This window comes from Bufo gargarizans, unplaced genomic scaffold, assembly GCF_014858855.1.
Source record: "Bufo gargarizans isolate SCDJY-AF-19 unplaced genomic scaffold, ASM1485885v1 fragScaff_scaffold_189_pilon, whole genome shotgun sequence".
In the NCBI taxonomy this organism is placed as follows: Eukaryota; Metazoa; Chordata; class Amphibia; order Anura; family Bufonidae; genus Bufo; species Bufo gargarizans.
Window position 1 is genome coordinate 393,682 of NW_025334068.1, and position 72,089 is coordinate 465,770.

Below are 72,089 nucleotides of genomic sequence, written 5' to 3' on the forward strand. Positions count from 1 at the left end.
TAGACTTCCCGCAATTCAAGCGTAGAGACCAGACAAGGTTTTTTTGTCCCTATAGAAAGCAGCGGTTTCAAAGATCAGAGTTTCGCGGACACTCTACCAGAGGAAGAACAAATCGCAGATTCCTTGGGTCTTCATCAGAAAAGTCCAGGAAAAGATCGGATGATAAACCGTCCAAAGAAGAGTTCTGATGCCAGAAGTCAAGAAGTAGGGGGTCGCCTTACTCAGTATTACTCACCTGGAAAAACATTACCTCAGACGAATGGGCTCTGGAAATTATAAGAGAGGGTTACTCTCTGGAATTTCATCACCGTCCAAGGGATCGTTTCCTTTTAAATCAGAAAGAGGACCCCCGTATTACAAAGCTGGTATAAGAATTCCTACAGAAAGGAGCATTGGAACCAGTTCCAATACATCAAAAAAGAGCAGGAGTATATTCCCGGTTGTTTCAAAATGGAAAACATAAGATCAGTCACGGCTATGCTCCAAAAGGGTCATTTCATGGCGTCACTAGATTTAAAAGACGCCTACCTTCACATACTAATAAAAAGGTCTTCAAGGAAATTTCTGAGAGTAGCCATTTTCAAAAACGGAAAGATACAACAGTTACAGTTCAAAGCTCTGCCCTTCGGCCTCTCTTCAGCACCCAGGATATTCACGAATATTGCCGTGATTGCAGTAGCAAATCTTCATCTTTAATCCATACAGGTGTTTCCATATCTGGACGACTGGCTTATGACAGGACCATAAGAGAACATGCTGACGTCACACTTACAGAAGGTCATCAAGCTCCTCCATACCTTAGGATTTCTAATCAATTGGGAGAAATATGACACCTATCCTACCACATCGAAACGGTTCCTAGGTTTTCAGATAGACACACGTACCATCACCCTGTATCTGCCAGTTCAGAAGATTGTATCCTTGAAAAAGGAAGTGACAGCCTTAACCCCCTCAGCCCCGCTAGCTGAAACCCCCTTCATGACCAGAGCACTTTTTACACTTCGGCACTACACTCCTTTCACCGTTTATCGCTCGGTCATGCAACTTACAACCCAAATGAATTTTACCTCCTTTTCTTCTCACTAATAGAGCTTTCATTTGGTGGTATTTTATTGCTGCTGACATTTTTACTTTTTTTGTTATTAATCAAAATGTAACGATTTTTTTGCAAAAAAATGAAATTTTTCACTTTCAGCTGTAAAATTTTGCAAAAAAAACGACATCCATATATAAATTTTTCGCCAAATTTATTGTTCTACATGTCTTTGATTAAAAAAAATGTTTGGGCAAAAAAAAAAATGGTTTGGGTAAAAGTTATAGCATTTACACACTATGGTACAAAAATGTGAATTTCCGCTTTTTGAAACGGCTCTGATTTTCTGAGCACCTGTCATGATTCCTGAGGTTCTACAATGCCCAGACAGTAGAAACACCCCACAAATGACCCCATTTCGGAAAGTAGACACCCTAAGGTATTCGCTGATGGGCATAGTGAGTTCATAGAACTTTTTATTTTTTGTCACAAGTTAGCGGAAAATTATGATGATTTTTTCTTTTTTTTTTTTTCTTACAAAGTTCCATATTCCACTAACTTGCGACAAAAAATAAAAAATTCTAGGAACTCGCCATGCCCCTCACAGAATACCTTGGGGTGTCTTCTTTCCAAAATGGGGTCACTTGTGGCGTAGTTATACTGCCCTGGCAATTAAGGGGCCCAAATGTGTGAGAAGAACTTTGCAATCAAAATGTGTAAAAAATGACCTGTAAAATCCTAAAGGTGCTCTTTGGAATGTTTGCCCCTTTGCCCACCTTGGCAGCAAAAAAGTGTCACACATCTGGTATCGCCGTACTCAGGAGAAGTTGGGGAATGTGTTTTGGGGGGTCATTTTACATATACCCATGCTGGGTGAGAGAAATATCTTGGCAAAAGACAACTTTTCCCATTTTTTTATACAAAGTTGGCATTTGACCAAGATATTTCTCTCACCCAGCATGGGTATATGTAAAATGACACCCCAAAACACATTCCCCAACTTCTCCTGAGTACGGCGATACCAGATGTGTGACACTTTTTTGCAGCCTAGATGCGCAAAGGGGCCCAAATTCCTTTTAGGAGGGCATTTTTAGACATTTGGATCCCAGACTTCTTCTCACACTTTCGGGCCCCTAAAAAGCCAGGGCAGTATAAATACCCCACATGTGACCCCACTTTGGAAAGAAGACACCCCAAGGTATTCAATGAGGGGCCTGGCGAGTTCATAGAAATATATTTTTTTTGCATAAGTTAGCGGAAATTGATTTTTTTTGTTTTTTTCTCACAAAGTCTCACTTTCCGCTAACTTAGGACAAAAATGTCAATCTTTCATGGACTCAATATGCCCCTCATGGAATACCTTGGGGTGTCTTCTTTCCGAAATGGGGTCACATGTGGGGTATTTATACTGCCCTGGCTTTTTAGGGGCCCTAAAGCGTGAGAAGAAGTCTGGAATATAAATGTCTAAAAATGTTTACGCATTTGGATTCCGTGAGGGGTACGGCGAGTTCATGGGAGATTTTATTTTTTGACACAAGTTAGTGGAATATGAGACTTTGTAAGAAAAAACAAAAACAAAAACAAACAAAAAATTTCCGCTAACTTGGGCCAAAAAAATGTCTGAATGGAGCCTTACAGGGGGGTGATCAATGACAGGGGGGTAATCACCCATATAGACTCCCGGATCACCCCTCTGTCATTGATCACCCCCCTGTCACTGATCACCCCCCCTGTAAGTCTCCATTCAGACGTCCGTATGATTTTTACGGATCCACGGATACATGGATCGGATCCGCAAAACACATGCGGACGTCTGAATGGAGCCTTACAGGGGGGGTGATCAATGACAGAGGGGTGATCACCCATATAGACTCCCTGATCACCCCCCTGTAAGGCTCCATTCAGACGTCCGTATGATTTTTTACGGATCCACGGATACATGGATCGGATCCGCAAAACACATGCGGACGTCTGAATGGAGCCTTACAGGGGGGGTGATCAATGACAGAGGGGTGATCACCCATATAGACTCCCTGATCACCCCCCTGTAAGGCTCCATTCAGACGGCCGTATGATTTTTTACGGATCCACGGATACATGGATCGGATCCGCAAAACACATGCGGACGTCTGAATGGAGCCTTACAGGGGGGGGGGGGGGATCAATGACAGAGGGGTGATCACCCATATAGACTCCCTGATCACCCCCCTGTAAGGCTCCATTCAGACGGCCGTATGATTTTTTACGGATCCACGGATACATGGATCGGATCCGCAAAACACATGCGGACGTCTTAATGGAGCCTTACAGGGGGGGGTGATCAATGACAGGGGGGTGATCACCCATATAGACTCCCTGATCACCCCCCTGTAAGGCTCCATTCAGACGTCCGTATGATTTTTTACGGATCCACGGATACATGGATCGGATCCGCAAAACACATGCGGACGTCTGAATGGAGCCTTACAGGGGGGATGTGATCAATGACAGAGGGGTGATCACCCATATAGACTCCCTGATCACCCCCCTGTAAGGCTCCATTCAGACGTCCGTATGATTTTTTACGGATCCACGGATACATGGATCGGATCCGCAAAACGCATGCGGACGTCTGAATGGAGCCTTACAGGGGGGTGATCAATGACAGGGGGGTGATCAGGGAGTCTATATGGGGTGATCAACCCCCTGTCATTGATCACCCCCCTGTAAGGCTCCATTCAGACGTCCGCATGTGTTTTGCGGATCCGATCCATGTATCAGTGGATCCGTAAAAATCATGCGGATGTCTGAATGGAGCCTTACAGGGGGGTGATCAATGACAGAGGGGTGATCAATGCAGGGGGTGATCAGGGAATCTATATGGGTGATCACCCGCCTGTCATTGATCACCCCCCTGTAAGGCTCCATTCAGACGTCCGTATGTGTTTTGCGGATCCGATCCATGTATCAGTGGATCCGTAAAAATCATGCGGATGTCTGAATGGAGCCTTACAGGGGGGTGATCAATGACAGGGGGGTGATTAATGACAGGGGGGTGATCAATGACAGGGAAGTGATCAGGGTATCTATATGGGTGATCACCCGTCTGTCATTGATCACCCCCCTGTAAGGCTCCATTCAGACGTCCGTATGCGTTTTGCGGATCCGATCCATGTATCTGTGGATCCGTAAAAATCATACGGACGTCTGAACGGAGCCTGACAGGGGGGTGATCAATGACAGGGGGGTGATCAATGACAGGGGGGTGATCAGGGAGTTTATATGGGGTGATCATGGGTGATCAGGGGTTTATAAGGGGTTAATAAGTGACCGGGGGGGGGGGTGTAGTGTAGTGTGGTGGTTGGTGCTACTTATTACTGACCTACCTGTGTCCTCTGGTGGTCGATCCTAACAAAAGGGACACCAGAGGACCAGGTAGCAGGTATATTAGACGCTGTTATCAAAACAGTGTCTAATATACCTGTTAGGGGTTAAAAAAATCAGATCTCCAGCCTGCCAGCGAACGATCGCCGCTGCCAGGCTGTAGATCCACTCGCTTACCTTCCGATCCTGTGAACGCGCGCGCCTGTGTGCGCGCGTTCACAGGAAATCTCGCGTCTCGCGAGATGACGCATATATGCGTGACTGTGCGCAGGGCTGCCACCTCCGGAACGCACATCTGCGTTAGGCGGTCCGGAGGTGGTTAATATCTTCCCCCAAACCTTCAGTTCACAGGGTAATGAGGACTCTTGGGCACCTGACAGCCGTGATAGATGCTGTACCCTGGGCAAAGTTTCACATCAGAGATCTCCAACAGGATATGTTACGGGTCTGGTGTTACAATCACAATCTTAGAGCTCAGGTCAGATGAAATCATTCACGATTTCAAGTCTTAAATGGCAGTTAAAGGAAACAAATCTATCAAGGGGAAAATATTCCAGTTTTTGTCTCCTGTAGTAATTACCACAGATGCTTCTGCTCTAGGATGAGGAGCACATCTCCAGAAGAAGTGGATTCAAGGTTGGTGGTCCAACCGAGAAAAACAGCAATCATCAAATTTCAGGGAACTAAAGGCGATCAAGCTGGCCTTACGTAATTTTCAAGCAGATCTCAAGGGCAAGTCAGTGTTGGTTCAGTCAGACAACCTTCCTGCAGTTTTTTACCTAAACAAACAGGGGGGGACAAGGAGTCTATGCCTACTGAACCTATGCAAGGAGATCTTTGCGTGAGCAGAATTATACCTAAAAAATTTGAGAGCAGTGCATATCAGAGGCTATATTCAAGCGGATCTTCTGAGCCGGAAGAAAATCAAGACTATAAAAGGAAACCACGGCACTCCAATTTCTTCAATGTTTTCTTTTGTTTATTCCACCAAATTCACAACGTTTCGACCTACTGGTCTTTATCAAGCTTGATAAAGACCAGTAGGTCGAAATGTTGTGAATTTGGTGGAATAAACAAAAGAAAACATTGAAGAAATTGGAGTGCCGTGGTTTCCTTTTATAGTCCTGATAACTAAGGGGTTCAAGGCCAGAACTCATCACTGCAGGCACCGCCACGGAATGGAATGACTGCTACAAGTCAGTGAGTAGTGCTGTCTTATCTTTAATCTATGGAAGAAAATCAAACCATCAGAGTGGGAATTGAATGCACGTTATTTCCAGCAGATTATAGCCAAGTGGGGTACACCGACGCGGGGTCTGATGGCATCCAGACAACAGGAAGCTACCCAATTTCTGCTCTCTAAACAAATTCGACAACCCCACGATTGTGGATACATTTTCAATCAGCTGGAAAGGCCTGTCTGTGTACTTATTCCCTCCAGTTCCCCTCATCCTGAAAGTCCTACAGAAAGTTTTAGTAGAGAAGCTTCAAGCTATATTGATAGCCTCCTTTTGGCCCAGAAGGCCTTGGTTTCCCCTTCTACTCCAGTTGTCAAAAGGAGAATTTTGGCAGCTTCCTCTTCACCCTGATCTAATATTACATCACAGTCTATATCATCAGAACCTGACCAGACTTCAGCTTACAGCCCGGAGACTGAGAAATCCAAGTTAGAAGAGAGTCAGTGATCAATACCTTACTTTCTTCCCGTAAAAGTTCAACTAATGCTAAATATGAAAGATATGGAAAAGATTTGCATCTTGCATGTCTGAAACTAATCGTACAGAAATTACTGTAGCCTCAATTCTCCAGTTCTTACAGGACGGTTTTCAAAAGGGGCTTACACCAAATACGCTGAGAGTCCACATGACTGCAATCAATGCTATGACAGAAAGCAAATTCAGAAATAATCCATTAATATTTAGATTCTTCAAGGCAGTTAAAAGGTTGAAGCCGGTATATAGACATCCGATACCTATCTGGGACTTATCCTGGGTGTTAAAGAAGTTGACAGCTCCACCATTTGAACCATTATCAGAAGTTGAACTAAAATGGCTTTCTTATAAAGTTCTATTCCTTATCGCCATCACTACTGCATAGAGACTGGGGGAATTGCAGGCTCTATCACCAAAATACCCGTACCCAAGATCTCTACCAGAAGGGGGACTATTGCGAACTATGCCATCCTTTCTGCCCAAAGTACCATCATCTTCTAATGTTAATAAGGAATCCTTTCTTCCAACATTCCTTCCAGAACCTTCCAATGAAGAGCAGACTCGATTACATACTTTAGATGTCAAAGGAGCAGTGGAAATCTATCTTCTAAGAACAGAAGAATTCAGAACAGATGAAAATGTGTTTCTGTTATTTGCTGGACATCGAAGAGTTCAGCCTTCGGCACTGGGGTTCTAAATGCAGTCTTATATTAGTATACCCCCCTTTATGATCTATACAATCCCATTATGTGCTGCCAAGGACGAAATGGCAAAGGGAAAACTGGTTACCTGGAATTTTGCTTTCCTCGAGTCCGAAGGCAGCTCAGGCGTACCCTCCCTAATACATTTTTTCTACTGCAGTTATGGTCTGAATCAATTTATTTTAAAACACAAAGCAGGGTGGCGGAGGGCGTGTATATATACGCATTATACTAATTGTGTGAGTTAGCTCGCTGGGCGGTCCTAGCAAGCGAATGAGACAAGATTAACCCATTATGGGCTGCCTTCGGACTCACTGAACACATTGAACTTGCCATGAACCCATCTTGGTTGTTTTTTTCAGGTTCAGGCTGATCACATGCTGATAAAGGCAATGATCATCCATATTGAATATAGTCTCATCAGATACAGTGCACACTTATGGAAATGCACAACACATTTTAGATGCCCCTCTTGAGTAGGAGGTATATATTAAATGATAACGTGCTGCTATCCATCTTTTTCTAGGTGTGTTTCCTGTAGGCAGATGATAGCGGGCAATTACCTCCCCATCCAGTCAAAAATGGCAAATCTTTCTAATCTATCTCCTAACCTGCGTACATTAATTATCATTTACCAAACAATATGAGCACATCCAGAACACCTCTCACCGGGAACCCAATCCCCCCCACCCCAAAAACCACCATGTTGCTCCCCATTTTATCTTACCAGAGCCCTCTATCCATGCATGACAAGCTCCTTGTACCCCCTCACCCTCCATCTTCAATTACTACTTCCACCTAGGCCCTTCAACTCTACACAACTCTAAGTCTTTTGAAGACTGAAAACACTTTCTTGATAGACTACTCACAATTTAGCTGGAGAAACCAGACTATATTTAACCCCAGCCTGCCTCAATCTCCTTTATATGTCGCCATATTGTTTCCTTTGAGCACTAGTCGCCACTGAATAGGAGAGTACCCGAGGACAATCCTGACTAAGTTTGCATGTTATAGAGATCGGGAGACAGCGTTCAAAGAAGTTTGAAATTGATGGGACAAAAATAAGAGCTGATCCCTCTGAAGAATCTACTCTATTTAAAGAAGCCATGGACATCAAAGCAGAGTCTTGTTATAGAGGACCCATTCAGCTGCAGCAACAATATGTAAGGCCAGTTGCTAGATCTCTCAGAATTTGGCTTAGTCAGCTAACTTGAGTCTTACAAAAAGGAGTATCTAGGGAGAAAATGTTAAAACCATTCCAGATATGAAAAGTGCTGCAGAGTTTCCTATTGATATTTTAAAATGGTCTTCCAGCACACTAGGCCTCTCTACAGTTGCTAGAAGATCTGTGTGTATTAAAGAATGGTCTGCCAGCCAAGAATCACTTTTAATGATTGCTGTTCCATCCATCATCCTTGTTTGGTCTACAGGTAGAGACTTTGGAATCTCTGAGTAAAGGAAAATAAGTTTTCCTCAAGCATTTACTCCTTCTAAGTCAAAATCTCCTCACTACCAATCCACAAGTTCTTCTAGATCAAACCGTGATTTCAGATCCAGCGAGAGGCAGAAAAATCTAAGCCAGTTTCTTCTTCTTTTAAGAATACTCAGAGAAAATACTTTCCTGAGTATCTAAGCCTATGGGTCTTTGAAGCCAGGATAAAAGAGGCTCCAGTTGGTGCAAGACTTTTAGACTTCTTCTCCATCTGGTCAGAGACAGCTTCCGATTCCTGGGTAACCTCAATAATTGAGAGGTTATGCATCATCATGTTGTCTGAAGCTCTGAGAACAAGGAGAATTGATGGTATTCTCTATCTAGATGACTGATTAATGAAATCTTCATCAGCAGAATTGCTTCTTCAGCATCTCCAGGTGACCCTCAGCCTCTAGTCAAATCACAGGTTTCTTGTCAACCAGATAAAGTCTCTGCTTAAGTCCTCTCAAGAAATAAAGTTTCTAGGTTTCACAGTAGATACAGTCACAATGACCCACAGCCTGTATCCTTCTCAGATCCAGACTCTGATTACAGGTGTGGAAGGTCTTTTTTTCTCAGTCGTGAGTCACAGTTCAGCTATGAGGGTGTTGGGCCTACTAACTTCTTCCTTGGAAGCAGTTCCATGGGCCAGAGCACATATGAGAAAATTACAGTACAACATCCTGTCTCTGTGGGACAATAGCACTTTAGGCCTAGACTAGAGATGACGCGAACACAAAATTTTCCATTCGCGAACGGCGAACGCGAGTTTTCGCAAATGTTCGCGAACGGGCGAACCGCCATAGACTTCAATAGGCAGGCGAATTTTAAAACCCACAGGGACTCTTTCTGGCCACAATATTGATGGAAAAGTTGTTTCAAGGGGACTAACACCTGGACTGTGGCATGCCGGAGGGGGATCCATGGCAAAACTCCCATGGAAAATTACAGAGTTGGCGCAGAGTCGGATTTTAATCCATAAAGGGCATAAATCACCTAACATTCCTAAATTGTTTGGAATAACGTGTTTTAAAACATCCAGTGTGTGTATACGATCAGGTATGATGTTGTATCGATCAGGTAGTGCAAGGGTTACGCCCGCTTCACAGACATTGACAGACCAAACTCTCCGTTTAACACACCGCAAACAGTCGATTTGCACAACCGCAAACTCCCAATTTGCACAAGGTTGGATACCAAGCTAGCCATGTCCCGTTCCTTGTCCTCACTGATGTCATTGAAGGTCTCTTCCTCCACCCAGTCACGTACAACACCAAGGGTCCCTGAAAGGTGACAACAAGCCCCCTGGGACGGCTGCTGTGGTTGGTCTTCCACCTCCACAAAGCCACCTTACTCCTCTGACTCCTCTTCTTCAGACTCCTCTCTCTGCATTGCCGCAGGTCCAGCAATCGACGACGACAAGGCTGCTTCTGGTGGTGATGGTGACCACAACTCTTCCTCTTCATGCTCATCTACGGCCTGATCCAGCACTCTTCGCAGGGCACGCTCCCGAAAAAATGCATATGGGATGAGGTCGATGATGTTGCCTTGGGTTTGAGTGACCAGGTTTGTCACCTCCGCAAAAGGACGCATGAGCCTAGAGCCATTGTGCATGAGCGTTCAGTAACACGGCCAAAAAATACCCAGCTCCGCGGAGGCTGTCCTCTTTTTTTTAATAAAAAAAAATCTGTTCTTACCAGTTTAATCTCTGTTTTGTCCCCTATCAGGGGCCGGTGTATGGAATCGATTTTAGGAACCGGGAGATGGAAAAGATGCTTGGTCGGTCCTCTTACTTCCAATTTGGGGCACTGCGCGTGCCCTGTGCAATGTACTGTGCAATGTACTGTGCCACCAGATGTGAGTGGTGTGTTAAGTAGTACTATTCCTATCAGTTTAATCCCTGTTACGTCTCTTATCAGAGGACGTGTATGGAATAGATTTTAGGAACCGGGAGATGGAAAAGATGCTTGATCGGTCCTCTTACTTCCAATTTGTGGCGTACGCCTTGCAATGTACTGTGCCACCAGATATAAGTGGTATGTTAAGTAGTACTATTCCTATCCGTTTAATCCCTGTAACTTCCCCTATCAGGGGACGTGTATGGAATAGATTTTAGGAACCGGGAGATGGAAAAAGATGCTAGGTCGGTCCTCTTACTTCCAATTTGGGGCACTGCGCGTGCGCCGTGTAATGTACTATGCAATCCCAATATGAGTGGTATGTTAAGTAATACTATTCCTATCAGTTTAATCCCTGTCACGTCCCCTATCAGGGGCCGGTGTATGGAATAGATTTTAGGAACCGGGAGATGGAAAAAGATGCTTGGTCGGTCCTCTTACTTCCAATTTGGGGCACTGCGCGTGCGCCGTGCAATGTACTGTGCTACACTATATGAGTGGTATGTTAAGTAGTACTATTCCTATCAGTTTAATCCCTGTCACGTCCCCTATCAGGGGCCGGTGTATGGAATAGATTTTAGACAACCGCAAAGAGTTGCCAATAGTTGACACACTCATGACATAAATGTTATTCCTCTATGCGTCAATCTTGGTGTAGTGATGACTGTGCTCGTGCGCACGTTCGGGAGATTGCCGGCGATGGCGGTTTTTCAAAGCCTATGGTCGTGCTGAGGTAGTTCAGTGACAGTTAAGTGACCCAGAAAATAATGATTCTGCAGTGAGGGCCCATTGTTGGCCTAGTAGGCTTTAATGATCACCTTAGATGATCACAAAGAAAATTAATGTTTTTTCTATGCAAAATTATCCAGCCGATCGCTTTTGGTCTGTTCACAATAAAGCAACGACCTTATCATCTGGGGTGTGCCAACATTGCCAACGCACTCATAGAGGTGATCGCTTCATTGTGATACGCAAGCCCCTTCACCACAACAAGGTAACGATCACGAAGGGGAATTGACACTTGTATGTGCCCTTTTTTTTGTTTTGTTTTTGCAGCCACAGTGCAGCACAAGAGGCCAGAAAAATCAGGCCAGTACACATGCCTGAAAAATTAGGTATTGTTGCAGCCGCTGCTGTAGCAGCGGCCAGAAAAATTGATGTTTTCCAGCCAGAAAGTGCACTAGAACATTGCGGCTTGAACCCTAGTTGGTGGCGGATAAGTCACGAAAGTCATCCGGTATGCAGAGATAAAATACAGCAGCGTGGGGATCATTTTTAGTCCAAGGCATCTCATCGCATCAGGCCTTTTTTAGTCGAATGTATCGCCCACTGTCAGTCCCTTTGGGATCTATGCCTCATTCATCTTAATAAAGGTGAGGTAATCTAGACTTTTTTGATTACATTCACCTCTTCCCCTGTTAGATTCCCGTTGTGCTGTGACATCCCCCTTATAAGCTGCGTAGAGCATACTTTTTAATTTGTTTTGGAACTGCTGCATCCTTTCCGACTTCCGGTAATATTTCAGGCACTTTCTGCTTATACCGGGGGTCTAGTAGCGTGGCCACCCAGTACAGGTCGTTCTCCTTCATCCTTTTAATACGAGGGTCCCTCAACAGACATGACAGCATGGAAGACCCCATTTGCACAAGGTTGGCTGCTGAGCTACTCATTTCCCGTTCCTCCTCCTCACTGATGTCATTGACGGTCTGTTCTTCCCCCCAGCCACGTACAAGACCACGGGTCCCAGATAGGTGACAACAACGAGCACCCTGGGATGCCTGCTGTGGTTGGTCTTCCTCCTCCTCAAAGCCACATTCCTCCTCTTCCTCATACTCCTCTTCCAGCGTTGCCGCAGGTCCGGCAAGCAATGATGACAATGCTGTTTTTGGTGGTGGTGGTGACCACAACTCTTCCTCTTCACACTCATCTACAGCCTGATCCAGCACTCTTCGCAGGGCACGCTCCAGGAAGAAAACAAATGGGATGAGGTCGCTGATGGTGCCTTCGGTGCGACTGACTAGGTTTGTCACCTCCTCAAAAGGACGCATGAGCCTACAGGCATTGCGCATGAGCGTCCAGTAACGTGGCAAAAAAAATCCCAGCTCCGCAGAGGCTGTCCTAGCACCCCGGTCATACAAATACTCGTTGACGGCTTTTTCTTGTTGGAGCAGGCGGTTGAACATTAGGAGTGTTGAATTCCAACGTGTCGGGCTGTCGCAAATCAAGCGCCTCACTGGCATGTTGTTTCAGCGCTGAATGTCTGCAAAGTGCGCCATGGCCGTGTAGGAACGCCTGAAATGGCCACACACCTTCCTGGCCTGCTTGAGGATGTCCTGTAAGTCTGGGTACTTAGACACAAAGCGTTGTACGATCAGATTACACACATGTGCCATGCACGGCACATGTGTCAACTTGCCCAAATTCAATGCCGCCAACAAATTGCTTCCAATGTCACACACCACTTTGCCGATCTCCAGTTGGTGCGGGGTCAGCCACTGATCCACCTGTGCGTTCAGGGCAGACAGGAGTGCTGGTCCGGTGTGGCTCAATGCTTTCAGGCAAGTCAACCCCAAGACAGCGTGACACTGTCGTATCCGGGATGTGGAATAGACCCTGGGGAGCTGGGTAGTGTTGATCACAAATATTCGAATTGCGAATTTTAATCGCGAATATCGGCACTTCGAGAATTTGCGAATATTTCGACTTTCGCAAAATATATTCGTAATTGCGAATATTCGATTTTTGTGAAAATACCAGTTCATGCGAATTTTTATGCGAAAAATTGTATGCGAATTTTATGCGAATTTTCACAATCAAGAAAATAATGCCTGGAGATCATGAATTCGCGAATATATGGCGAATATTCCCCCAAATATTCGCGAAATATTGCAAATTCGAATATTGCCTCTGCCGCTCATCACTAGAGCTGGGGGGTTCAGTTGATGTGCAGCCAGATGCCGCAGCAGAAGAGGACTCAGCCGAGGAGGTTATGGAAGAGGATGGAGTAGGAGGAGTAGAGGAGGTGGCAGTAGGCCTGCCTGCAAGTCGTGGCGGTGTCACCAACTCCACTGCAGAGCCACGCATTCCATGCTTGACAGCTGTCAGCAGGTTGACCCAGTGCGCAGTGTACGTGATATACCTGCCCTGACCGTGCTTTGCAGACCAGGTATCAGTGGTCAGATGGACCCTTGCCCCAACACTGTGTGCCAGACATGCCATGACTTCCTTTTGCACAATCGAGTACAGGTTGGGGTTTGCCTTTTGTGCAAAGACATTTTGGCCGGGTACCTTCCACTGCGGTGTCCCAATAGCTACAAAATTTTTGAAGGCCTCAGACTCCACCAGCTGGTATGGTAAAAGCTGGAGGGCTAAGAGTTCCGTCAAGCCAGCTGTCAGACGCTGGGCAAGGGGGTGACTTTGTGACATTGGCTTCTTACGCTCAAACATTTCCTTTACAGACACCTGACTGTGGGCAGATTAGATGGAACTGCTCAAGGTGAGAGGCGGAGTGGCGGGTGGTTGAGACTGGGGAAAGGAGGACAGCAGTGGTTGACGTGGCTGAAGATGCTGGACCAGGAGGAGGATGGTGGCTTTGAGCTTGTGCGCTGCTTGTACTCATGTGTTGATCCCATAGGCGTTTGTGATGTGCGATCATGTGCCTTCGCAAAGCAGTTGTACCGAGGTGGGTGTTGGATTTCCCACGACTCAGTTTCTTTTGGCACAGGTTGCAGATGGCATCGCTGTTATCAGAGGCAGACACACAAAATAAATGCCACACTGCTGAGCTCTGCAATGACGGCATTCTGGTGGTGGCATGCGTTGATTGGCGTGCTGTCTGGCTGACCCCGGGTGCCGATACATGCTGTCTGACTGTGCCACTAGCTCCTTGCGACGACCTCCCTCTGCTTCCAACTCGTCTCCTCCTTCTCTCTGTCTCCCCTTCTGAACTTTCCCCCTCTTCTTCTTCTCTTCGAGCGGGCACCCACGTGGCATCCACGGACACATCGTCATCATCAACCGCTTCACTTGTGTCTGACACCTCAGCAAAGGAAGCAGCAGCGGGTACATCATCATCATCATCACACTGTACGTCCATGTGTGTAATGCTGCCTGACTGAGACATATCCCTGTTATCTACATCCTCTGGCAATAATGGATGCGCATCACTAATTTCATCCAACTGATGTGTAAATAACTCCTCTGAGGGATCAAGTGAAGCGGCTGTGGTGGCTGTGGGGGTAGTGGTGGTGGTGGTGGCGGGCGGGCGAGTGGTAACTTGAGAGCAGGTGACCAAAGCTGAGCTGGAGGAGGATGGTGCGTCAAGGTTCCGAGCAGAAGCTGTAGAAGATTGGGTGTCCTGTGTTAGCCAGTCAACTATGTCCTCAGAACTTTTCGAGTTCAGGGTACGTGGCCTCTGAACACTGGGCATTATTCCAGGGCCAAAGGGAATTACAGCACCACGACCACGACGGCCCCTGCGGGGTGGCCTGCCATTTTTTTTTAGATTAGTTTAGTTGTACTATGCGTGCAAGCTACTGTGACACCAGATATGAGTGGTGGCACTGTGCACTGGCAGAAGTTGGCAGAGTAGATGCTGTAGGCCTGACACACACGCTGGCAGACAACTAACTGCTATTATATTACAGTCAAAAAAAAAAAAAAAAAAAATTTTTTTTTTTTAAATGCAAGCTACTGTGACTCCAGATAAAAGTGGCACTGGCAGAAGTTGGCAGAGTAGACGTTGTAGGCCTAACACACACGCTTGCAGACAACTAACTGCTATTATATTACAGTCAAAATATATATATATTTTTTTTAAATGCAAGCTACTGTGACACCAGATATGAGTGGTGGCGCTGGGCAAGTGGGCACAGTATACGCTGTGAGTCTGACACACACGCTGGCAGGCAGGCAACTGCAATTAGATTACAGAGGGGGAAAAAAAAAGCAGACTGATGTACTAGCCCTAAAAAGGGCTTTTTGGGGTGTTGTCAGGATGCTGTCCTTACAGCAGAGATCAGATGAGTCTTTCAGGACTGGAGCGGACACTGAATACACTGCCCTCGCTAACGCTTTCCCTATTAGATCAGCAGCAGCAGCCGCACTGTCCCTCCTCTCACTGTGACTGCAGCTTCAGAATGAATCCAAGATGGATGCTGTCCAGGAGGTGGGAGGGTCTGGGAGGGAGGGTCTGCTGCTGATTGGCTGGAATGTGTCTGCTGACTGTGAGGTACAGGGTCAAAGTTTGCTCAATGATGACGAATAGGGGGCGGACCGAACATCGAATATGTTCGCCCGCCGCGGCGAACGCAAACAAGCTATGTTCGCCGGCGAATAGTTCGGGACATCTCTAGCCTAGACAAGATAATGTTGATTCACCCGGACACCAAAAAGGATCTCACTTGGTGGCTGTGTCAGAACAAGGGAGGCCATTACTGATGCCCTCACAATCAATCCTAACAGCCAGTGCCTCGTCCCATGGTTGGAAAGCACATGGTCTAGGACGAGGATGGCCATCCTGAGGTTCTCCAGCTGTTGCAAAACTACAACTCCCAGCATACCCAGACTGACTACAGCTATCAGCCTACAGCATGGCATGGTGGGAGTTGTAGTTTTACAACAGTTGGAGAGCAGCAGGTTGGCCATCCCTGATCTAGGACATTGGGTCCAGAATCTATGGTCAAAGGAGGAGAAGACGCTGTCCTCCAATATCAGAGAATTGAGGGCAGTCAGAATGCCCCTCCTTTGGTTTCAACCTCTTAGACAAGATGCCAATGGTGCTATACATAAACAAGCAGGGGGCACCAAGAGCATTCCAGGAAAAGCGAGAAAATTATGTCTCGGCAGACAAAAATCTTCTAGATATCAGAGCGGCTCACATAAGAGGAACATAGAATTCTCAGGCAGATTAGCATAGCTGGAATTTTCTCAGCACTGGAGAATGGAGCCTCAACCCTCAAGTCTTCTCCCAGAACACTCAGATGTGGGGAACTCTCTCTGTGGACATTATACACTCCAGGGAGAATGCCAAGATGAGCAGATTCTGCTCTCTGAAATGGAACAAGGAGAAGGTTTATGCGTTTCCCCTCATTCATCTAATTTCCAGAGTTCTCCAGAAAAACAAACTGGGGGAAGGCATGGTCAATTGCAGTAACTCCTTTCTAGCCCAGAAGAGCTTGGTTCCCTCTCACTAGAAACTTCCAGGGGTACATACTGGAGGCTTCTATAGCAGCAGGATCTTCTTCTCCAGAGAGGTCTTTGTCATCCATGTCCTTCCCGATTCCATCAGTTCTAGATCTCACACGTCCCCTATCTGGGGACTATATATTAAAATAATTTTTCTCCTACTACAGTAAGACGAATGCCAAAGGGGCACAGCTCAGTATGGCGGTGGATAATGCACTGCAAGAGGTGCAATATATATAAGACATCAGGGGAAGCACAATCTGCTGAACCTTCGAGCTGAGGACAGAGACCCCTCCCTGTAGACAGCTCAGTATGGTGGTGGACAATGCATCGAGGGACAGAGACCGCTCTCTGTAGACAGCTCAGTATGGAGGTGGATAATGCGTTGAGGGACAGAGACCGCTCTCTGTAGACAGCTCAGTATGGAGGTGGATAATGCGTTGAGGGACAGAGACCGCTCTCTGTAGACTGCTCGGTATGCCAGCAAGATCCTGAGATTTCTTTATGTAAGACCTTGTCTCCATCATGACCTACAGAAATATAATCCACCGGTTCCTTCCTCCTCCTACCACTGGATTAACCCTTTGGGTTAAAGTCACCGAGTACAACCATTTTGTGACTGTGCTGCTGTAGGACGTCCTGGCGAGCAGATAAACCAACTCCACGCTGCCACATTAGAGGTCCAGGATTCACGGTTCTAGCCATGACATCTGGTAAGAGAATTCTGAAAAGCTGGATTTCTTCGAGAGCTCCGCCACTTCCAAATCAACCTCATGAAAGGAATCCCATTCTGAGGAAACGTTTGTCAGGTGTGGGTCCACCATGGTGAACAGGGGACACCTGGACTCTTAACTTCACACGTAGCAGACATCCAACCTGTGCGTAGTGTGGAGCGCTAAGACCATCTGGACTAGTTCTTCCCCACATACAGCCCATACTACACATCAGCATGGCTCCTAGGTCCCATTCCTGCATGGTCGCAACATGGTGGCTCAGTGGTCATTTAGTGTCACTGGGTCCCGAGTTTGAACATATCAGAAGGACAGGCGTGACGACATCTCGCAGCGCTGCAGAACAGCCGTTTATAAGGGATTTGGTCAGCTAGGTTTAGCCTATAAAGCTGAGGACACGCGCCGCTAGAGCGCCGTTAGCACGTCCACAATATACATTCTCCATAGCTCTGAGGGCTTTTATTCAGTCAAAAAAAAAGATTTTATATACATGCAAATGAGGCTAGTAAGGAGCCCAAGGGGCTGTTACCAACATTTCAGGAGCCCAGCACCGCCTGCATCCTACAAATCTCCTCCTTGCTCCCCTGGTGTCACAGAGTTTAAATGCCGTAATCTCGCGCATGCGCAGTTGGTTCGATGAGGCTTATGCCAGCACAGGGAAGGACCACCATGCCAGCACTCACATGCGGCGTACTTGCGTATGCATGAGATTACAGCGCTTCAACTCAGATGTCAGGGGAGCAAGGAGAAGATTCGTAGGATGCGGGCGGTGCCGGGCCCCTGAAAGGTTGGTAACAGCCCCTTGGGCTCCTTACTAGCCTCATTTACATGTATATAAAATAGTTTTTTTTGACTGAATAAAAGCACAGAGCTATGGGGAATGTATATTGTGGGCATGCTAGCGGCCATCTAGCAGCAGGTCATCAGCTCTATAGGCTACACCTAGCTGACATAACCCTGGAGCACCACGTGAACGGCCTGCGCGTTCCGAGACCCTTACGTGTCAGCGGCAGTCATCTGGATGCAGTTCAGGTTCTGTCTTTATTGTTTTCAGTTACAGATAAATATATTTTTTAAAAATAATAAAGAAATTTTCTGATCAGATAAGCAGAGTGCAGAACGGCGCGCAGACACCCCAAAGCCGCGCACTAATCGTCCTTGAACATTGAGTGGGGGCGGGGCGGTGGTTCAGGAATCAGCTGCCGATGACAGGCGGCTTCTCGGATTCTGGGGACAGCGGCTCAGTTGCGCTGTGGCTGCCGCTCTTCGTCACTTAGCTTGGACTTCAGATGCTGCTTGTAGGATAAGATGCCTCCAGACCACTTGGTGACCGCTTGCTTCTCACACACCCAGATCTCCTGGGCCACCTGCCAGGAGACACAAGTCATTAGTATGTCGCACACTCTGGACAATCCTAGAAGGTCCACAAGGGACACCTCACCTGTTGGATCAGCCGAAAGTCGTGGCTCACCAGCATCATCCCTCCTTCAAAGTCATTGATGGCGTCGGCCAGCGCGTCGATGGTCTCGATGTCCAGATGATTGGTGGGCTCATCCAAGAAGAGCATATGGGGGTTCTGCCAGGCCAGCCAGGCAAAGCAGACGCGGCACTTCTGCCCATCAGACAGGTTACGGATCGGACTCACCTTAACGGCACAGAAGGGAAAAGATTTTAAAAATTGTTATTCATGTGCGGCGGAGGGTACAAATAACGTTCTCGATTCCCCACACATTCACACCAACTACTTCCTACATATACATGAAATCCCATGACTTCATGAATCCTCCACGACAAGGAAATTAGCGGTAAGTAATATGGCTGTTCCCTTTCATCCTCCATGACGGCATGCCATGAGATATACCAGATTATAACGTTTAGGGACTATGGCCTGTAAGACCTTCCTACCAAAGGCCAGGTCCTGACTGTACTGCTTGATAAATGTACGTGGACTTGTCCACGTTGCCGCTTTGCAGATCTGCTCTATAGATGCATTTGCTTTCTCAGCCCAGGATGCCGAGACAGAGCTGGCAGAGTGGGCTGTCAATGTTTTTGGTGGAGCTACCCCTAAAGATTTCTAGGTCTCAGATATAGCCATTTTTATCTATCTAGACCAGGCATCCTCAAACTGCGGCCCTCCAGCTGTTGCAAAACTACAACTCCCAGCATGCCTGAACAGCCTACAGCCATCAGCCTACAGCAGGGCATTGTGGGAGTTGTAGTTTTACAACAGCTGGAGGGCCGCAGTTTGAGGATGCCTGATCTAGACGGAATTCTTTGTAGCTTTATGACCTTGTGATTTAGTAGCCTTCCGATAGAACTAGGGTTGTTTCGGGAATGGAACCTTCAATACTTTTGTCCTGGTATCGATACGATACCGGGATTTGCCTTTTATCGATACTGCACAGCCCAGTATCAGAACATGAGCGCGGCCATGTTCCCTAAAGCAGCACGAGGAGAAGGAAGCCGTGGGGGAGAGGCTGCGGCCTCCGCGCCAATGATAACGAACGTTTAATACATTACAAATACAAGCGGCAGAAACACATTGTCGACACCCTACCTCTGACAGGGCTCTACGATCCGCGGCAATTAACCCCTCAGGTGCCACACTGTATTTGTATATTAAAACGTTAATCATCATCAGTGCGCCCCCCCCAGTATTAAAAACATTTGTGCCCCCCCCCCCTTCCACAGTATTAAAATCATTCGTGGCAGTGGCCACAGAGTTCCCTCCCCTCCTCCTCATTGGTGGCAGCTTCTGATTGGAGCCCCAGCAGTGTAATCCTGGGGCTCCGATCAGTTACCATGGCAGCCAGGACGCTACTGAAGCCATGGCTGCCATAGGACAAGGGATTAAAAGATCCCAGGTTCTACCCCTAAGAGTACCCTTAACACACCAAAATAGTATAAAACACCCCCTTTGCCAATTTTACATATAAAATATTACATAGCCACGTCCTAAAAGTCGAATATAAAAAAAAAAAAAAAAAAATTAAAAAAAACTTATGCGGTGAACACTAAGAAAGAAAAAAAAAAAAAATAATTGCAATTCGGCATATATTTTTATTTTTTTGTCACCTTGCCCCCCCCCCCCAAAAAAATATAAAAATAATAAAATCGGGTAGGACTGTTCTATTATGGGCCGGACGTTCCATAAAGTGCTGGCGTTTTATTTTTTTCGCGTGGTATCGAATATGGCAATACTTTTTTATGGTATCTAAACCGAATCAAAATGTTGGTATCGAAACAACCATAGATAGAACAAAAATGGCCCTTCGCACATCTAACTTGCGAAATCTTTCTCCCCCCTCTGATTTTGAATCAAAACAGAATGAGGGGACTATAATGTCCTCTTGCCTTTGGAATTTGGATACAACCTTGGGTAGGAAGGCATCGTCCAATCTGAAAACGATTCGGTCAGGAAACACTGTAAAAAACGGTTCAATCCTTTTTAGAGCCGGAATCTCTCCCACCCTGCGTGCCAAGGTAATGGCCACTAAAAATAGGGGTATCATCGAAATTCATTTTAGAGAGGCTTCCAACAGGGGTTCAAAGGGGGCTTCAGTCAAACCAGATAAGACCAAGTTCAGATCCCAGGGAGATACCATTGGTCTTAGGAAAAGCCTCAATCTACCTGCCTCCCAGATAAGACCAAGTTCAGACCCACGGGCGATCCGCATATATTTTATTTTTAAATCAAAGACCGAGCTTAATGCCGAGATATGGACTCCTAAGGAATTTGGGCGCAACCCCTTCTCGAACCCCGATTGCAATAAACCTAATACTGCCTGAATGGAAAACTTCTGTGAATAGTTGATTGATTACACCAGCAACAAAACCCCTTCCAAACTTTAGAATACGTTTTGGAGGTTACCTCCTTTCTGCCGGCTGCCATGGTATAATTAAGCCCTTGGATCTCAATGTCACCCTCTCAGGTTCCAAGAAGCCAGATGTCATTTTTCTACCTTGGGATGGAAAACTGGTGCCTGGGATAACAGATCTTGGCTCCAGGGAACAACTGAAAGGAGCTTTAGAAGAGGGAACCAAGATTTCTTCAGCCATAACGGTGCCATCAAGATAACATGAGCACTGTCCTGACAAATCTTTTTTAGAACCCTGGTAAATCAGCAGAAAGGGAGGAAAGGCATATGCCAGAAGAAAATCCCATTTTTGGGACAGCGCGTCTAACTCCTATGTTCCCGTTGAAGGGGTTTAGGGAAAATAACGGAGCTTTGTGGGGAGCACCATCTGGAGAAAAACTTGTTCTTTTAGGCTTCCGTTGACCTTAGAGAGATACCCTGCTTTTATATTTAGGGATCCCTTTAAGTGTACTTCAGCCAGGAACCTCAGATGAATCTCTGCCCAGGGAATCCATCTTCTCCGCCATCGGATTTAGGCTTACACTTCTTGTTCCTCTTGCTGGTTTAGATAGGCTACTACTGTCGTGTTGTCGTTCCCTTTTGTATTTTGGGATAGAGCTTTTAGAGCTTCCAGACCGTGGTTAATGCCTTCAGGTTTGAGGCTAGAGCCAACTGATCTCTGGACCATGAGCTCCCCATTGGCTTGCATCCAGGGAACACCCACCCGCAGATGATCTGGAACTGACAAGTGAATTTGAATGGTTTCCTCTAATGAATCCCGACTTCTGTTCCAGTTCCCTAGTAATCACTGCTGAAAAACCCGAGTATGGAACTGGGCCCATTACCGCTGGGATGCGTGATGTTAGTGTGCCCAGCAGCTTCATAGCCCCTCTGATCGTACAAGCTGAGCGCCCCTGGAAGCGTGAAACTTTCCCCATTACCCCAGCCACCTTTAGAGGGGGAAGGGAGGTTTTATGATGTGTAGAATTCAAGGGAACCCCTAAAAAGGGTTAAACTTTAGGATGGACAGGGGTTTGATTCTTTTCCCAATTTATCAACCAGCCTGTTTGATAAAGAGTTTGGCAGGTTCGGAACAGACCGTTCTCTAGACCTTCTCTAGGCCGTCCTAATAGGTAGGCGATTACTATGATGGTCCGTCTTCTCAGGCGAGCCACCGCCTCCATCATTACTTTGGTAAAAATCCTCAGAGCGGAGGTGATCCCAAAGGGGAGGACTTGGAACTGAAAATGAGGTCGATTTTTTCCTTAGAAAAGCTGCTATACAAAGGAAACGGAGCTCTTCCGCATACGTGAATATGCGTCTCTTAAATCTATCGACGCAAGAAAGTCTCCTTTTAGCAGATTTAAACCGAATGCACACGGCCGTGTTCCGTGGCCGAGAGCGGTCCGTGGTATGCCGGGTTGGATTCCTGTTCAGAGCAGGAACGCACGGTGTCATTGGTTGCCATGACGCCGTGCGCTTCATGCCGCCGCTGTACAGTAATACACTCTTATAGATCATACCAGTGTATTACTGTAGTGCAGCGGCGGCATGACGTGCACGGCGTCATAGCAACCAATGACGCCGCGCGCGCCTGCTCTGAACAGGAATCCAACCCGGCATACCACGGACCGCTCTCTGTATAACACGGTGGATTTTATAGATTCCATCTTGAATTTCTCCTATTTGATTAATCTGTTCCGGCTCTTCAAGTTCAAACCAAACGCTGAATAATAACCCGTTCTTTGCTGAAGAGCTGGAACCGCGATAATAGGCTTTTGAGCCAACAGATCCCAGATAGAAGAGCGGACTTCAGAAGAGAGTTACCCTGAAGACCTTTACCGGTGGAGGAAGACAAACATCGTAACCTTCTGACACATTTACAACCCAAGGGTTCACTGTCATTTTTCCCATTCTTTTGTAAACAATTTTCATCATTGCTTGGAAGCTTCAGAATTTTGGGGGTTAAATAAGAACTCCCTCTTTCCCAATCTTCTGACTTTTTCCCCTGGACCATTGTCCCTCCCTGTCAGATCTTATGGACTGGAAGGAACCTCCCTTCTTAAACTTTCCGAAAGGTTAAAGGGAACCTGTCACTGGGATTTTGTGTATAGAGCTGAGGACATGGGTTGCTAGATGGCCGACAGCACATCCGCAATATCCAGTCTCCATAGCTCTGTGTGCTTTTATTGTGTAACAATCCCGATTTGATACATATGCAAATTAACCTGAGATGAGTCCTGCCCCTGACTCATCTCACGTACAGGACTCATCTCAGTTTAATTTGCATATGTATCAAATTGGTTTTTTTACACAATAAAAGCACACAGAGCTATGGGGACTGGGTATTGTGGATGTGCTAGCGGCCATCTAGCAGCCCATGTCCTCAGCTCTATACACAAAATCCCAGTGACAGGTTCCCTTTAAACTTCCTTTTGTTTCATGGGGAAAGGATTTTTTTTTAATCTGAAGCTTTTTCTAAAATACTTTCCAAATCCTGACCAAACATTAGGTTTCCGTGAAAGGGCGGACTGTATAGTTTCACCTTTGATCTGATGTCCCCCGGCCACGGTTGTAACCATAGAGCCCTTCTGGCCACAGCCGCTTAGCCCAGTGGTTCTTGCCGCCATCCTTACAGACTCTGCGGTGCGACAAGAAATCTACTGCCTGCAGCAAGAGACGGAGTCCAAGAGATCTGGCGACTGAGGTGCAGCGCTCCAGACTGAAGCAAAATAACCAGGAGCCATTGGCTCCTAAACTAAAAACATGTAGGAGCCAAATTTAATTTTAGTCACAAAATTTTAAATGCATATTATAATAATAATAATAATAATAATAAAAAAAACGGACCTGACGTAGAAGACGAGCCGCAGGTGACAGAGGCGAGCCGGCACCACACAGAGCAGAATACCGCCCCACATACCGCTCACATCCAGGGACAAAGGGACTAAAAATGGCAAATTGCGCGGTTTTGATTTTTTTTCCTGTTACGGCCTCCACCAGAGCGGAAATTTTATATTTTAATGGCTCACACTTTTTTGGATGTGGCGATATAGAATATGTTTATTTTTTATTGTTTGTAAATTTTATATGTAAAATTGGGAAAGAGGGCAATTTAAACTTTTTTTTTTTTTTTTGCTTACAAGGCTTGTCTGTCCGGTCTCCAGGGTATTACCCAAATTACTTCCATACTCCTCCTCAGATAACCATACTCAAAAATGGTAAAAGGAGAATTTTCACTGAAAAAAATAAAAATGTAGAGCGACCTCTGCTCTGAGGGGTTAAATGACGGCATTCAGCATCATCGCAGCAGCCGCTCCATGTATAATACCACACCGATGCATGGAGCTGCAGGGGTTAATCACATCCAGCTCCTCTTATAACGCTCCAGCACTGATATAACCTCCAGACATTACATCCTATGTGACTGATATCAGCTGCTCCTCTTATAACGCTCCAGCACTGATATAACCTCCAGAGACATTACATCATATGTGACTGATATCAGCTGCTCCTCTTATAACGCTCCAGTACTGATATAACCTCCAGAGACATTACATCCTATGTGACTGATATCAGCCGCTCCTCTTATAACGCTCCAGTACTGATATAACCTCCAGACATTACATCCTATGTGACTGATATCAGCCGCTCCTCTTATAACGCTCCAGCGCTGATATAACCTCCAGAGACATTACATCATATGTGACTGATATCAGCCGCTCCTCTTATAACGCTCCAGTACTGATATAACCTCCAGAGACATTACACCATATGTGACTGATATCAGCCGCTCCTCTTATAACGCTCCAGTACTGATATAACCTCCAGAGACATTACATCATATGTGACTGATATCAGCCGCTCCTCTTATAACGCTCCAGCACTGATATAACCTCCAGAGACATTACATCCTATGTGACCGATATCAGCCGCTCCTCTTATAACGCTCCAGCGCTGATATAACCTCCAGAGACATTACATCATATGTGACTGATATCAGCTGCTCCTCTTATAACGCTCCAGCGCTGATATAACCTCCAGACATTACATCACATGTGACTGATATCAGCCGCTCCTCTTATAACGCTCCAGCACTGATATAACCTCCAGACATTACATCACATGTGACTGATATCAGCCGCTCCTCTTATAACGCTCCAGCACTGATATAACCTCCAGAGACATTACATCCTATGTGACTGATATCAGCCGCTCCTCTTATAACGCTCCAGCGCTGATATAACCTCCAGAGACATTACATCATATGTGACTGATATCAGCCGCTCCTCTTATAACGCTCCAGCGCTGATATAACCTCCAGAGACCTTACATCATATGTGACTGATATCAGCCGCTCCTCTTATAACGCTCCAGCGCTGATATAACCTCCAGACATTACATCCTATGTGACTGATATCAGCCGCTCCTCTTATAACGCCCCAGTACTGATATAACCTCCAGAGACATTACATCACATGTGACTGATATCAGCCGCTCCTCTTATAACGCTCCAGCGCTGATATAACCTCCAGAGACATTACATCACATGTGACTGATATCAGCCGCTCCTCTTATAACGCTCCAGCACTGATATAACCTCCAGACATTACATCATATGTGACTGATATCAGCCGCTCCTCTTATAACGCTCCAGCACTGATATAACCTCCGGAGACATTACATCATATGTGACTGATATCAGCCGCTCCTCTTATAACGCTCCAGTGCTGATATAACCTCCAGACATTACATCATATGTGACTGATATCAGCCGCTCCTCTTATAACGCTCCAGTGCTGATATAACCTCCAGACATTACACCCTATGTGACTGATATCAGCCGCTCCTCTTATAACGCTCCAGCGCTGATATAACCTCCAGACATTACATCATATGTGACTGATATCAGCCGCTCCTCTTATAACGCTCCAGCACTGATATAACCTCCGGAGACATTACATCATATGTGACTGATATCAGCCGCTCCTCTTATAACGCTCCAGTGCTGATATAACCTCCAGACATTACATCATATGTGACTGATATCAGCCGCTCCTCTTATAACGCTCCAGCACTGATATAACCTCCAGACATTACATCACATGTGACTGATATCAGCCGCTCCTCTTATAACGCTCCAGCACTGATATAACTCCAGACATTACATCACATGTGACTGATATCAGCCGCTCCTCTTATAACGCTCCAGTACTGATATAACCTCCAGAGACATTACATCACATGTGACTGATATCAGCCGCTCCTCTTATAACGCTCCAGTACTGATATAACCTCCAGACATTACATCACATGTGACTGATATCAGCCGCTCCTCTTATAACGCTCCAGCGCTGATATAACCTCCAGAGACATTACATCCTATGTGACCGATATCAGCCGCTCCTCTTATAACGCTCCAGCACTGATATAACCTCCAGAGACATTACATCACATGTGACTGATATCAGCCGCTCCTCTTATAACGCTCCAGCGCTGATATAACCTCCAGAGACATTACATCATATGTGACTGATATCAGCCGCTCCTCTTATAACGCTCCAGCGCTGATATAACCTCCAGAGACATTACATCCTATGTGACCGATATCAGCCGCTCCTCTTATAACGCTCCAGCACTGATATAACCTCCGGAGACATTACATCATATGTGACTGATATCAGCCGCTCCTCTTATAACGCTCCAGCGCTGATATAACCTCCAGAGACATTACATCATATGTGACTGATATCAGCCGCTCCTCTTATAACGCTCCAGCGCTGATATAACCTCCAGAGACATTACATCCTATGTGACCGATATCAGCCGCTCCTCTTATAACGCTCCAGCACTGATATAACCTCCAGAGACATTACATCACATGTGACTGATATCAGCCGCTCCTCTTATAACGCTCCAGCACTGATATAACCTCCAGAGACATTACATCACATGTGACTGATATCAGCCGCTCCTCTTATAACGCTCCAGCGCTGATATAACCTCCAGAGACATTACATCATATGTGACTGATATCAGCCGCTCCTCTTATAACGCTCCAGCGCTGATATAACCTCCAGAGACATTACATCATATGTGACTGATATCAGCCGCTCCTCTTATAACGCTCCAGCGCTGATATAACCTCCAGAGACATTACATCCTATGTGACCGATATCAGCCGCTCCTCTTATAACGCTCCAGCACTGATATAACCTCCAGAGACATTACATCACATGTGACTGATATCAGCCGCTCCTCTTATAACGCTCCAGCGCTGATATAACCTCCAGAGACATTACATCATATGTGACTGATATCAGCCGCTCCTCTTATAACGCTCCAGCACTGATATAACCTCCAGACATTACATCACATGTGACTGATATCAGCCGCTCCTCTTATAACGCTCCAGTGCTGATATAACCTCCAGAGACATTACATCACATGTGACTGATATCAGCCGCTCCTCTTATAACGCTCCAGTACTGATATAACCTCCAGAGACATTACATCACATGTGACTGATATCAGCCGCTCCTCTTATAACGCTCCAGCACTGATATAACCTCCAGAGACATTACATCACATGTGACTGATATCAGCCGCTCCTCTTATAACGCTCCAGTACTGATATAACCTCCAGAGACATTACATCATGTGTGACTGATATCAGCCGCTCCTCTTATAACGCTCCAGCGCTGATATAACCTCCAGACATTACATCCTATGTGACTGATATCAGCCGCTCCTCTTATAACGCTCCAGCGCTGATATAACCTCCAGACATTACATCCTATGTGACTGATATCAGCTGCTCCTCTTATAACGCTCCAGCGCTGATATAACCTCCAGAGACCTTACATCATATGTGACTGATATCAGCCGCTCCTCTTATAACGCTCCAGTGCTGATATAACCTCCAGACATTACATCATATGTGACTGATATCAGCCGCTCCTCTTATAACGCTCCAGCGCTGATATAACCTCCAGAGACATTACATCATATGTGACTGATATCAGCCGCTCCTCTTATAACGCTCCAGCGCTGATATAACCTCCAGAGACATTACATCACATGTGACTGATATCAGCCGCTCCTCTTATAACGCTCCAGCGCTGATATAACCTCCAGACATTACATCACATGTGACTGATATCAGCCGCTCCTCTTATAACGCTCCAGCACTGATATAACCTCCAGACATTACATATTATGTGACTGATATCAGCCGCTCCTCTTATAACCTCCAGAGACATTACATCATATGTGACTGATATCAGCCGCTCCTCTTATAACCTCCAGACATTACATCCTATGTGACTGATATCAGCCGCTCCTCTTATAACGCTCCAGCACTGATATAACCTCCAGACATTACATCCTATGTGACTGATATCAGCCGCTCCTCTTATAACGCTCCAGCACTGATATAACATCATATGTGACTGATAGCAGCCGCTCCTCTTATAACGCTCCAGTACTGATATAACCTCCAGACATTACATCCTATGTGACCGATATCAGCCGCTCTCTTATAACGCTCCAGCACTGATATAACCTCCAGAGACATTACATCATATGTGACTGATATCAGCCGCTCCTCTTATAACGCTCCAGTGCTGATATAACCTCCAGACATTACATCATATGTGACTGATATCAGCCGCTCCTCTTATAACGCTCCAGCACTGATATAACCTCCAGACATTACATCATATGTGACTGATATCAGCCGCTCCTCTTATAACGCTCCAGTACTGATATAACCTCCAGAGACATTACATCACATGTGACTGATATCAGCCGCTCCTCTTATAACGCTCCAGCACTGATATAACCTCCAGACATTACATCACATGTGACTGATATCAGCCGCTCCTCTTATAACGCTCCAGCACTGATATAACCTCCAGACATTACATCCTATGTGACTGATATCAGCCGCTCCTCTTATAACGCTCCAGTACTGATATAACCTCCAGACATTACATCATATGTGACTGATATCAGCCGCTCCATGTATAATACCATACAGTTGCATGGAGCTGCAGGGGTTAATCACATCCAGCACCGATATAACCTCCAGAGACATTACGTGTCATTGATATCAGCCGCTCCTCTTACACTGGCGGTCAGCCTCACCTGCTGTTTTCCGGTCAGTCCGTAGCGTCCGATGATCTTCCTCATCTCCTCCTTCTCCTTGATATCGGGGTAGCACTTCATCATGTATTCCAGGGGGGAGAGGTCCAGTTCGAGCTGCTCTGTCAGGTGCTGGTGGTATCGGCCGATCTTCACATGAGAATGCTTCCGGATCATGCCATCTGAGGGCAGCAGCTGCACAGACAAGAGGAGAGGGGTTCAAGCGGCTGCTGGGAGTGGGGATCAGACAGGACAGACCCCGATCCTCACCTCCCCCATCAGCAGCTTTAATAAGGTGGATTTTCCGGCTCCGTTTGGACCCACAAGAGCCACTCTGGTGTCCAGGTCTATTCCAAACTCCAGGTTCCTATAGATGAGAGGCTGAATGGTGGTGAGAGAAAGAAAGGGGGGTTACAGGTGGACTTGGCGGAGCTCAGGGAGGTCCCCCCGCTGCCTGGGCCTTACCCCGTCGTCAGTGTACCGGAAGCCGACGTTCTGCACCATGATTACTGGGGGTGGGATCTTTCCACAGGACGGGAAGCAGAAGGACAGAGTCTGAAATACAAGGAACAAGAGCCTGTCAGCCCCGACCTCCTGCCTACAGTGCACCCGCTGAGCTCAAGTGTCCGCTGCCATGACAGAGGGATGGCGGGGCCCACAGAAGGGTCCGACACCCCCAATACAGCTTCCCGTACCTTGTCACTGACCACCTTCTCCGTCAGTCCTGATGACATCATCTTCTGCAGCGTCTTCTCCTTGCTCTGTGCCTGACGAGCCAACTTCGCGCTGCCGTGACCAAACCGTGCAATGTAATTCTTGATGAAGAACCAACATGTTACTTGCAGCTCAGCATGTCCCCCCCCCCCGTCCGTGGCTGCACAGCGAGCACTACCCCACCCCCGCACTCACTTTCATGTGTGCTATCTGGTCCTGCTCCCAGTTAAACCGCTTCATCTGATTCTCCTCCAGCTCCAGCCGAGTCTTCACGTACTGATCATAATTCCCCTGCAGAGACAGAGAAATGAGCGAAGCAGCAGAGACGGTGTCAGCACAGCGCGCCGACACAGAGCCCCGCGCCACCGCACACTCACCGTGTAGTATTTCAGTTTACGGTTGTGCAAATGGATGATGTTTGTACAGACGCCATTAAGGAAATCCTGAGAGTGCGACACAAGGACCAGGATTCTGCGAAAACTGCGAGCAAGAACACAAAGATATAAGAAAGGAGAGGGCCAGAGGAGGCTGCCGCCAGGAGACGGCCCCCGCCAGGGCCAGAGGAGGAGGCTGCCGCCAGGAGACGGCCCCCGCCAGGGCCAGAGGAGGAGGCTGCCGCCAGGAGACGGCCCCCGCCAGGGCCAGAGGAGGCTGCCGCCAGGAGACGGCCCCCGCCAGGGCCAGAGGAGGAGGCTGCCGCCAGGAGACGGCCCCCGCCAGGGCCAGAGGAGGAGGCTGCCGCCAGGAGACGGCCCCCGCCAGGGCCAGAGGAGGAGGCTGCCGCCAGGAGACGGCCCCCGCCAGGGCCAGAGGAGGAGGCTGCCGCCAGGAGACGGCCCCCGCCAGGGCCAGAGGAGGAGGCTGCCGCCAGGAGACGGCCCCCGCCAGGGCCAGAGGAGGAGGCTGCCGCCAGGAGACGGCCCCCGCCAGGGCCAGAGGAGGAGGCTGCCGCCAGGAGACGGCCCCCGCCAGGGCCAGAGGAGGAGGCTGCCGCCAGGAGACGGCCCCCGCCAGGGCCAGAGGAGGCTGCCGCCAGGAGACGGCCCCCGCCAGGGCCAGAGGAGGCTGCCGCCAGGAGACGGCCCCCGCCAGGGCGAGAGGAGGCTGCCGCCAGGAGACGGCCCCCGCCAGGGCCAGAGGAGGAGGCCGCCGCCAGGAGACGGCCCCCGCCAGGGCCAGAGGAGGCTGCCGCCAGGAGACGGCCCCCGCCAGGGCCAGAGGAGGAGGCCGCCAGGAGACGGCCCCCGCCTGCATTAGTTACAGCGCTCTCTTCCAGACTGTAAGCTCTGCTGGTCCTCACTAGTCGCCCTCATGGGATACTCACGACTTCAGCTCCTCCTCCAGCCACACACAGGCCTCCAGATCCAGGTGGTTGGTCGGCTCATCAAGAAGTAACATGAATGGGCGGATAAAGAGGGCTCTGTGAAGAAAAGGGCACCATTACCTGGAGTCCTATGTGCCCAAACCCCCGACAGGTGTGCCCCAGATCATGTGTTACCTGGCCAAGGCAACGCGCATCCTCCAGCCTCCACTGAAGTCCTTCAGCTTCTTGCGCTGCATGGCCGGGGTGAAGCCAAGTCCATGTAGGATCCGAGAGCCGCGCACTTCAGCTTTGGAGGCATCCAGCTCCTCCAGGCGCTCGTACAGCTCCAACAGCTTCTCACACTCCGCTGCAAGACAAGAAATGGGTGAAGGAGAGGCAGGGAGGGGGTGGTTGAGGCCACAGAACCGGCCCCAGAGCCTTACCATCCTCATGTGCCAGGCGCTCGGCTTCCTTCTCCAGCATGGTCCTCTCAGAGTCCACCTCCATCACACACTGCAGAGCCGTCTTATCGCTGGGAGGCATCTCCCGAGTCAGGTGATAGATGTCAATGTGATCGGGGATCTGCAACTCCCGCTTCCCCACCGCCGACAGCAGCATCGACTTCCCTGCAGACCAGAAGGCGCCAGAGTCACGTGACAGCAAAGTGCAGGGATGATGGGAGTGATACAGCGTGCAGGGGATGAGATGGCACTGAGGGGTGGGGATGATGGGAGTGATACAGCGTGCAGGGGATGAGATGGCACTGAGGGGTGGGGATGATGGGAGTGATACAGCGTGCAGGGGATGAGATGGCACTGAGGGATGGGGATGATGGGAGTGATACAGCGTGCAGCGGATGAGATGATGGGAGTGATACAGCGTGCAGGGGATGAGATGGCACTGAGGGGTGAGGATGATGGGAGCGATACAGCGTGCAGGGGATGAGATGGCACTGAGGGGTGGGGATGATGGGAGTGATACAGCGTGCAGCGGATGATGGGAGCGATACAGCGTGCAGGGGATGAGATGGCACTGAGGGGTGGGGATGATGGGAGTGATACAGCGTGCAGGGGATGAGATGACACTGAGGGGTGGGGATGATGGGAGTGATACAGCGTGCAGGGGATGAGATGGCACTGAGGGGTGGGGATGATGGGAGTGATACAGCGTGCAGGGGATGAGATGGCACTGAGGGGTGAGGATGATGGGAGTGATACAGCGTGCAGGGGATGAGATGGCACTGAGGGGTGAGGATGATGGGAGTGATACAGCGTGCAGGGGATGAGATGGCACTGAGGGGTGGGGATGATGGGAGTGATACAGCGTGCAGGGGATGAGATGGCACTGAGGGGTGGGGATGATGGGAGTGATACAGCGTGCAGCGGATGAGGATGATGGGAGCGATACAGCGTGCAGCGGATGAGGATGATGGGAGTGATACAGCATGCAGCGGAAGAGATGGCACTGAGGGGTGAGGATGATGGGAGTGATACAGCGTGCAGGGGATGATATGACACTGAGGGGTGAGGATGATGGGAGCGATACAGCGTGCAGGGGATGAGATGGCACTGAGGGGTGGGGATGATGGGAGTGATACAGCGTGCAGGGGATGAGGATGATGGGAGCGATACAGCGTGCAGGGGATGATATGACACTGAGGGGTGGGGATGATGGGAGTGATACAGCGTGCAGGGGATGAGATGGCACTGAGGGATGGGGATGATGGGAGTGATACAGCGTGCAGCGGATGAGGATGATGGGAGCGATACAGCGTGCAGCGGATGAGATGGCACTGAGGGATGGGGATGATGGGAGTGATACAGGGTGCAGCGGATGAGATGACACTGAGGGGTGGGGATGATGGGAGTGATACAGGGTGCAGGGGATGAGATGACACTGAGGGGTGGGGATGATGGGAGTGATACAGGGTGCAGGGGATGAGATGACACTGAGGGGTGAGGATGATGGGAGTGATACAGCGTGCAGGGGATGATATGACACTGAGGGGTGGGGATGATGGGAGTGATACAGCGTGCAGGGGATGAGATGGCACTGAGGGGTGGGGATGATGGGAGTGATACAGCGTGCAGGGGATGAGATGGCACTGAGGGGTGGGGATGATGGGAGTGATACAGCGTGCAGGGGATGAGAGGGCACTGAGGGGTGGGGATGATGGGAGTGATACAGCATGCAGCGGATGAGATGGCACTGAGGGGTGGGGATGATGGGAGTGATACAGCGTGCAGGGGATGAGATGACACTGAGGGGTGGGGATGATGGGAGCGATACAGCGTGCAGCGGATGAGGAGACACTGAGGGGTGGGGATGATGGGAGTGATCAGCTGCAGGCCATGTTCTCGCCGCACTAACACCACATGCAGGGTGTCCTGCGCGCCCCCTCACCCGTCCCGTTGAGGCCGATGAGGCCGTATCTGCGGCCGGAGTTCAGCTCCACGGTGGTGTCGCTCAGCAGCTCCTGCCCGTGGAAGGTCAGCGACATGTTGATGATGTGAACGTCCGTGCTGTTGGGGTGAGAGGCCAGGACCCCGGTGACCGCCCGTGCCGCCGCCTTCACCAGCTCGAACTCCTCCATCTCACGGGTCACCTCGTCCACATCTAAGATAGAGCATGAAGTAAAGGCGCAGCCTGAAACCCTCTGTGCTGCTTGGGCCCCTTCCACTATCCCTTGCACCATTAAGTGGTAAGGAGACTCACCAGGGACCGCGGTGCCATTGGCCGGCTGCTGCTCCGCCTCCTCTGGAGCCACATCTTCGTTGTCTTTCTTGGGTCTCTGACGAGCCTTAGCAGCCTCCTTCTTCTTGGCAGCTTTCTTCTTGGCCAGGTCAGAAGGCATCTCGACAGATCAGCGGGTCGGACGATCCAGGCAGCCTGTGGGTGGGGGACCGAGGAGCACGATGAGCGCTGGGTGGGGGGGCCGACCGAGGAGCACGATGAGCGCTGGGTGGGGGGGCCGACCGAGGAGCACGATGAGCGCTGGGTGGGGGGGCCGACCGAGGAGCACGATGAGCGCTGGGTGGGGGGGCCGACCGAGGAGCACGATGAGCGCTGGGGTGGGGGGGGCCGACCGAGGAGCACGATGAGCGCTGGGTTGGGGGGCCGACCGAGGAGCACGATGAGCGCTGGGTGGGGGGCCGACCGAGGAGCACGATGAGCGCTGGGTGGGGGGGCCGACCGAGGAGCACGATGAGCGCTGTGTGGGGGGGGCCGGACCGAGGAGCACGATGAGCGCTGGGTGGGGGGGGCCGACGAGGAGCACGATGAGCGCTGGGTGGGGGGGGCCGACCGAGGAGCACGATGAGCGCTGGGTGGGGGTGCCGACCGAGGAGCACGATGAGCGCTGGGTGGGGGGGGCCGCCGAGGAGCACGATGAGCGCTGGGTGGGGGGGCCCGACCGAGGAGCACGATGAGCGCTGGGTGGGGGGCCGACCGAGGAGCACGATGAGCGCTGGGTGGGGGCCGACCGAGGAGCACGCTGAGCGCTGGTGGGGGGCCGACCGAGGAGCACGATGAGCGCTGGGTGGGGGGGCCGACCGAGGAGCACGATGAGCGCTGGGTGGGGGGGGCCGACCCGAGGAGCACGATGAGCGCTGGGTTGGGGGGGCCGACCGAGGAGCACGATGAGCGCTGGGTGGGGGGGCCGACCGAGGAGCACGATGAGCGCTGGGTGGGGGGGCCGACCGAGGAGCACGATGAGCGCTGGGTGGGGGGGCCGACCGAGGAGCACGATGAGCGCTGGGTGGGGGGCCGACCGAGGAGCACGATGAGCGCTGGGTGGGGGGGCCGACCGAGGAGCACGATGAGCGCTGGGTGGGGGGGCCGACCGAGGAGCACGATGAGCGCTGGGTGGGGGGGCCGACCGAGGAGCACGATGAGCGCTGGGTGGGGGGGCCGACCGAGGAGCACGATGAGCGCTGGGTGGGGGGGCCGAGCGAGGAGCACGATGAGCGCTGGGTGGGGGGGCCGACCGAGGAGCACGATGAGCGCTGGGTGGGGGGGGCCGACCGAGGAGCACGATGAGCGCTGGGTGGGGGGGGCCGACCGAGGAGCACGATGAGCGCTGGTGGGGGGCCGACCGAGGAGCACGATGAGCGCTGGGTGGGGGGGCCGACCGAGGAGCACGATGAGCGCTGGGTGGGGGGGCCGACCGAGGAGCACGATGAGCGCTGGGTGGGGGGGCCGACCGAGGAGCACGATGAGCGCTGGGTGGGGGGCCGCCGAGGAGCACGATGAGCGCTGGGTGGGGGGCCGACCGAGGAGCACGATGAGCGCTGGGTGGGGGGACCGACCGAGGAGCACGATGATCGCTGGGTGGGGGGACCGCCGAGGAGCACGAGAGCGCTGGGTGGGGGGCCGACCGAGGAGCACGATGAGCGCTGGGGTGGGGGGGCCGACCGAGGAGCACGATGACGCTGGTGGGGGGCCGACCGAGGAGCACGATGAGCCTGGGTGGGGGGGCCGACCGAGGCACGATGGCGCTGGGTGGGGGGGCCGCCGAGGAGCACGATGAGCGCTGGGTGGTGGGGACCGACCGAGAGCACGATGAGCGCTGGGTTGGGGACCGACCGAGGAGCACGATGAGCGCTGGGTGGGGGACGGGGGACCGAGGAGCACGATGACGCTGGGTGGGGGACGGGGACCGAGGAGCACGATGAGCGCTGGGTGGGGGAACAAGGAGCACGATGAGCGCTGGTGGGGGCGGGGACCGAGGAGCGCGATGAGCGCTGGGTGGGGGGAAGGGGGGACCGCGGAGCACGATGAGCGCTGGGTCGGGGGACCGCGGAGCACGATGAGCGCTGGGTCGGGGACGGGGGGGGGGACCGCGGAGCAAGATGAGCGCTGGGTGGGGACCGAGGAGCACGATGAGCGCTGGGTAGCCTCCTCTTTTTTCCTCCCCCTCGCCCTTCTCTTTTTTCCTCCGTCCTCTCTCTCTCACCCCCGGCCTCCTCCGTCCTCTCTCTCTCTCTCACCCCCGGCCTCCTCCGTTCTCTCTCTCTCTCTCTCTCTCACCCCCGGCCTCCTCCGTCCTCTCTCTCTCTCTCAACCCCCGGCCTCCTCCGTCCTCTCTCTCTCTCTCTCACCCCCGGCCTCCTCCGTCCTCTCTCTCTCTCTCACACCCCGGCCTCCTCCATCCTCCCTCTCTCACCCCCGGCCTCCTCCATCCTCCCTCTCTCACCCCCGGCCTCCTCCATCCTCCCTCTCTCACCCCCGGCCTCCTCCATCCCTCCCTCTCTCACCCCCGGCCTCCTCCATCCTCCCTCTCTCACCCCCGGCCTCCTCCATCCTCCCTCTCTCACCCCCGGCCTCCTCCATCCTCTCTCACCTTCGGCCTCCTCCATCCTCTCTCACCCCCGGCCTCCTCAGTCCTCTCTCTCACCCCCGGCCTCCTCCATCCTCTCTCTCTCTCTCACCCCCGGCCTCCTCCGTCCTCTCTCTCTCTCTCACCCCCGGCCTCCTCCATCCTCTCTCTCTCACCCCCGGCCTCCTCCATCCTCTCTCACCTTCGGCCTCCTCCATCCTCTCTCACCCCCGGCCTCCCTCCATCCTCTCTCTCACCCCCGGCCTCCTCAGTCCTCTCTCTCTCACCCCCGGCCTCCTCCATCCTCTCTCACCTTCGGCCTCCTCCATCCTCTCTCACCCCCGGCCTCCTCCATCCTCTCTCTCACCCCCGGCCTCCTCCGTCCCTCAGTCCTCTCCTCTCTCTCTCTCACACCCCGGCCTCCTCCATCCTCTCTCTCACCCCCGGCCTCCTCCATCCTCTCTCTCTCACCCCCGGCCTCCTCCATCCTCTCTCTCTCACCCCCGGCCTCCTCCATCCTCTCTCTCTCACCCCCGGCCTCCTCCGTCCTCTCTCTCTCTCTCACCCCCGGCCTCCTCCATCCTCTCTCTCTCTCTCTCACCCCCGGCCTCCTCCGTCCTCTCTCTCTCTCTCTCTCTCTCACACCCCCGGCCTCCTCCATCCTCTCTCACCCCCGGCCTCCTCCGTCCTCTCTCTCACCCCCGGCCTCCTCCGTCCTCTCTCTCACCCCCGGCCTCCTCCGTCCTCTCTCTCACCCCCGGCCTCCTCCGTCCTCTCTCTCACCCCCGGCCTCCTCTTTTTTCCTCCCCTCTCTCTCACACACCTCAGACCGTTGCTTACCTCTCTCGTCTCCCGGTATCTGCCTCACACTCTTCCCCACGTGTCGCCGGCTCTCGGTCCAATCAGAGGTCTCTTTACTAGAATGCTGGTGGGGTCAGCGCAGAGCTTTATGGGATTTGTAGTTTTGCCATCGGCTATCGCATACAGAGTTGCTCCACCAGCACTACATTTCCCAGAATACTCTACGACCGACGCTGTCCAGTGTTACCCGCTAGGAGGGGGCGTTACCTGAAGTGACGTCACACAGTATTACACGAAATTGAGGCGTGTGTAACCGCGTCACGTGACTACCCCGGTTCAGGTACGCGATCAGAATGCGGGAAAGGGTATGAGCTAAACCAAGGCCGGGTAAGGGGTGTGGTCCAGACAAAAGGCGGGAAACAGGCGGGGCCTAGCCAGACCCTGCTGACAGGAGAAGTTTACCTCAGAGAAGGCGAGCGGCGGGAGGACCGTGATCAGAGCGATTCCCTCACCAGTGGCACAGATGGGTATTCTGCCCCCGTGGACTGGTTAGGACAGGTGGAAATTTTATTAACAAGTTAAAGTTAACAAGACCCTCCCACCCCACTAAAGAGGGGATCAACCCCAGACCCCTTGTGTTATTTTCTGTCCTGCGGACAGGTCTGGACGGGTGGCGGAGGGGGGGAACCCCGACCCCTGTTCTATCTTTATGCAGGCTTACCCCTGTTGGGGTCAGTTTTGCTTGTCTCGTGCAGGGTGATTTATTAGCCGCATTAGGTGGGCTGCTATGCGGTACCCTTTGTCCTCGGCGGAGTGTCCGTGCGGGGGCGGGGCTCCCTCATGTGTATGCACGGTGCCGGTCCTCTGGCAGTGCGCTTATGTTGGGGTTAAGCGGTCCGCGTTGTTACGGTGGGCGCCGCTATATTGGGAAGTGCCTTCAGACGATAGTTAAAGTCTTCAGGAACCGATGGACAGGAAGGCTGATTGCGCCTTTAGGCATGTTTACTCCTCGGCTTCTGCCTCTGTCGCTATTGCTTCTTCTGAAGTGGCGAACTTCCTTAAAACCAGGTTCGCCCAGATTCAGTCTGACCTGGACCAGGGAGTTTCTAGCGATGATATTTTGGTCTCTTGTAAGACGGCCTGCCTAGCCATTGATTTGCTTTGGCTAAAGCCCTGGAAGGCGGATACTACTTCCAAACACAATCTTTGCGCCATGGCGTATGAACCCGGCAGACTGTTTGGAACAGAGCTGGACCAAATAATGGAAGGACTGTCGGACAAGAAGGGCAAATCCCTTCCCCAAAAGTCCCTTCGTAGTTGGGGCAAGAGGTATGGGTCCAGTTCGGGACCTTAGCCTAGAGCCCAAAGAGATTGCGGTTCCCGTAGAGGGGGAAGATCCTCCAGAGTCTCTAAGCCCCCCCAAGAAGTCCTTGGCGCTCTGATTGCGGGCCTCCTCGAGGCTCTTGGTACCTTGCCGGTCTGACTGGATTTCCAGAACTCCCTGCTCCCCATATTCCCGTAGGTGGTCGCCTACAACATTTTCTAGGGTCTTGGCAGACTCATATCCAAGACCCATGGGTTCTCCATATTATATCTCAGGGATACCTGGTAGACTTGGACAGTCCCCCTTTAGACAAGTTTGTTCAAACAAAATTGCTTCCTTCCAGCAAATAGAGAATTTTGGAGAACTACATTCTGGAGTATCTTCAGAAAGGGGCACTAGAGGAGGTGCCCCTTCAAGATCAGAGAGCAGGTATCTATTCCCCAGTTTTTCTAGTACCCAAGGTGACCGAAGACTGGCGGATGACCATAGATCTGAGATACTTCAATCAGTTCATCAGACGCAAGCGTTTCCGGATGGAAACTATCCAGTCAGTGACCAATCTTCTCTTGCCAGGGGACTTCCTGGCAACCTTGGACCTCAAGAATGCCTACCTTCATATTCCCATCCATCCTGGGTCCAGAAGATTCTTAAGGATCGCGGTGCAAATCAGAGGAGTCCTAAAACACTTTCAGTTTGTGGCCCTCCTCCACCAGCTAGGATAGATAATCAACTGGGACAAGTCCCAGTTCCTACCAGCTACGTCAGTGAAGTTTCTAGGATTCCTGGTGGATTTAGTGGAAATGACTATTCATCTTATTCCCGAAAGAAGGCTATCTGTTAAGAATTCAGCCCGCTCTCTCTCAGTACCTCGGATGGTAACCATTCGTACTTTGATGAGAATGTTGAGACTAATGTCATTAACCGCAGAGGCGGTTCCTTGGGCATGATGGCACCTACGTCTGCTACATTTGGAGGTACTAGCCAAGTGGAATCACAGTCCGTGCACTCCCTATCTTATCGGGCCCTCTCCTCCCTAAGATGGTGGACCCATCTCGAGGACGGCAAGTCCCTGATCAAACCCTCTTGGATAATACTTACCACAGATGCATCCCTAGTAGGCTGGGGAGCACATATTCTAGTCATGACAGTCCAAGGAATCTGGACACCTGAGGAGAAGTTATTATCATCAAATCAGGGCTATCAAGCTAGCCCTTTTTCATTTCGCTCCCTGCATTAAAGGCAAAGCAGTGAGAGTACAGTCAGACAGCATGATCGCTGTAATGTATATCAACAATCAGGGAGGCACAAAGTCTCCTGAGAGAGATAGGTGTGACATTGGATTGGACAGAATTGAACCTCACCCACTTATCAGCCGTCCACATTCGTGGAGTTCACAATATGATAGCAGATCGTCTGAGCCGAGGTCTTCCAACCGGGGAGTGGTCTCTCCCTCTAGACATCTTCAAAGAGATAACGCTTATGTGGGGAATGCCAGAGATCGATCTCATGGCAACGAGGTTCAACACCAAGGTGGAGAGGTATTGCTCCCTTTAGAGGTAGGACAACCCGGTGGCAATAGATGCACTGTCAATCCCATGGAAGTTCGGGCTGGCTTATATCTTCCCTCCAATTTCCTTGATTCCGAGGGTATTGATAAAAATCAGGCAGGACCAAGAGTCCGTCATCGACATCATTCCATACTGGCCGAAAAGAGCTTGGTTTACCGAAGTCATTAAAATGAGTCGGGGGCACTCAGACCTCCTCAAATCTTCAAATGTTCAACCTGACAGCCTGGAGGTTGATCAGTCCCTTTCAAGAATAGAAGGGCTATTGGGGTCTGTTTTGAGAACCCTAGAGAACTCCAGATCTGAGGCTACCAACAGATCTTATTCAAGAATTTGAAAGATTTTCTCAACTTCGTGTTCCAGTCGTCAACTGTCATCCACTGATGTGTCCATACCTACCATCCTACAGTTCCTGCAGGATGGACTGGATAAAGGGTTGTCACCTTCGACCCTCAGAGTGCAAGCTTCTGCTATCTCGGCCTGTCTCAACAGGTCTATTCCTCAAGAACCCCTTATCAAGAGGTTCCTTAGGGGAGCTTCAAGGTTAAAGCCTACGATAATTAAACCTATCCCGATATGGGATTTAACGGTCGTGCTCAGGGGGTTATCATCTCCCCCCCTTTGAGCCCTTAGAGGAGGTGGAGCTCAAGTTTCTAACCTGGAAAATTACCTTTTTATTAGCTCTCACTTCTGCAAAACGAGTTGGGGAACTCCAAGCTTTTTCTGTTTTTGAGCCGTACACCAAGTTCCTGCAAGACCGGGTGCTGCTCAAGTTTTTACCGACCTTTATTCCAAAGGTGCCTTCATTCAGCAACATCAACCAGGTGATTTCCCTTCCAGTTTTGGCTCCTCTCCCCTCCTCGGAGGAAAGGGGGCTCCATACCCTCGACTTTTTGAGATGTCTCAGGATTTATCTGGAGCGGTCCAAGGTATTTAGGAAGGATGGAAACCTCCTTATCCTTTTTTCCGGTACCCACAAGGGTAGGAAAGCCTCTAAACCCTCCATCAGTCGATGGATCAAAGAGGCAATTCGGGAGTCTTATGTGTCTCAAGGTTCTGAGCCACCTGAGTTTGTGAAGGCCCACTCTACTCGAGTGGTGGCTACTTCCTTTGCAGAAAGAAGCTCGATTCCGCTGGATGTCAACTGTAAGTCGGCTTCTTGGAGTTCACACTCCACTTTTATCTCACACTATAGAGTGGATTCTAGGATAGATAGCTATTCCTCATTTGGCCGGACAGTATTATCTTCCGCCAGGCATGAGAGCCCTCCCAAGGGGGTTTCTACTTGCTAATCCCCATCTGTGCCACTGGTTAGGACGTAAGGGAATCGTTAATTTCTAACGATAATTTGTTTTCCCTTAGTCCTAACAGTGGCACACAAATATCCCCCCTTAGTTACTTTAGTGTTGGCTTTTTTTCTGCTAGTAACTACACAAGGGGACTGGGGTTTGATCCCCCTCTTTATTGGGGTGGGAGGGTCTTGTTAATTGCTTAATTACTTTCACTTGTCAATAAAGTTTTCTCCTGTCCTAACCAGTCCACGGGGGCAGAATACCCCATCTGTGCCACTGTTAGGACTAAGGGAAAACAAATTATCGTTAGAAATTTACGATTATCGGTGCAGCCCAGGACCCAGAGCCTGGAAAACCCCTTAATAGGGACTCTTTCACACCCCCCTCCTTCCCCCAGACTCTTCCACACTTCCCCCTGGACTCTTCCGCATCCCTCCTCCCCCCAGACTCTTCTGCGACAATGCTGCCCCGACCCCCAGACTCTTCCGTGTGCCTGCACGGCCCCCCTGGACTCTTACTCCCCCTCCCCCCGGGACTTATTTTTAATGTTTTTGGCGAGTTAGAGCCACCCTTGGTCATCCTCTCCGCTGGAGCAGCCCCCCCACTAGGGCATATAGCGCCATCATCACTGGTACTGAAGAATAGATCTGCTCCGGATTATCGGCCTTGCCTCCTCCATTATGTCATCCCGTCTTATTACTCAGATACTGACATCTACGCTACATCACTGACATCTCCAAGAAAGGACAGAGACTTTATTTAGTCCCAAGGTTATCAGGCGATGGATCCATCTGGTGTCTCCTGGTTGTAGCTTCTTATCAATACCACCTTGTCTGGGACCTGATCTTGCTGAGGTTCGAGGTATCGCCCTGAGGTTGGTGCCTCATATGTCTGGATGGAGCTTGTCGGGGGGTAATAATTCAATTAACAATTATGGTCATAAAAATAATTAACCATAAAAAATAAAATAAATTATAAAATTTGTCATAACTTAAAATCATGACCTGGTGAATTGTAGACAACCTAATTGATACAATTCACATCTGAGGCCGATTATTTCCTCAGATAAATAAGTTCTTTTGACGTCAGATTACGTTAATGATAAAACATGTAGTTCTGCATTATACAATAATACACAGTTTATTTGTTACGAGGTTATAAACATATATAAGTAAATGAACACAATGATACATGCAAATGAATATTTATAGCGTTAATATAAAGCATTACAAGCTTAACAATACATGTGAGTGGAAATAACTTGTCACATTATGACCAAGCTATTATTAGGTTAAGATATCAAAATAGGAACATCATTTATATACCTTACTTCTGTTCAGAGAAAACCTCATGATATCAGGACAGGCATGTCTAATCCTAGACTTCAATATGGAATGCTAAATACATTCTGCCCCTTCTAACCAACTACACGTCACATGACTTCAGGCATGGTCAAATCCATCCAAGGATATAGCTTAGAAGAGATAACTGTATCCTTCCGCCCCATCCTGGACTATTTTCACACATATGACTTTGGTAAGACCATTAAGGCAAATAACAGGAATCTAGGATCTTTGCTAGACCATATCTTAAATGGGAAGGACTTGAAACAAGTCTTTCCTGTGGGAATCCATCACTTAGCTTGGTGAAGAATATTCTATCAATATATATATATATATATACATATATCTAAGCAAGCATTTAATGCTTTGCTAGATTATGAGTCTTGATTCTTCTGCAGGTAGAATGAAGTCTCACAATATCCTAAGACTACATCTCAATATGGAGATGATCAATTAATGTATTTATTTATTCGCCAATCTAGATGGTATAATTTCACCCACACTATCCAATTAGTCTTAATAAAATGAAATATCATTTTCTGTGTCTCTTACCAAGTCCTAGTAGGAATCTCACTTTTGTTCCTAGGAAAGCTGGGTGGTCCATCATAGCGCATCTCACCATGGCTTTCATCTTGATAGACCCCTCTAGAGAGCTCAACTTCTCCTCTCTTTCATCCTTCTAATGTGTTTCTCCTTTGTGAGTTTTAGTTCTCCCTCTAATCTTTTTCTTCTCCCCTTGTGTGTGGTTTATGATCACAAACTTATCAGTTAGACACACCTTCCTAGTTTGGAACTTTCCAATCATTGTCGGATGGCGTGACCATTGATAAAAAATGTGACATTATAACCTTACCCAGAATGCACTTTTGCTACTGTTGTAATGTCACCTACTGATACCTAGGTGGCACTGCTGTGTAAGCTATTTGCATCATAGTATAAAGGGTTAACTTATGTAAGTCTGAGTAAAATGTGTTATATACATTTGACCTTAGAAACTTTAATTCAAAGCTATAGGGATTAATTCTGACACTTGTAGCAATTAGAGACAGACCTCTAGGCGTCTCTTTGGATGTTTCTCACACTGTTGATTTATGGACCATAATAGTATGAATGGCCTTGTTTTCTCACAGAGATACCAGTACCTCCTGTCATACCAAAGATGTGATTCATTGTTACAAAACATACATCTTTACAGACAATCTTTTATAATGAGACATATATATATAATATTCTAGATATATGTTGTCTTCATAACATATAACAATATAATATAAACAAATATATATATATATATCCTACTGATTGTCATATGCTAAGGACTAAGGCTCATTAAATGAATACGTGAATATTATTGTGGCAAAACCAACCTCGCCACTGGGTGGTGGAGAAGCCTGGTTGCCAGCCTCTTGCCCCAGGATTATGGGCCCTCTCATCAGCCCATGCTAAACTTAAACCCCATGGCGATTTGACTGTGTTTGTGGCATCTGAGCGCTGTTTGGATATATTGAGCGCTCAGATCCAAGCCATCTGGGGATATGTTAAATGTCTATATTTACTGTAATGGTTGGGACATTGTATTTTTGAATAGTGATGTCTGTCCTATTGTCCCCGTGTGTATTGGCGATTTCCCTTTGTCCCGAGAGATGATTGAATTACTCCTCGGTTGTCTCCAGGACAGAAGACATTGTTTAAAACTATGTATTCTCCTGCCTGTGATAATTACATCAACCCATTGTGTAAGGTAATTGTATCACAGGCAGAGGGGAGGATTTTGTATGGGAGTGTTTAAACTGTAAAGCTGTAAAGGATTGGCTGCTAGGTTATGTCCTCAGTTCCCAACCAGGTCCACGGGGGTGGAAACCTTGTTGGAAAATGTGTATAAGTCAATGCTTGTATGTTCAATAAAGACTTCAACATAGAGCCTCGTCTCATGTGTGTGGGGATTGCTATACGCTGTATACTCCCCTGGCTATAACTACTAGCTCTTGTAAGAGCTGTTCCTGCTCTCTGGATTTCGGAGAGGTTCACCCACTGGAGCCTTGTCAAAGGTCCAGGGTGGGTAGGAGACGATGAGACCTCAACCAAGCTTCGGCGGTTCGTGGGGTCTGCAGTGCTTACGGTGTCAAGTGGAGTGCTTGGAGTCCTCGGGAAGCACTAGGAGCATCCATCGACAGCGGTACCCGGTCGGGGTGCCAGGAGATCCGTTACAATTATATATTTTGCTTCATTAATAAATACCTAATTGTATAGATAATTATCACCAGCTGCATAGAGCTTATCTTTATCTCCCACCATAAATTTAAAAGTAGACAAGGCGAGGCCTCTTCTCAGACCGGTACATTAATGAGAAGAATAACACTGAAGAGTAGAAACCTTTTTACACAGAAACCTTTGTGCGATCTTACTTTGGCCTACTCAAGACATACAAAATTGTAAATATAGTGTACAAAGCGTAATAAGCCACTCACCACGTCAAGGTCACCTCTATGAGTGGTCCCTAACACTAGTTCCTACCTGTTATGGGCCATGACAGCCACACAAAGTCCAGGGAGCGCAGGTACAGCATGCACGCCAGGCACACTCTGCTTTTAACCCCGTCCGGTGCCATAACAGCTTCCATCGGATCCAGGGATGCAAGTACCAACATGCATGCTGAGCCCACTATATACTTCTCTTGGAGCCAAATGGCTACTGGTAGGCGCTATAATAACAGACTCAGTTTTATACTGACTTTTAAACCAGCCTCCAGGGCAGACTAACTGGTCAGGTGTGCATGACTGCATGGAGATCGCCACGCCTCCAATATATACTACAAAGAAAAAAATGTGGGGGGTTCAGTCAGCACAACCTTGTATGCAGGTGCACATTGCTATGGCGAAATACACATACAAACGCAAAAACACAAATGCAATGGCACTCTGCAACCAGCACTCTGCCCTGCCTCTATGCTGGATGTTGAATGAGGCATTAGTGTACATTTTGGCCAAAGCGTAATAAGCCACTCACCACGTCAAGGTCGCCTCTATGAGTGGTCCCTAACACTAGTTCCTACCTGTTATGGGCCATGACAGCCACACAAAGTCCAGGGAGCGCAGGTACAGCATGCATGCCAGGCACACTCTGCTTTTAACCCCGTCCGGTGCCATAACAGCTTCCATCGGATCCAGGGATGCAAGTACCAACATGCATGCTGAGCCCAATATATACTTCTCCTGGAGCCAAATGGCTACTGGTAGGCGCTATAAAGGCAGACTCAGTTTTATACTGACTTTAACCACTTCAGCCCCCCTAGCTGAAACCCCCTTAATGACCAGAGCACTTTTTACACTTCTGCACTACACTACTTTCACCGTTTATCGCTCGGTCATGCAACTTACCACCCAAATGAATTTTACCTCCTTTTCTTCTCACTAATAGAGCTTTCATTTGGTGGTATTTCATTGCTGCTGACATTTTTACTTTTTTTGTTATTAATCGAAATTTAACGATTTTTTTGCAAAAAAATGACATTTTTCACTTTCAGTTGTAAAATTTAGCAAAAAAAAAAACGACATCCATATATAAATTTTTCGCTAAATTTATTGTTCTACATGTCTTTGATAAAAAAAAAAAGGTTTGGGTAAAAAAAAATGGTTTGGGTAAAAGTTATAGCGTTTACAAACTATGGTACAAAAATGTGAATTTCCGCTTTTTGAAGCAGCTCTGAGTTTCTGAGCACCTGTCATGTTTCCTGAGGTTCTACAATGCCCAGACAGTAGAAACACCCCACAAATGACCCTGTAGCGGAGTGCAATATTAGAATCCACGATCTCCGCTGGTATAACAGGTAAATCCACAGTCAGCGCTGAACAGTGCGGCAATATTCCCAATCCTCCCAATAACCGAACGAAACACAGTCTGGAAGTCAACAACCCGCTTTATTCACAAGCTTGTATATTTATACAGTTCCCCAGCCATTGTACACAAAATCCCCTTCCCTCTGTCTGTACACAATAAACAAAACCAAATGAGCCTTGTCTGAGACGTAATTACCCAACACAATAAGCATTGTCTGAGGACGTAATCCACAAAATACAATTACCAAACGTAATGGACTAACTTGACCCCTGGCATACACATATACAATGTAACCGAACACATAATCACATACATAATCTGTAGGACAGCCTGAATGCAATCTGCTACCCAGTCTTAAAGGGGCAGTAGTAGCAATATAACATACCACATGCCCAAATATTGCATTCAAACGTACGGACAACCTTTCTTACATTATAGTCCAGAAGTGGCTAGGTTTGCCACAGACCCCATTTTGGAAAGAAGACACCCTAAGGTATTCGCTGATGGGCATAATGAGTTCATAGAACTTTTTATTTTTTGTCACATGTTAGCGGAAAATGATGATTTTTTATATATTTTTTTTCCTTACAAAGTCTCATATTCCACTAACTTGTGACAAAAAATAAAAAATTCTAGGAACTCGCCATGCCCCTCACGGAATACCTTGGGGTGTCTTCTTTCCAAAATGGGGTCACTTGTGGGGTAGTTATACTGCCCTGGCATTTTAGGGGCCCATATGCGTGAGAAGTAGTTTGCAATCAAAATCTGTAAAAAATGACCGGTGAAATCCTAAAGGTGCTCTTTGGAATGTGGGCCCCTTTGCCCACCTAGGCTGCAAAAGAGTGTCACACATGTGGTATCGCCGTACTCAGGAGAAGTTGGGCAATGTGTTTTGGGGTGTTATTTTACATATACCCATGCTGGGTGAGAGAAATATCTTGGCAAAAGACAACTTTTCCCAATTTTTTATACAAAGTTGGCATTTGACCAAGATATTTATCTCACCCAGCATGGGTATATGTAAAATAACACCCCAAAACACATTGCCCAACTTCTCCTGAGTACAGCGATACCAGATGTGTGACACTTTTCTGCAGTCTAGGTGGGCAAAGGGGCCCACATTCCAAAGAGCACCTTTCGGATTTCACCGGCCATTATTTACAGATTTTGATTTCAACTACTTCGCACACATTAGGGCCCCTAAATTGCCAGGGCAGTATAACTACCCCACAAGTGACCCCATTTTGGAAAGAAGACACCCCAAGGTATTCCGTGAGGGGCATGGCGAGTTCCTAGAATTGTTTATTTTTTGTCACAAGTTAGTGGAATATGAGACTTTGTAAGAAAAAAAAAAATATAAAAAAATCATCCTTTTCCGCTAACTTGTGACAAAAAATTAAAAATTCTAGGAACTCGCCATGCCCCTCACGGAATACCTTGGGGTGTCTTCTTTCCAAAATGGGGTCACTTGTGGGGTAGTTATACTGCCCTGGCAATTTAGGGGCCCTAATGTGTGAGAAGTAGTTTGAAATCAAAATCTGTAAAAAATGGCCGGTGAAATCCTAAAGGTGTTCTTTGGAATGTGGGCCCCTTTGCCCACCTAGGCGGCAAAAAAGTGTCACACATCTGGTATCGCCGTACTCAGGAGAAGTTGGGGAATGTGTTTTGGGGTGTAATTTTACATATACCCATGCTGGGTGAGATAAATATCTTGGTCAAATGCCAACTTTGTATAAAAAAATGGGAAATGTTGTCTTTTGCCAAGATATTTCTCTCACCCAGCATGGGTATATGTAAAATTACACCCAAAAACACATTGCCCTATCTCTCCTGAGTACGGCGATACAACATGTGTGACACTTTTTTGCACCCTAGATGCGCAAAGCGGCCCCAATTCCTTTTAGGAGGGCATTTTTAAACATTTTGATCCCAGACTTCTTCTCACGCTTTCGGGCCCCTAAAATGCCAGGGCAGTATAAATACCCCACATGTGACCCCATTTTGGAAAGAAGACACCCCAAGGTATTCAATGAGGGGCATGGCGAGTTCATAGAATTATTTTTTTTTGGCACAAGTTAGCGGAAATTGATTTTTTTTTGTATTTTCTCACAAAGTCTCCCTTTCCGCTAACTTGGGACAAAAATGTCAATCTTTCATGGACTCAATATGCCCCTCACGGAATACCTTGGGGTGTCTTATTTCCTAAAATGGGGTCACATGTGGGTTATTTATACTGCCCTGGCATTTTAGGGGCCCTAAAGCGTGAGAAGAAGTCTGGAATATAAATGTCTAAAAATTTTTACGCATTTGGATTCCGTGAGGGGTATGGCGAGTTCATGTGAGATTTTATTTTTTGACACAAGTTAGTGGAATATGAGACTTAGTAAGGAAAAAAAAAAATATATATATTTCCGCTAACTTGGGCCAAAAAAATGTCTGAATGGAGCCTTACAGGGGGGTGATCAATGACAGGGGGTGATCAGGGAGTGTATATGGGGTGATCACCCCCTTGTCATTGATCACCCCCCTGTAAGGCTCCATTCAGACGTCCGTATGCGTTTTGCGGATCCGATCCATGTATCCGTGGATCCGTAAAAATCATACGGACGTCTGAATGGAGCCTTACAGGGGGGTGATCAATGACAGGGGGTGATCAATGACGGGGGGTGATCAGGGAGTCTATATGGGGTGATCAGGGAGTCTATATGAAGTGATCAGGGGTTCATAAGGGGTTAATAAGTGACAGGGGGGGTGTAGTGTAGTGTTTTGTGGTACTTTACACAGCTACCTGTGTCCTCTGGTGGTCGATCCAAACAAAAGGGACACCAGAGGACCAGGTAGCAGGTATATTAGACGCTGTTATCAAAACAGCGTCTAATATACCTGTTAGGGGTTAAAAAAAACGCATCTCCAGCCTGCCAGCGAACGATCGCCGCTGGCAGGCTGGAGATCCACTCGCTTACCTTCCTTCACAGGAAATCTCGGCTATCGCGAGATGACGCGTATATGCGTCGTTGAGCGCACAGCTGCCGCACAGATCTGCAATAGGCGGTCCCGAGGCGGTTAAAACCAGCCTCCAGGGCAGACTAACTGGACAGGTGTGCATGACTTTTATAGCGCCTAAAAATTTGATTCGATTTCGATACCATAAAAAAAGTACTGCGATATTCGATACCATTCAATACCACGTGAAAGAAATAAAACACCAAAAAAGCCATGTGCATTCCGCATTTAAAAAAATGCGCGCAGTTTTTATTTTATTTTTTTCTGATCCGTTTGCCGCATAGGAATTTTTTAAAATATTTTAATAGTTTGAAATTTTCGGACGTGGCGATTTGTAATAAATGTATTTATTGTTTATATAATTTATATGGAAAATTGGGAAAAGGGGTTATTAATACTTAATATTTGGGGTTTTTATGTAACTTTTTTAATAACTATTTCCCCCCTTAGGGGCTGGAACCTAGGGTCTTTTGATCCCTTGTCCTATTCACCCTGATAGAGCTCTATTGTGGTGACCAGGACTTCACACTGTCCCTGCTGCCCTGTGCATAGTACACACAGCAGCAGGGATGTTACTATGGCAACCAATAGTACACACAGCAGCAGGGATGTTACTATGGCAACCAATCGGAGCCCCAGGATTACACTGCTGGGGCTCCGATCAAAAGCTGCCACTGCTGCCAATGAGAGGTGGTGAGGGGACTCTGTGGCCACCAGTGATGGTCAGTTTGCAGTGTTCGCCAGCGAACACATGCAGGCTGCCATCTTTAGTAAGGTAGACTCACCCGTCCGGCGATGCACAGGTAAGCCCTTACCTGTACCTGTGACGAGGGAGCCAGTCTGAAATCAAATGTGGTCACCGGGAGCAGGCAGTTCCGAGAACAGCTGCCGGGGGCCTTCATCGGGCTGTTCTCGGAACTGCCTGCTCCCGGTGACTGCATTTGATTTCAGACCGGCTCGTGGCACAGGTAAGGGCTTACCTGTGCATCGCCGGACGGGTGAGTCTACCTTACTAAAGATGGCAGCCTGCATGTGTTCACTGGTGAACACTGCGAACTGACCATCACTGGTGGCCACTGCCACCAATGAGAAGGGGAGGGGACCCTGTGGCCACTGCCACCAATGGTTTTAATACTGGGGGGGTTGAGGGGGTGGGCGCACTGCACCACCAATGATAATTAACCTTTAATACAGGAGACGGGTGCCGGCCTGTATTAGGTGATGTTTTTTCTTCCTGGCTGTGACGCCATTGAGAAAAAAGGCAGTCTCCTCCCCATTGCTCCGATGCTAGCAATTAGCATACAGAGCTGGAGAATACACCGGGGGCCACAGCGGCGAATGGAGCGGCGCCTAGGAATAATAGTAAGTGCGGTGAGATTCCTGGGCGCCGCTCTACATATCTTGATAGTTAGTTTATAATGTTTGGACCCATGAAAGGTCCTCTACTATCATTGGTGGCGCAGTGCGCCCGCCCCTCCTCATTGGTGGCAGCGGCGGCACAGGGGGAGGGAGAGAGTGACTCATTGTCCTCTGTGCTGCCGAGGGAACATGTGCTGCTGACAGTGCGCTCATGTTCTGTGATGCTAGGCTGCGCAGTAGGGCAGCCTAGTATCGATAAATGTCAAATCCTGGTTTCGTATTGATACCGGGAAAAAAGTATTAATTGTGTATCGATATTTTGATACCTGCAACAACCCTACTCAGGACACTTTTCTCACATACGTCATGTTTACCGAGGCAGGGGATGAATGAGGCTCTGACTGTCAGGTGGTAATAATTCAATTAAGAATTATTAATTATGGTCATAAAAACAATTAACCATAAAAAAATTAAATTTATAAAATTTGTCATAAATTCTTAAAATCATGACCCGGTGAATTGTAGACAACCTAATTGATACAATTCACATCTGAGGCCGACTATTTCCTCAGATAAATAAGTTCTTTTTGACGTGAGATGGCGTTAATGATAAACATGTAGTTCTGCATTATACAATAATACACAGGTATTATAAAAATATGCAGATTTATTGGTTACAAGGTTATAAACATATATAAGTAAATGAACACAATGATACATGCAAATGAATATACATAGCGTTAATATAAAGCATTACAAGCTTAACACATGTGAGTGGAAATAACTTGTCACATTATAACCAAGCTGTTATTAGGTTAGGATATCAAATAGGAACATAAGTTACATATATACATCACTACTGTTCAGAGAAAACCTCATGATATCAGGACGGGCCTGTCTAATCCTAGACATCAATATGGAATGCTAGATACATTCCACCCCCTCTAACCAACTATACATCACATGACTTCCAGAATGGGCAAATCCATCCAAGGATATAACTCAGAAGAGATAACTGTATCCTTCCGCCCCATCCTGGACTATTTTCACACTTGTTACTTTGGTAAGACCATTAAGACAAATAACAGGGATCTAGGATCTTTGCTAGACCATATCTTAAATGGGAAGGACCTGAAACAAGTCTTTCCTGTGGGAATCCATCACTTAGCTTGGCGAAGAATGTTCTATCAATATATATATATATCTAAGCAATTATTTAAAGGGGTTGTCCAGGTTCAGAGCTGAACCCGGACATACCCTTATTTTCACCCCGGCAGCCCCCCTGAGCCTAGCATCGGAGCATCTCATGCTCCGATGCGCTCCAGTGCCCTGCGCTAGATCGCGCAGGGCACGGGCTCTTGTGTTTTCAATAACACACTGCCGGGCGGTAACTTCCGCCCAGCAGTGTGTTCGGTGACGTCACCGGCTCTGAGGGGCGGGCTTTAGCTCTGCCCTAGCCGTTTTACTGCATTTATTCGCCAATCTAGATGGTATAATTTCACCCACACTATCAAATTAGTCTTAATAAAATGAAATATCATTTTCTGTGTCTCTTACCAAGTCCTAGTAGGAATCTCACTTCTGCTCCTAGGAAAGTTGGGTGGTTCATCATAGCGCATCTAACCATGGCTTTCATCCTGATAGACACCTCTAGAGAGCTCAACTTGTCTCCTTCTCCTCCCTTTCTTGTGTGTGTCTGTCTCTCCCTGTGTGTGGTTTATGATCACAAACTTATCAGTTAGACACACCTTCCTAGTTTGGAACTTTCCAATCATAGTCGGAAGGGGCGTGACCATTGATAAGAAATATGACATCATAACCTTACCCAGAATGCACTTTTGCTACTGTTGTAATGTCACCTACTGATACCTAGGTGGCACTACTGTGTAAGCTATTTACATCATAGTATAAAGGGTTAACTTATGTAAGTCTGAATAAAATGTATTCTATACATTTTGACCTTAAAAGCTTTAATTCAAAGCTATAGGGATTAATTCTGACACTTGTAGCAATTAGAGACAGACCTCTAGGCGTCTCTCTGAATGTTTCTCACACTGTCAAATGGCCAGGAATTAATAGGAAGGTTCCTGAGTCAAACAAAGGACTAGAACCGGACCCTGTGCCGCCTAGGCTAATGAGGCCCACATCTGTTCCCTATCTTGGGACAATTTACTATTAATTTCTGGCGATACAAACACATCAATTGTGTGCAGCATAGACAAAGAACTCCTGAGTTGATTTACATGTCAGGCACTGGTTGCATTTGTGTAATAACACTTTACTGCAACAACTTATCTGCGGTTCTGGTATGGGCTTAACCCCTTCAGTACCAGGACAGTAATATTGACTATGTATAGACCACGCCCTTCTATGGGTTGTAAACGTGATCTGGCTGTAGCATTCTAATGCCAGCAACAATATACATGACAATTTATCAGTAATATGTCATCTCATCAATCAGATCTCACTGAGGCCTCCATTTATGTCGGGTGGTAATAATTCAATTAAGAATTATTAATTATGGTCATAAAAATAATTAACCATAAAAAAAAATGTTTATAAAATTTGTCATAAATTCTTAAAATCATGACCCGGTGAATTGTAGACAACCTAATTGATACAAATCACATCTGAGTCCGACTATTTCCTCAGATAAATAAGTTCTTTTTGACGTGAGATGGCGTTAATGATAAACATGTAGTTCTGCATTATACAATAATACACAGGTTTATAAAAATATGCAGATTTATTGGATACAAGGTTATAAACATATATAAGTAAATAAACACAATGATGCAAATGAATATTTATAGCGTTAATATAAAGCATTACAAGCTTAATACATGTGAGTGGAAATAACTTGTCACATTATAACCAAGCTATTATTAGGTTAGGATATCAGAATAGGAACATAAGTTACATATATACATCACTACTGTTCAGAGAAAACCTCATGATATCAGGACAGGCATGTCTAATCCTAGACATCAATATGGAACGCTAAATACATTCCGCCCCACTCTAACCAACTATACATCACATGACTTCAGGCATGGGCAAATCCATCCAAGGATATAACTTAGAAGAGATAACTGTATCCTTCCGCCCCATCCTGGACTATTTTCACACATATGACTTTGGTAAGACCATTAAGACAAATAACAGGAATCTAGGATCTTTGCTAGACCATATCTTAAATGGGAAGGACTTGAAACAAGTCTTTCCTGTGGGAATCCATCACTTAGCTTGGTGAAGAATATTCTATCAATATATATATATATACATATATCTAAGCAAGCATTTAATGCTTTGCTAGATTATGAGTCTTGATTCTTCTGCAGGTAGAATGAAGTCTCACAATATCCTAAGACTACATCTCAATATGGAGATGATCAATTAATGTATTTATTCGCCAATCTAGATGGTATAATTTCACCCACACTATCAAATTAGTCACTATCATTTTCTGTGTCTCTTACCAAGTCCTAGTAGAAATCTCACTTCTGCTCCTAGGAAAGCTGGGTGGTCCATCATAGCGCATCTCACCATGGCTTTCATCCTGATAGACACCTCTAGAGAGCTTTACTTGTCTCCTCTCCTCTTTCTTGTGTGTGTGTTTCTCCCCCCTGTGTATGGTTTATGATCACAAACGTATCAGTTAGACACACCTTCCTAGTTTGGAACTTTCCAATCATAGTCGGATGGGCGTGACCATTGATAAGAAATGTGACATCATAACCTTATCCAGAATGCACTTTTGCTACTGTTGTAATGTCACCTACTGATACCTAGGTGGCACTGCTGTGTAAGCTATTTACATCATAGTATAAAGGGTTAACTTATGTAAGTCTGAATAAAACGTATTCTATACATTTTGACCTTAAAAGCTTTAATTCAAAGCTATAGGGATTAATTCTGACACTTGTAGCAATTAGAGACAGACCTCTAGGCGTCTCTCTGAATGTTTCTCACACTGTTTATTTGTGGATCATAAATAACTTCAATGGCTTTGTTTTCTCAGAGATATCAGTACCTCCTCTCATACCAAAGAGGTGAATAATTGTTATAAAACACACATCTTCACAGACACTGTTTTAGAGACGAAGATTCTCCTAATGTGAAATAGGATATAAAATACTGGATCCATGTCTTCATAACATATAACAGTATAATATAATATATATTATATGTTCTACTGATTGTCTTATGCTAAGGACTAAGGCTCGTTAAATGAATACATGAATATTATATATTTGCTTCATTGATAAATGCCTAATTGTATAGGTAATTATCACCAGCTGCATAGAGCTTATCTTTATCTCCCGTCATAAATTTAAAAGTAGACAAGGCGAGGCCTCTTCTCAGACCGGTACATTCATGAGAAGAATAACACTAAAAAGTAGAAACCTTCGTATGACCTTACCTTGGCCTACTCAAGACATACAAAATTGTAACTATAGTCGAGCATGGCTCTTAACCACTTCAGCCCCGCTAGGTGAAACCCCCTTCATGACCAGAGCACTTTTTACACTTCGGCACTGCACTACTTTCACGGTTTATTGCTCGGTCATACAACTTACCACCCAAATGAATTTTACCTCCTTTTCTTCTCACTAATGGAGCTTTCATTTGGTGGTATTTCATTGCTGCTGACATTTTTACTTTTTTTGTTATTAATCAAAATGTAACGATTTTTTTGCAAAAAAATGACATTTTTCACTTTCAGCTGTAAAATTTTGCAAAAAAAACTACATCCATATATAAATTTTTCGCCAAATTTATTGTTCTACATGTCTTTGATAAAAAAAAAATGTTTGGGCAAAAAAAAAATGGTTTGGGTAAAAGTTATAGCATTTACAGACTATGGTACAAAAATGTGAATTTCCGCTTTTTGAAACAGCTCTGACTTTCTGAGCACATGTCATGATTCCTGAGGTTCTACAATGCCCAGACAGTAGAAACACCCCACAAATGACCCCATTTCGGAAAGTAGACACCCTAAGGTATTCGCTGATGGGCATAGTGAGTTCATAGAACTTTTTAATTTTTGTCACAAGTTAGCAGAAAATGATGATGATTTTTATTTTTTTTATTTTTCTTACAAAGTCTCATATTCCACTAACTTGCGACAAAAAATAAAAAATTCTAGGAACTCGCCATGCCCCTCACGGAATACCTTGGGGTGTCTTCTTTCCAAAATGGGGTCACTTGTGGCGTAGTTATACTGCCCTGGCAATTTAGGGGCCCAAATGCGTGAGAAGAACTTTGCAATCAAAATGTGTAAAAAATGGCCTGCGAAATCCAAAAGGTGCACTTTGGAATATGTGCCCCTTTGCCCACCTTGGCAGCAAAAAAGTGTGACACATCTGGTATCGCCGTACTCAGGAGAAGTTGGGGAATGTGTTTTGGGGTGTCATTTTACATATACCCATGCTGGGTGAGAGAAATATCTTGGTCAAATGCCAACTTTGTATAAAAAAATGGGAAAAGTTGTCTTTTGCCAAGATATTTCTCTCACCCAGCATGGGTATATGTAAAATGACACCCCAAAACACATTCCCCAACTTCTCCTGAGTACGGCGATACCAGATGTGTTACACTTTTTTGCTGCCAAGGTGGGCAAAGGGGCACATATTCCAAAGTGCACCTTTCGGATTTCGCAGGCCATTTTTTACACATTTTGATTGCAAGGTACTTCTTACACATTTGGGCCCCTAAATTGCCAGGGCAGTATAACTACGCCACAAGTGACCCCATTTTGGAAAGAAGACACCCCAAGGTATTCCATGAGGGGCATGGCGAGTTCCTAGAATTTTTTATTTTTTGTCACAAGTTAGCGGAAAATGATGATTTTTTTTTTTTCTCTTTTTTCCTTACAAAGTCTCATATTCCACTAACTTGCGACAAAAAATAAAAAATTCTAGGAACTCGCCATGCCCCTCACGGAATACCTTGGGGTGTCTTCTTTCCAAAATGGGGTCACTTGTGGGGTAGTTATACTGCCCTGGCAATTTAGGGGCCCAAATGTGTGGTAAGTACCTTGCAATCAAAATCTGTAAAAAATGGCCGGTGAAATCCTAAAGGTGTTCTTTGGAATGTGAGCCCCTTTGCCCACCTTGGCTGCAAAAAAGTGTGACACATGTGGTATCGCCGTACTCAGGAGAAGTTGGGGAATGTGTTTTGGGGTGTCATTTTACATATACCCATGCTGGGTGAGATAAATATCTTGGCAAAAGACAACTTTTCCCATTTTTTTATACAAAGTTGGCATTTGACCAAGATATTTCTCTCACCCAGCATGGGTATATGTAAAATGACACCCCAAAACACATTCCCCAACTTCTCCTGAGTACGGCGATACCAGATGTGTTACACTTTTTTGCTGCCAAGGTGGGCAAAGGGGCACATATTCCAAAGTGCACCTTTCGGATTTCGCAGGCCATTTTTTACACATTTTGATTGCAAGGTACTTCTTACACATTTGGGCCCCTAAATTGCCAGGGCAGTATAACTACGCCACAAGTGACCCCATTTTGGAAAGAAGACACCCCAAGGTATTCCGTGAGGGGCACGGCGAGTTCCTAGAATTTTTTATTTTTTGTCACAAGTTAGCGGAAAATGAGACTTTGTAAGGAAAAAAGAAAAAAAAAAGAAAAATCATCATTTTCCGCTAACTTGTGACAAAAAATAAAAAATTCTAGGAACTCGCCGTGCCCCTCACGGAATACCTTGGGGTGTCTTCTTTCCAAAATGGGGTCACTTGTGGGGTAGTTATACTGCCCTGGCAATTTAGGGGCCCAAATGTGTGGTAAGTACCTTGCAATCAAAATCTGTAAAAAATGGCCGGTGAAATCCTAAAGGTGTTCTTTGGAATGTGAGCCCCTTTGCCCACCTTGGCTGCAAAAAAGTGTGACACATGTGGTATCGCCGTACTCAGGAGAAGTTGGGGAATGTGTTTTGGGGTGTCATTTTACATATACCCATGCTGGGTGAGATAAATATCTTGGCAAAAGACAACTTTTCCTATTTTTTTATACAAAGTTGGCATTTGACCAAGATATTTCTCTCACCCAGCATGGGTATATGTAAAATGACACCCCAAAACACATTGCCCAACTTCTCCTGAGTACGGCGATACCAGATGTGTCACACTTTTTTGCAGCCTAGATGCGCAAAGCGGCCCAAATTCCTTTTAGGAGGGCATTTTTAGACATTTGGATCCCAGACTTCTTCTCACACTTTCGGGCCCCTAAAAAGCCAGGGCAGTATAAATACCCCACATGTGACCCCACTTTGGAAAGAGGACACCCCAAGGTATTCAATGAGGGGCCTGGCGAGTTCCTAGAAATTTTTTATTTTTTGCATAAGTTAGCGGAAATTGATTTTTTTGGTTTTTTTCTCACAAAGTCTCACTTTCCGCTAACTTAGGACAAAAATTTCAATCTTTCATGGACTCAATATGCCCCTCACGGAATACCTTGGGGTGTCTTCTTTCCGAAATGGGGTCACATGTGGGGTATTTATACTGCCCTGGCTTTTTAGGGGCCCTAAAGCGTGAGAAGAAGTCTGGAATATAAATGTCTAAAAATGTTACGCATTTGGATTCCGTGAGGGGTACGGCGAGTGCATGTGAGATTTTATTTTTTGACACAAGTTAGTGGAATATGAGACTTTGTAAGAAAAAACAAAAACAAAAAAAAAATTTCCGCTAACTTGTGCCAAAAAAAATGTCTGAATTTAGCCTTACAGGGGGGGTGATCAATGACAGGTGGGTGATCAATGACAGGGGGAGTGATCAATGACAGGGGGGGTGATCACCCATATAGACTCCCGGATCACCCCCCTGTCACTGATCACCCCCCCTGTAAGGTTCCATTCAGACATCCGCATGATTTTTACGGATCCATGGATACATGGATCGGATCGACAAAAAACATGCGGACGTCTGAATGGAGCCTTACAGGGGGGTTATCAATGACAGGGGGTGATCAGGGAGTGTATATGGGTGATCACCCGCCTGTCATTGATCACCCCCTGTAAGGCTCCATTCAGACGTCCGCATGTGTTTTTGCGGATCCGATCCATGTATCCATGGATCCGTAAAAATCATGCAGACGTCTGAATGGAGCCTTACAGGGGGGTGATCAATGACAGGGGGGTGATCAATGACAGGGGGTGATCAGGGAGTCTATATGGGTGATCACCCGCCTGTCATTGATCACCCCCCTGTAAGGCTCCATTTAGACGTCCGTATGCGTTTTGCGGATCCGATCCATGTATCCGTGGATCCGTAAAAATCATACGGACGTCTGAACGGAGCCTGACAGGGGGGTGATCAATGACAGGGCGGTGATCAATGACAGGGGGGTGATCAGGGAGTTTATATGGGGTGATCATGGGTGATCAGGGGTTCATAAGGGGTTAATAAGTGACTGGGGGGGGGGGGGGTGTAGTGTAGTGTGGTGTTTGGTGCGACTGTACTGACCTACCTGAGTCCTCTGGTGGTCGATCCTAACAAAAGGGACCACCAGAGGACCAGGTAGGAGGTATATTAGACGCTGTTATGAAAACAGCGTCTAATATACCTGTTAGGGGTTAAAAAATTCGGATCTCCAGCCTGCCAGCGAACGATCGCCGCTGGCAGGCTGGAGATCCACTCGCTTACCTTCCGTTCCTGTGAGCGCGCGCGCCTGTGTGCGCGCGTTCACAGGAAATCTCGCGTCTCGCGAGATGACGCGTATATGCGTCCAGGAGGAGTAAAGCAACCACCTCCCGGACGCATATCTGCGTACAGCGGTCGGGAGGTGGTTAAAGGCAATGCACATTCATCTTGACTAGAATGAATTGGATATCAATGCATTTACCTATGAAAATGCACAACATGACACAGACTGAAGAGCTGTGAGCACAGGGAGAACGCTCCGGCCAGAGCAGAGCAGTGTAACAGTCATATACGTGGTGGAAAGCGAGTACGGCAAGCAGTGTGTTTGCAGGAGATCTAGAAGAGTATCAGAACACGTGCAGTACTAACGTAGGACAAGAAAGAGCGGCGAGGAGGTGACTGCACTGCACAGCTGTCTAGGGCTGAATCTACAGACACACACATTCTGAGACTCATTCCGAGAGCTCTCCATGCGCAAGTGGAACTTTTGAGTTTTCTGTAGACGGATTCTTCTGTCAGTGGGTGTGTCTTCGGTGGGTCCCGTGGCTGTCTGCACCAGGCCGGTTTCCAGCATCTTCAGAAGTGGAGAGATTTAGTCACCAACTGTGCGACGTTTCGACTACACAAAGTCTTTCTCAAGCAAGTGAAATACATCAGTGAAGGACATATATGGACCCATAGACCAATTACACTGGGTCATCTCTCACTTGTGGTCGTCATGCTGGATTCAAGAAAACGCAATTACCGGTAACTCATATTACGTTTTTTTGCCTTGACGTGGGTCGTTCCGTGGATTTAAGCCATGTTATTTAACTGTTTCTCTTTACAGGATCCAATAAGCAGATATGGTGCCTTTCTGGCCAGTGCAAGTGGTCGATCATCCCAGGGACCTCAACCTTTACACTCAAGACTATGATTGACATTAGAAGTTTGTGAAGTCCCCGATAGAGAATGTATACTATGTCTCTAAAGGAGGGGAGCGTCTTCTGTTGCCTAGCAAAGCTCCACGCATGCGCAAAATTTCGCGTTGATCTTCTCTATACGAGCATATTTTGACCACCCATCTGCCTATACATTCTAGGGCGCATGGGAAGAGGAGCATCTTGTGTTGCCTGGTAGCGCTCTGCCCTAGGCATGCGTAACTCTACACCTCCTACCCAACGCTATATTCATGACACGGGATGATGTTTATAAGTGGCATCGGTTTTTTGAGCTTATTAATGTTTTTTCTCTTGGAAAATAGTCCCGCCAGACAGGTCGGGAGGTTCAGTCACTATACTGATGAGATCCCCTCTCTTGAGGTTTACTAGTAATGTCTGGTATAGGCACGCATGCTCAGTGGACATCGGGGGACGCCAGTCCACGCTCCTTTAAAGCAATGTATGTGAGGTATGAATTGTGCACTGGTTATGGATGGTGGTGCATTTTAAACTGAAGTATATATGGTTTAGGCTACATGACGTTCCGTATGGCATCCTTTTTTTTTTGCGGATCCATTGTAATAATGCCTATCCTTGTCCGCAAACTAGAAAAAAATAGGACATGCACTATTTTTTTGCGGGGCAACGGAACGCACATACTGATGCGGACAGCGTTTTTTTGCTGACCCATGGAAATGAATGGGTCCGCATCCTATCCGCCAAGAAAACAACGGACACAGAAACAAACAACGTTCGTGTGCATGAGGCCTAATTGTTATGTTGGTGGATTGCATACACAGCTATTTAATATAAATGAGTGGGACGAACCCAAACAGGGCGGCCCCCGGTGTCATTGGTCTATGGGTCCATATATGGCCTTCACTGATGTATTTCACTTGCTTCAGAAAGACTCTGTGTAGTCGAAACGCCGCACAGTTGGTGACTAAATCTCTCCACTTCTGAAGACTGTGAGTGCTGCGTCATCAGTAGACACGGAGGTTTACCCTGAATACTACAGGCCAGTATACACTGCATGTAGTATAAAAACATTAGTATTACAGTCCAGTATAGTATATCCTCCGGGTACTGTAATACCCTGAATACTACAGGCCAGTATACTCTGCATGTACTGTAATACCCTGAATACTACAGGCCAGTATAGTATATCCTCCAGGTACTGTAATACCCTGAATACTACAGTCCAGTATACTCTGCATGTAGTATAAAAACATTAGTATTACAGTCCAGTATAGTATATCCTCCGGGTACTGTAATACCCTGAATACTACAGGCCAGTATACTCTGCATGTACTGTAATACCCTGAATACTACAGGCCAGTATAGTATATCCTCCAGGTACTGTAATACCCTGAATACTACAGTCCAGTATACTCTGCATGTAGTATAAAAACATTAGTATTACAGTCCAGTATAGTATATCCTCCGGGTACTGTAATACCCTGAATACTACAGGCCAGTATACTCTACATGTACTGTAATACCCAGAATACTACAGTCCAGTATACTCTGCATGTAGTATAATAACATTAGTATTACAGTCCAATATAGTATATCCTCCAGGTACTGTAATACCCTGAATACTACAGTCCAGTATACTCTACATGTACTGTAATACCCTGAATACTACAGTCCAGTATACTCTGCATGTAGTATAAAAACATTAGTATTACAGTCCAGTATAGTATATCCTCCGGGTACTGTAATACCCTAAATACTACAGTCCAGTATACTCTACATGTACTGTAATACCCAGAATACTACAGTCCAGTATACTCTGCATGTAGTATAATAACATTAGTATTACAGTCCAATATAGTATATCCTCCAGGTACTGTAATACCCTGAATACTACAGTCCAGTATACTCTACATGTACTGTAATACCCTGAATACTACAGTCCAGTATACTCTGCATGTAGTATAAAAACATTAGTATTACAGTCCAGTATAGTATATCCTCCGGGTACTGTAATACCCTAAATACTACAGTCCAGTATACTCTACATGTACTGTAATACCCAGAATACTACAGTCCAGTATACTCTGCATGTAGTATAATAACATTAGTATTACAGTCCAATATAGTATATCCTCCAGGTACTGTAATACCCTGAATACTACAGTCCAGTATACTCTACATGTACTGTAATACCCTGAATACTACAGTCCAGTATACTCTGCATGTAGTATAAAAACATTAGTATTACAGTCCAGTATAGTATATCCTCCGGGTACTGTAATACCCTGAATACTACAGTCCAATATAGTATATCCTCCAGGTACTGTAATACCCTGAATACTACAGTCCAGTATACTCTACATGTACTGTAATACCCTGAATACTACAGTCCAGTATACTCTGCATGTAGTATAAAAACATTAGTATTACAGTCCAGTATAGTATATCCTCCGGGTACTGTAATACCCTAAATACTACAGTCCAGTATACTCTACATGTACTGTAATACCCAGAATACTACAGTCCAGTATACTCTGCATGTAGTATAATAACATTAGTATTACAGTCCAATATAGTATATCCTCCAGGTACTGTAATACCCTGAATACTACAGTCCAGTATACTCTACATGTACTGTAATACCCAGAATACTACAGTCCAGTATACTCTGCATGTAGTATAATAACATTAGTATTACAGTCCAGTATAGTATGTCCTCCGGGTACTGTAATACCCTGAATACTACAGTCCAGTATACTCTACATGTACTGTAATACCCAGAATACTACAGTCCAGTATACTCTGCATGTAGTATAATAACATTAGTATTACAGTCCAATATAGTATATCCTCCAGGTACTGTAATACCCTGAATACTACAGTCCAGTATACTCTACATGTACTGTAATACCCTGAATACTACAGTCCAGTATACTCTGCATGTAGTATAAAAACATTAGTATTACAGTCCAGTATAGTATATCCTCCGGGTACTGTAATACCCTGAATACTACAGTCCAGTATACTCTACATGTACTGTAATACCCAGAATACTACAGTCCAGTATACTCTGCATGTAGTATAATAACATTAGTATTACAGTCCAATATAGTATATCCTCCAGGTACTGTAATACCCTGAATACTACAGTCCAGTATACTCTACATGTACTGTAATACCCTGAATACTACAGTCCAGTATACTCTGCATGTAGTATAAAAACATTAGTATTACAGTCCAGTATAGTATATCCTCCGGGTACTGTAATACCCTGAATACTACAGTCCGGTATACTCTACATGTACTGTAATACCCAGAATACTACAGTCCAGTATACTCTGCATGTAGTATAATAACATTAGTATTACAGTCCAATATAGTATATCCTCCAGGTACTGTAATACCCTGAATACTACAGTCCAGTATACTCTACATGTACTGTAATACCCTGAATACTACAGTCCAGTATACTCTGCATGTAGTATAAAAACATTAGTATTACAGTCCAGTATAGTATATCCTCCGGGTACTGTAATACCCTGAATACTACAGTCCGGTATACTCTACATGTACTGTAATACCCAGAATACTACAGTCCAGTATACTCTGCATGTAGTATAATAACATTAGTATTACAGTCCAATATAGTATATCCTCCAGGTACTGTAATACCCTGAATACTACAGTCCAGTATACTCTACATGTACTGTAATACCCTGAATACTACAGTCCAGTATACTCTGCATGTAGTATAAAAACATTAGTATTACAGTCCAGTATAGTATATCCTCCGGGTACTGTAATACCCTGAATACTACAGTCCGGTATATTCTCCATGTACTGTAATACCCATAATACTACAGTCCAGTATACTCTGCATGTAGTATAATAACATTAGTATTACAGTCCAGTATAGTATATCCTCTGGGTACTGTAATACCCTGAATACTACAGTCCAGTATACTCTGCATGTAGTATAAAAACATTAGTATTACAGTCCAGTATAGTATATCCTCTGGGTACTGTAATACCCTGAATACTACAGTCCAGTATACTCTGCATGTAGTATAAAAACATTAGTATTACAGTCCAGTATAGTATATTCTCCGGGTACTGTAATACCCTGAATACTACAGTCTGGTATATTCTCCATGTACTGTAATACCCTGAATACTACAGTCCGGTATATTCTCCATGTACTGTAATACCCAGAATACTACAGTCCAGTATACTCTGCATGTAGTATAATAACATTAGTATTACAGTCCAATATAGTATATCCTCCAGGTACTGTAATACCCTGAATACTACAGTCCAGTATACTCTACATGTACTGTAATACCCTGAATACTACAGTCCAGTATACTCTGCATGTAGTATAAAAACATTAGTATTACAGTCCAGTATAGTATATCCTCCGGGTACTGTAATACCCTGAATACTACAGTCCGGTATATTCTCCATGTACTGTAATACCCAGAATACTACAGTCCAGTATATATATATATATATTAATCCAGCAATTGGAGATAGAGTTTTAATGCATGTGTGTGTATGTATATATCCCCTATAGCTTGTGAGGCTCTAGTGATTGGACTGTCCCTTTAACTGGACCGGGTGCGTAAAGCACCGAAGTATTAGTATCAGAAACACAGGAAGGACAAGTGATTCACGGTGTATCTCTTCTCCCTCTGATGTCTCTTTACAGGGGCGAGTCTGCACTCGACTATAATGACATCGTCCTTTACATTACTGTTTTCCTTCCCCCCATCTCTTGGTTCCTCCGGGATTGGTTGGTGGTTTTATGACCATATTAGGCACGCACACAACATGAGTCATTATACACACGCTATATAATTTAGCAGGTGTGTGTATATATGTACAAAAATGGAATATTGACTTTACTCTGAGTGATTTAACTGTCGGACTAAAAACAAACTGACTCTGTCGTGCCAAATATTAGTATTAACCTTCTCTTAAAGTCCAATCTGAGGAGGCAACATAACCTCCTTCGTCTCCTGTACCTGACGATCAGTAGACAGGAAGTCAGATGCGGTTCAAAGACCGGATATGCCTTGCGTTCCATAATGGACAGACTCTGACCTGAGCCGACCGGAAGCGGACATGTGAGTGCACTGACGTGCGAGCGTGCGTTCCACCGTGGAACGCACGCCTTAAACCACTCACATATCCTGTAGGGTACCTGACATCGGAAGCTGCGGTGGTAGGATGCGTTCCACGGTGGCCTACACCGAATGCCTGCCCCACAGGTGTGGATGAAAACTTCACATATCAATCGATAACACCTGGGAATTAAAGGGTTTCTACCACTTAGGCGTCACATATTTGGCTGTCAGACACTAGCGATCCGCTAGTGTCTGCTCTGGCCAACCATTCTAATACAATTGCTTTTGGGGCGGTGGTTTGGCTAAAAAAACTACTTTTATTAATATGCTAATGAGCCTCTAGGTGCTATGGGGGCGTCATTAGCACCTAGAGGCTCCGTCTACCTTTAGAAACTGCCGCCCCCAGCGCGTCCCTCCAGCCCGCCCATCTCCTCCTGAATGCGATCCTCGTATGTATTCTGCGCATGCGCAGTAAATGTCTGACAGCTTCCCTGCTCAGACATCTCCACTGCGCCTGTCCTCGGAGCACTATGGCGTCATCGCGCAGGCGCAGTGGAGATGTCTGAGCAAGGAAGCGATCAGACATTCACTGCGCATGCGCAGAATACATACGAGGATCGCATTCAGGAGATGGGCGGGCTGGAGGGACGCGCTGGGGGCGGCAGTTTCTAAAGGTAGACGGAGCCTCTAGGTGCTAATGACGCCCCCATAGCACCTAGAGGCTCATTAGCATATTAATAAAAGTAGTTTTTTTAGCCAAACCACCGCCCCAAAAGCAATTATATTAGGATGGTTGGCCAGAGCAGACACTAGCGGATCGCTAGTGTCTGACAGCCAAATATGTGACGCCTAAGTGGTAGAAACCCTTTAACTGATAGATGGGGAGGGGCAGCGAGACACGAGCTCTGGACCTTAGGAGGAACAACAGGGGAGGAAACGCCTCGGCAATGACTTTACTGTGAGCAACCTCTAGAGGCTTTGATAAGTCGGCTTAGATGTATCCATTTCCTTTTATTATTTAGGTCGCCATAATCAACTAGCCGTATATGTTGGCTCATGTCTACTAAACGAGGGACGTATCTGAGGTAGTGTTACCTTTATACTTATGAGATTTGGAAGGTGGTGGTCTCTAATATTGACTATCTCTGGGGACATATAAACAACCCTATATGAGCGTCTCACTTTTTCAGCTGCACGTATACACCATACGTGGATGCTCGTCTCACACTACTTAATATGTACCCCGGTGGCATTCTATTTACCACAGTTGGACTGACATCAAAACACCTGGACAGAGTGAGTCACCCATAAGTGCTGTGTGATTAGCGCGGTGGAGGGTACACAAGTGTCAGGTGATGAGTCAGTGTTGAGTATGTCATGCAACTATATATATGTGTGTATTTCTGTTTTCCTTTTACAGAAATCCACTCTGAAGTCCTGCATTTCTGTATAAAATAACCGCATACACAAGCGGTGCACGATACTCGATGTGCCTCCTCCTAATAACAATATCGCCCAATACCAACAGACACCATCACACTGAGAACGGTGATCAACACCCATTAATACGGCAGCCTCATTATAATATGGGTCTCCGCCCTCAGTGGGATTTATTCGTTTATATGTTACTTATCTGTTACAGAATTCATGTTGATACATTATCCATTTAAACCTATAGATCCATTCACCCCCTGATGATCCCACACCGTGGGGGAAACGCGTTGGCGTTCAGTGTATCATTCGTTTGGGGTCCACGTATCTAATTTTGGTGACCACAAACATCTATATAATAGGGTGTCTTTTAATGAGTAAGTCCTGTGCACCATGTACCTTTTGATGTTCCTACGTCAATAGGGGTGTATACATTGTGCACTATATCTGTGTTTGTTCTGTCTTGCTGTCCATGTAGGCTTTCCACTGATAGGCTCTCTTCTATCAGCGATACCAATAAGGGTTATATAGGAGCTGATAGCCTTAGGCTCCAGGACAGGGAGTCCCCACCATTAGGGGCCGTCCCTGGGCAGAGGGTTTAGTCTAGGGTTCATAAATAGGGATATTGTCCCCGCCCATAGCTAACCCACATAGCCTTCTTTGTGGATTTACCTACTATGGACAATCAGTATTTGTCTTGAGGTTAAAAATAAAATATTCAAGTAACTGTTATGTGGAAGGGTTAATTCTCTAGCTGGATTTTGTACTACAGTCCAGTATACTCTGCATGTAGTATAATAACATTAGTATTACAGTCCAATATAGTATATCCTCCAGGTACTGTAATACCCTGAATACTACAGTCTGGTATATTCTCCGTGTACTGTAATACCCTGAATACTACAGTCCGGTATACTCTACATGTACTGTAATACCCAGAATACTACAGTCCAGTATACTCTGCATGTAGTATAATAACATTAGTATTACAGTCCAATATAGTATATCCTCCAGGTACTGTAATACCCTGAATACTACAGTCTGGTATATTCTCCGTGTACTGTAATACCCTGAATACTACAGTCCGGTATACTCTACATGTACTGTAATACCCAGAATACTACAGTCCAGTATACTCTGCATGTAGTATAATAACATTAGTATTACAGTCCAATATAGTATATCCTCCAGGTACTGTAATACCCTGAATACTACAGTCTGGTATATTCTCCGTGTACTGTAATACCCTGAATACTACAGTCCGGTATACTCTACATGTAGTATAATAACAGTATTACAGTCCAGTATAGTATATCCTCCATGTACTGTAATACCCTGAATACTACAGTCAAATATAGTATATCCTCCATGTACTGTAATACCCTGAATACTACAGCCCAGTATATTCTCCATGTACAAACCGGATTCCAAAAAAGTTGGGACACTATACAAATCGTGAATAAATACTGAATGCAATGATGTGGAGGCGCCAACTTCTAATACTTTATTCAGAATAGAACATAAATCACGGAACAAAAGTTTAAACTGAGAAAATGGACCATTTTAAGGGAAAAATATGTTGAATCAGAATTTCATGGTGTCAACAAATCCACAAAAAGTTGGGACAAGGCCATTTTCCCCGCTGTGTGGCATCTCCCCTTCTTCTTACAACACTCAGCAGACGTCTGGGGACCGAGGAGACCAGTTTCTCCAGTTTAGATATAGGAATGCTCTCCCATTCTTGTCTAATACAGGCCTCGTTCAATCGTCTTGGGCCTTCTTTGTTGCACCTTCCTCTTTATGATGCGCCAAATGTTCTCTATAGGTGAAAGATCTGGACTGCAGACCGGCCATTTCAGTGCCCGGATCCTTCTCCTACGCAGCCATGATGTTGTGATTGATGCAGAATGTGGTCTGGCATTATCTTGTTGAAAAATGCAGGGTCTTCCCTGAAAGAGATGACGTCTGGATGGGAGCAGATGTTGTTCTAGAACCTGAATATATTTTTCTGCATTGATGGTGCCTTTCCAGACATGCAAGCTGCCCATGCCACACGCACTCATGCCACCCCAGACCATCAGAGATGCCGGCTTCTGAACGGAGCGTTGATAACAACTTGGGTTGTCCTTGTCCTCTTAGGTCCGGATGACATGGCGTCCCAGATTTCCAAAAAGAACTTTGAATCGTGACTCGTCTGACCACAGAACAGTCTTCCATTTTGCCACACTCCATTGTAAATGATCCCTGGCCCAGTGAAAACGCCTGAGCTTGTGGATCTTGCTTAGAAATGGCTTCTTCTTTGCACTGTAGAGTTGCAGCTGGCAGCGGCGGATGGCGCGGTGGATTGTGGTCACTGACAATGGTTTCTGGAAGTATTCCTGAGCCCATTCTGGGATTTCCTTTACAGTAGCATTCCTGTTTGTGGTGCAGTGTCGTGTAAGGGCCCGGAGATCACGGGCATCCAGTAGGGTTTTACGGCCTTGACCCTTACGCACAGAGATTGTTCCAGATTCTCTGAATCTTCGGATGATGTTCTGCACAGTTGATGATGATAGATGCAAAGTCTTTGCAATGTTTCGCTGGGTAACACCTTTCTGATATTGCTCCACTATCTTTCTGCGCAACATTGTGGGAATTGGTGATCCTCTACCCATCTTGGCTTCTGAGAGACACGGCCGCTCTGAGAAGCTCTTTTTATACCCAATCATGTTGCCAATTGACCTAATTAGTGTTAATTGGTCTTCCAGCTCTTCGTTATGCTCAAATTTACTTTTTCCAGCCTCTTATTGCTACTTGTCCCAACTTTTTGGGGATTTGTTGACACCATGAAAATTTGAATCAACGTATTTTTCCTTTAAAGTGATCCCTTTACTCGGATTAAACGTTTGATCCGTCATCTACGTTCTATTACAGATAACATATTGACATTTGCCATCTCCACATCATTGCATTCAGCTTTTATTCACAATTTGTTTAGTGTCCCAACTTTTTGGGAATCCAGTTTGTAGTATAACAACATTAGTACTACAGTCCAATATAGTATATCCTCCAGGTACTGTAATAAACTGAATACTACAGTCCGGTATATTCTCCATGTACTGTAATACCCTGAATACTACAGTCCAGTATACTCTCCATGTAGTATAATAACATTAGTATTACAGTCCAATATAGTATATGCTCCATGTACTGTAATACCCTGAATACTACAGTCCGGTATATTCTCCATGTACTGTAATACCCTGAATACTACAGTCCGGTATACTCTACATGTAGTATAATAACATTAGTACTACAGTCCAATATAGTATATCCTCTACGTACTGTAATACCCTGAAGACTACAGTCCGGTATATTCTCCATGTAGTATAATAACATTAGTACTACAGTCCAATATAGTATATCCTCTACGTACTGTAATACCCTGAATACTACAGTCCGGTATATTCTCCATGTACTGTAATACCCTGAATACTACAGTCCAGTATACTCTACATGTAGTATAATAACAGTATTACAGTCCAGTATAGTATATTCTCTACGTACTGTAATACCCTGAAGACTACAGTCCGGTATATTCTCCATGTAGTATAATAACATTTGTGGTCATGGCTACGGCCAAGAGGTATCCAAAGAACCCTAGGGAGAAAACAACGGGAACAACCTAACCCAGCTAGGCGTGTCTTAGCTGACCTGACTAAATGGCTTGTTGTGTGCCCTAAGCCATGATCGTGGGTAGGCCTATAAGTGGGCAAAAACCAAGCCAAGTAGGGAAGAAAAGGAATTTGAATGGCATGTACAAACTAATCCCCAAGCCAACTGCAAAGCATCCGGGATCTAGAGCAAAAATTCGGGGTATGTGAGGCAAGACCAGTAGGAACCTACAACCCATCTTGTGGATGACAAGGCCAGAGACATGATGCTCAATATTGCGGATACTGCACCAAAGCGGAATGGAGGACCGAGAATACGTTGTGAAATGGATCATAAAAACCAACTGAAACTTGTAAAGTTTGGTTCTAGGGAGTACTGGCAATGCCCTAGCGTCAGGAGACCGTGGGACCAAAGCCTAACTGCCTAGACTATGCAGGAATGAGGGCCAAAAAGAACCATGTAGATAGGAAGAGAATCCTTGAATAGTTACCCAGACAACAGCTATCTGCTAGCCGTGGTCCGCGCTTTGTTCTACTGTGCGCCCCTGAGAATTGTTTTTACGCTTGAGACGTGAAGACCGACCTACTATCTGAATCTTCTACCGTGAGGAAATGCTGGACCTTGTCCAAAATCCGATTCAACGTGGTTGTAGGGAGTCGGAGGTTAGTGGGGCAAGAAGCTATGAAGCCATAATATACAAGATTCTGTCTATGCCCTCCCATGAGTGAGGGAATGCAATGCAATGAAGCTACTGGCGAATTCCTGGTCATGGTAAAAAGGCAATGACTTTGCGCGGGGACCTGGTTGACAAGATATGATCGACTACGGTCAGAGACTGAAATGCTAGAGCGAATTGCCCTACTTGTTCTTCCTCTAGCAGGACCTGAACGAAAGCATGAACAATTAAAGAAAGACGAAATATCTGCGTAAGACATGACAATAATGCTGTAGGGCGAACCGGACCAGTTTGCGGTCAAAACATAAAATGAGCGATCAACATGGATTATTAGGAAATTAGGGAAGCAGGTATGTATGCGATACATAGGGGCCAGCCTAGATGCACAGATGGACAACCAACCAGGCAATCAGCCCAGCAGGTTTGAAAACAGTCGTCGGGCCCCCGAAGCCATGGGGCCGAAGCAGTCATCAGGCCCCCGAAGCCATGGATCAACATGGAGCGATCAACATGGATTATTAGGAAATTAGGGAAGCAGGTATGTATGCGATACATAGGGCCAGCCTAGATGCACAGATGGACAACCAACCAGGCAATCAGCCCAGCAGGACTGAAAACAGTCGTCGGGCCCCCGAAGCCATGGGGCCAAAGCAGGTCGTCGGGCCCCCGAAGCCATGGGGCCGAAG

At 46.8% G+C, this 72,089-nt stretch overlaps 1 protein-coding gene across 1 annotated transcript; it reads right to left on the bottom strand.

The window, feature by feature from the left end:
* Window positions 1–18,122: 18,122 nt before the first annotated feature.
* ABCF2 (ATP binding cassette subfamily F member 2) lies at window positions 18,123–37,386 on the bottom strand. Its single transcript, XM_044272896.1, has 14 exons — window positions 37,272–37,386; window positions 33,830–34,003; window positions 33,518–33,730; window positions 31,558–31,740; window positions 31,310–31,481; window positions 31,136–31,231; window positions 30,189–30,291; window positions 30,007–30,102; window positions 29,793–29,912; window positions 29,563–29,652; window positions 29,368–29,478; window positions 29,101–29,292; window positions 18,537–18,740; window positions 18,123–18,462 (listed from the first exon to the last, which is right to left on the bottom strand). The coding sequence occupies exons 2-14, from the start codon at window positions 33,966–33,968 to the stop codon at window positions 18,337–18,339; spliced, it is 1,845 nt and encodes a 614-aa protein (XP_044128831.1). The 5' UTR covers window positions 33,969–34,003; window positions 37,272–37,386; the 3' UTR covers window positions 18,123–18,336.
* Between the last annotated feature and the right edge of the window lie 34,703 nt (window positions 37,387–72,089).

Excerpts from the sequence above, each read along its gene's own strand:
- ABCF2 (XM_044272896.1), bottom strand. The coding sequence starts at position 33,968 with ATGCCTTCTGACCTGGCCAAGAAGAAAGCTGCCAAGAAGAAGGAGGCT. Across the intron at positions 18,741-29,100 it reads GACTGACCGGAAAACAGCAG|GTGAGTCCGATCCGTAACCT; the intron begins GTGAGGCTGACC and ends TGTGCCGTTAAG. Across the intron at positions 18,463-18,536 it reads ACTTTCGGCTGATCCAACAG|GTGGCCCAGGAGATCTGGGT; the intron begins GTGAGGTGTCCC and ends GTCTCCTGGCAG.